General features: G+C 45.0%; 1 long non-coding RNA gene across 1 annotated transcript; it reads right to left on the bottom strand.

The window, feature by feature from the left end:
- Nucleotides 1-20,718: 20,718 nt before the first annotated feature.
- Nucleotides 20,719-67,186, bottom strand: LOC129336905 (uncharacterized). Its single transcript, XR_008597756.1, has 4 exons — nucleotides 67,104-67,186; nucleotides 54,140-54,232; nucleotides 52,457-52,567; nucleotides 20,719-21,286 (listed from the first exon to the last, which is right to left on the bottom strand). It is a non-coding gene; the product is annotated as an uncharacterized LOC129336905 (long non-coding RNA).
- Between the last annotated feature and the right edge of the window lie 4,903 nt (nucleotides 67,187-72,089).

The following is a 72,089-nucleotide window of genomic DNA, read 5'->3' as shown; positions in this document are numbered from 1 at the left end:
GGACCGATCTTCTATGAATATGTCTCACCCCCTTTTAAAGCCACCCATGCTCACACGACCATCTCTGCACCCACTGGCAGTGAATCCCACAGCTTAATTACACATTGAGTAAAAATCTATTTCTTTCATCTGTCCTGTTTCAGTACAAGAGCAAGATTAGACTCCAGCACAGTAGCCCCTTAAAGACCAAAAAGATTTTCATGGTATAACCTTTCAAAAGTCAAAGCTCCCTTCATCAGACAGATATTTCCCCTCTGCCCTGACTCTGTTGCTTATATACTTTATTGGATGCCTTCATGGAAAACTGAACCTCCCCAGATCTCTGCAGTCCTAACCCAACACTCCAGGTATTATGCAGCACTGTTTCATACTGTTCATTCTCATATTCAGGTATCTACTTTTTAAACTGAAATCTTTCCTTCTGCAGGAATCGCATGCTCTGTGAAAAAGGGGAACTTATGCCTGCCTTTCACAAGCAGAAATGGCAGCAGAATCCAAGACTGGGTGGGTGGATAGGGAATCATAATTAAGATATTGTATAGTTTGCCCTGTCTATTTTTATTTGGATGCCATACTTTTTTCAGTTCAGGACTGATCCAAGTCCACCAGTGGCTTCTTCGTATTAATATCCCAGTTATAGCTCATCTCCTCCATCCAAAGATCCCATTCTTTTCTACAGATCTATTAAACCAATTGTCTGCTCCCCTCCGAAATCCTCAATCTTCTTTTCTGTAGTCAAAACACAATGCCCATTTATCTCAATAGCTTGGGGCACATCCCACAAATTCAGCTCATCAGCACTTTCCTATTCAATGAACAATGAATGGTGGGGCAGAAGGAAGGAATGATGGCTCTCCTTTTGACACTACAGTGCATTGAAAACTGCAAAGCAGAAAACCAGCTACAAATATTTTTGTTCAGCTTAATGGATGTTTACCAGGTGGACTTTAGACATGAATACTCTCTATTGACTGCATGTTTGGGGAGGGGGTGTTGCTAGCAAGGCTATAGTGCAAATGCAGAGAGCTGTAATCTGAAATAAAAGCAAATTAAACTATTTGCTGTGCTGTAGCCCTTAATAATGGCAATAAGGGAGGAGAGACACTTATAGCAGAGGAAGTATTGTAATTATAGTGCAAAAAGCAAGTCCTTATGGAAAATGAAATTATGAATTGAGCCTTACACCCCTTGCGCTCCTAGAATTTGTATCATTTTTTCTGCTGATAGTTTGAGGCCATCAGTCTCTATGGATAAGGCTAGAACCACTGGATGTACAATGGCATGCACATTAGCAAAGCAGATTTGATGTGGTCTGATGCTTCCTTCTGCTAACCTGTGGTGACCAGAAGCCATTATTTCTACAGGACACAATGGGTACCAGAAGCATTAACTTCTACATTATTGGAAGAAAGCAAAATGCATTATCGTGTGACCTCTAAGGAGATAATGTATGTTATTGCTGTGCAGAGAGGGAGAGAGGGAAAATGGTTTTTTCTATAAAACTGTTTATGTATATAACTGTGATCTTGGTAGTTGTTTGATTTGACCTCCAAGGAGAATGAATGGTTCAGAGATAAAGTACTTAGAGAGGTGACCACAACATCAGTAGAGGCATCTGGCATGAAGAAGTTGAGAAGGCAGGCTGGCCTGTGAGAAATTGTTTATGGCCGGGATGGACAGCAGAGGCAAAGGAAGGCCCAGTCTTATGGGATGGGGAAGTACGCAATGTTAATACATGATGCAGCATAACTGTCCATAAGGCTGACAGTCAGGCAGAGACAGAAAAAAGAGGTCACTTAAAGCAGCTCCACATCAAGATTTAGGGCTGGCTCTCCTGTTGAGCAACTGGGACATGTGCTCCAAGACACATACACTATAGTAGAATCTGGCAAAAGTTTGACAAATTTGTGGTGCTGTCTCCAGTCATTCCCTTACTTCCCTTCAGTCATGCCTGACTAAGTCCAAGAGAGAGAAAGGGGACAGGAAGTTATATTTCTCCTGAAACTGAAGTTTCAGTTAAGCACAGTAGCAAAATACAATCTGCCTGTATCAAACACCTCTGTGTGGGAATCTTGCCTGCTTCAAATAGAACTGGGAAATGGAAATAACTCACTGAAAGGTTATAAAATGGTAGCCCTAGAAAAATAGACTAGAAATTTGTTCTTCCTATTTTACTACTCTACCCCACCCCCCTGCCCCACCAAAAAAAAGTCTTTGGCTATTTGCATGTGCTAATTCATTTAAAAGCATTGGAATTCAAAATTGCTCATTGTCTGCTACTGAGCCATAGCTTTTAAAATAAATGGCTGGGTGGGAAATGAAACAAGACTAAAAGAAAAGAACAGAGCATATTTAAAATGACCAGGTGTGGTATGGTGTTCTTATGTGGAAGAGGCTAGGAAAAGGCTAGGAAGGGTAGCATCCAGGGCTTTTTTTCTGGGAAAAGAGGTGGTGGAACTCAATGGTGGAACTCAGGACTACGCAATTATGTCAATGTATTGTATTGTCGAAGGCTTTCATGGCCGGAGAACGATGGTTGTTGTGGGTTTTCCGGGCTGTATTGCCATGGTCTTGGCATTGTAGTTCCTGACGTTTCGCCAGCAGCTGTGGCTAGTATCTTCAGAGGTGTAGCACCAAAAGACAGAGATCTCTCAGTGTCACAGTGTGGAAAAGATGTTGGCAGGTCATTTATATCTACTCAGGAGGGGTGGGGTTGAGCTGAGTCACCCTGTAAGAGTTTCCCAGGGTGTGGAATGCTAATGGCGGGAGGCTTCACTGTATCCTGAGGAGGTTCTTTTGCATATGGATTGGGGCTTGATGTGCTGATCTTCTCTGCAGGGTTATTGTCGGGGATAGAGTGTTTTGTTAGCCTGGTGTTTTTCAGAACTGGAAACCATGCTCTGTTCATTCTTAAGGTTTCTTCTTTCCTGTTGAAGTTTTGCTTATGCTTGTGAATTTCAATGGCTTCCCTGTGCAGTCTGACAAAATAGTTGGAAGTGTTGTCCAGTATTTTGGTGTCCTGGAATAAGATACTGTGCCCTGTTTGAGTTAGGCTATGTTCAGCCACTGCTGATTTTTCAGGTTGTCCAAGTCTGCAGTGTCTTTCATGTTCTTTTATTCTTGTCTGGATGCTGCACTTTGTGGTCCCGATGTAAACTTGTCCACAGCTGCAGGGTATACGGTATACTCCTGCAGAGGTGAGGGGGTCTCTGCTGTCTTTTGCTGATCGTAGCATCTGTTGTATTTTTTGGGTGGGTCTGAATACTGCTTGAAGATTATGCTTTTTCATAAGCTTTCCCATCTGATCAGTAATTCCTTTGATATATGGCAAAAACACTTTTCCTGTAGGAGACTGTTTTTCCTTGGTTGTTTGATTCATCCTGGGTTTGATTGCTCTTCGGATTTCATTTCTGGAGTAGCCATTTGCCTGAAGTGCATGGTTTAGATGATTAATTTACTCACAGTGATCGGTACTTACACAAAAACTCCAATCACCACCCCCGACAGAAAAGAGGCATAATGAAAACATTAGTGGATCGTGCAAGATGGATATGTGAGCCGCACTTTCTCAGTGAGGAAATAGATTAGGCTATAGGGTTGGAAAGCTGTTGGAAGTCTTGGAAAAGGGGGGGGAGGGAAAGGGTGGGGGAAAGGATAATGAGATGCTATTTGAAAGTTGTATATTAATATTCTCACCTAATAAAAACTTTCTAAAAAAAAAAAAACGGTTCTCCAGATTAGAGTCCCGCTGCTCTGAACAGCTACACCAAAATGCCCTTACCTATGCAGGTACTTCATGGCACCTCTAAATATAATAAGAGCGTTTGCGAGTAGCATTACTGGGGAACTGGCTTTTACTGTTTTTTTTCTGTATTTTATATGAATTCATATTACATTCAACTGGATTTAATTGATTTAATTGTATTTTATTGTAACCCCCTAGGAGATTTAAGTTGAATAAATAAACTAACTAAATAACTAAACTAAGCTTTGTCACAAGAATGCCTTTTAAAGGTATGACAAATCATAGGATGAAGCCCAGAGATGGGATTGAATTTTGGTTTGAATATTCACATTTTGACTTTGCTGCTGTCTTGTGAAAAGCAGTCAACAGCTTCTCTTTATCACATCAAATGTTCTTCCACTGAAATAAACAATTTTTCAATATTGTTTTAGCAATTATAAAAATAGTATGCAATGGTGTAAAAATGGAGTGTATATGGCAAATACAAGGCATAAAAATGGCATTAAAAGCAAAGGAATGATCATCAGGAGGTTGATCATGCAGGGGGTTGGACTAGATGGTCTGTATGGACCCTTCCAACTATATGATTCTATGATCAACAGCAGCAAAACTGAGGCAAATTGAAACTGACAACAATGTCAAGGAATGAAATAAAAAGAAATTAAAATGGCCTCATTGGCTTATCTAGTGGCTCATGCATGTACAAGGTCTACATACCAGAACAATTGCTGCCCAGGTGAAAGAACAATGTTCTGCATACTTAAGATGTGATTCATAGGAAAAGCACATTTTAGAAAAGGACATTTCAGCCCTGTGAATTGCCTACACAAGATAGTCACTACTGGATCAGGCCAAATGTCCATCTAGTCCAGCACCCTGCTGTCAACAATGGCCAGTTAGAATCTGCCCCTAGGATGAGTCAGGCATCTAGATTAGCACAAGGGGGTGGAGTACAGGAAGAGTTTACAAAAGCACAATGCTGTAGTTTCCAACTCCAGGGCTGTACACAAGCATGAAGTAGGTTTAGAAATGCCAGGTTGCATCCCAGAGACTCACTCCATACCTTTACAATTATTGAAGATGCAGGAAATTCCTGCCTACTCCTTCCCTAGTGTTTGTCCCTTAACTCGTGTATGCATGTATGTGCTTGGGCACATACATGCACGTACACACACACACACACTGGAAACCTACTTATTCCAAACCAGGAAAAGAGAAGATGAAAGGAGTGGTGAAAGAATTGGTGAGAGGCCCGTTTAAGACCAGTGCTGCTGCAAAACTGTGTATTATTGATTTTTAGTGTAGTAAAAAGTGTCACTGTATTTTATTGGCTTTTAATTGATTTTTTTTGTATTTTATTGTGTTGTAAACTACCTTGGGGACCTTTTAGTTGAATAAATACAAATAAAATTAAGATTTGTCTCACAGATCACTCCAGCTGGACCTCTCCCATCCACTTCCATCGTTTGCTCCCCAAGTGCCACCATGACAGCATTTTGAGCTCATAAATGACTTTGTGGTCTGTATGCATGTATTGGAGAGATTGTGGAAGAATATGGTTTGGAGAACTTTGTACAACTGGGTGGAGGGCAGAGCTATTTCGACACACGTGAGCATTCTTGTTACATCAGCAGGACCAGGTTGTATGGCAGCAATTCACCAACTATTGTTAAATAACTCCAGCGGCTTCAACAGAATTACTTACAGGTCTTTTAGAGATATTTTGTAGTTGGGATGATTGGAGACTTCTATACTTTTGGAAGTCACCATGTGACAAAAGGTGAGGGAGAAGTATTTCAATGAATAAATACATATATAGCACAAAGATGCTGAAATATCCTTTCGAAACATATTAGTGAACACAAAATGGCACAAAACAGATTTAGAAGGAAACGGAGAGCCTCTGAAGGTCATAACTGCCAGCAAAAATGGATATAAAGCACAAACAAACAAAATAATTGAACAGAAGAAAATGCTGGTTACTGTTTGATCCACGTGCATAACAAAATACATAGAAACCCATATGGAGATTCCTTAGCACAAAACAAACTCAAGGAAAGCATTGGGTCCAAAGTGTATTGTATTTCTAACTGCTCATGCAGACGAACTCATCCTGATGGGTTTCACCAGCTTTCTCCTTGTCCTCCAATATCTTATTCTCCTTGCTAAATGGTATTTAAAAGCATAAAATACTTTTTATGAAAATGCTTTTCAAGGCTAAATGACGTTGAAAGGCTTCCCTCCCCTGCCATAGCTGGCTTTGCTGTTTAGGAGAGCCTGTTATTTCTTTTTAATTTGCTCACTCATTCCTGAATAACTTTTCACAGGACTCCAGACACTGCAGTGTGACAGCTAAACCAAGGAGCATCGGATGCAATGGAATTGCTCTACAAGCAACCTTGCCAAAGGCCCTTTTGCGCTGCACAAAGCTGGCTCTGGCTTTGTATATTGAGGGAGCTAAATCAATGTTAAATGCTTGGCTCTTTTTACAGGACAATGACCAGGACCTAAGCTGCGTCCTTCCCTTTTTGATTGACACTTGAAACGTTGAGTCGGGAATCAGCCAGAGGCACTGCTACAAGCCTGACGCCTCTGCTGGGGATAACAACTGGTGACATCTGCAGAAAGGCCGACAAAAGGCAGTTGAAAGCCGTGTTTGTTGCCTTCCCCTCTCAGATCTCCTCTCTTTCATGGAGCTCCTTCCTTGCTTTAATATTATGATTCAGCACCTGGCTCTTTTGAACCTTGCTTTAAACTTCAAAAGACGAGGTGGTATTAACAAACATGAAACGGGAAAGTGGCGGTAGTTTGATTTACTGTTGTCGTCTTATCAAGGGGTTTTTTTGTCACCAGCTGCCACTTTCTGTCATCTTTGGAACCATTATCATTTCTCTAAAATCTAAAAGACTCCACTTAATAACAGCTTTGAATACAGGCAGGATCAGTAACATGTATGGTTCTAGGGACGGCGGGCCCATCAAGTGAATGGAAAGATGTTGCCAACAAAACAAAAACAAAAACCTCAAGCGCAATCGTACTTTTTAAGTGACCTTGATTTCAGCATTAAGCAAATCAAACCTCATTCTATTGTTTGTTGTGTGTGTGTGCGCGCGCGCGTGCAAATTCTCTTTTGCATTTTCCTTAAGATCTTTATTTTTGTTCCAGAAACTGAGGAATTGCAAGGTAAAACATAATTCAGAAAGCTGGCAAAGGTATAAATTAGCAGGAAGTAAAGACTTGTGTCTTCAGCATAAGCTGAATTCTAAAAAGTCAGTGTGGTGTAATGGTTAGGATTTTGGGGAGACCCAGGTTCAAATCCCTGCTGGCCATGAAACTGACTTTGGATCAGCCTCCGCCCGCCCTCCCCCCTTCCAGACCAACCTACCTCACAGGGTTGTTGTCAAGATAAATTGGAGGAGGGAAAATGGAGGAGTAGGACAGGATAAAATGGTACTAGACATCTAGGTAATATGTGGGAAAATGCCTAAGAATTCTTAGATTGTATTAAACTCTATTTAGATAGCATTGTTTCCAACTATGTAGCTATAGCAATTCACACTCCCAATAACATCCTGATTAAGTCACTGTAATCAGGGGCAGGCCCCAACCTGGATAGCTCAGCTAGCCCAGTCTCATCAGTCAGCACTGCAGGAGCCACTCAACTCAGAGTGAGCCAGTTGCACCAACCATGGATAAGGTTCACAACATTGGCCGTTTTCACATGCACCCCGTAAGATTGCTCAAACTCATGGCATGAACCGTCTTCGGAGCACGATCTCCTGGCACAATCCCCTTTAATGGCCCGATGATGTCAGAAAAAGCACCATTAAACAGGATCGTGCTGGGAAATCGTGCTAGGAAGACACTTATGCTGTGAGTTTCATGCGATCTTCTGTCAGGTTCTGATTGTGTTTAAGCCAAAGAGACTCCATTTTAATCCTGTCAGTATATTAAGTGTTTCTTTTGCAGGTGGCAAGCCTTCTGATGAAAGCTTAGAGAGAGAAGAGGAATGTTGTGTCTACATATATCTGCCTTTCCGACACCCTTGAGAAACTTTCACTTTCTCACCCTCGGGCCGATTGTTTTGAGAACTGAGGGGGAGGATGGGGCCTGCAGGGAACTGCTATTCTGTACCTCAGCTTTTGCTTGGCATTCGTAACAATTTTCAAGTTCAGCTAAGATCCGTGTATCTTGGAATGTGTACTCTATTGGTTGTTTATCTCCAGTAAAGCCTTTTGAAATCAATAGACTTTTGTCTTATTGCAAGAGGCAGGCTGAGTTGCAACTTTTAGCAAGCCACAGTCTGACATCTTCTGGGCGTGTGGCTGTGTGAAAACGGCCATTGTTTCCTCCTGCACTGTAGCAGTTGCTGATGGTAAAAAATAAGGCAATTGCTGCTTGACACAGATCGCTCTGGGCATGGAGCAGGGGTCACTCAGAGTGTGAATTTCCTGCATTGTGCAGGGGGTTGGACTAGATGACTCTGGAGGTTCCTTCCAACTCTATGATTTTATGATTGTTGCTGCTGAAAAGTTCAAGCCAAGTCAGTGCCAGCAGAGTTTCTGGGCTTGGCTCTGGTCTTCAGTGTCCTATCAGGAATTTTCCCACTAAGTTAAATGGCTAGTCCACTCCTGTCAGCAAAGGCCACAAACCTCTGTTTAGGCTGGGAGTTACCAGACATGGATTAGATCCTTCCACCTTGCCATTGATGTTATTGCCCCCTGCCGTCCTCTCTGAGCCCGCAGATGGGTAGCTCCTTGGTTCACCAAGGAGCTTGGCCAGATGAAGCGGTCTTCGAGACAACTAGAGCGCGTGTGGAGGCGGGGGTATGATGAAGAGGCAAGAACATCTTATAGGACATTTATGAAAGCCTATGAGGTGGCAGTGAAAGCAGCAAAGAGGGATTTCTTTGCTGCTTCCATTGCATCCGCTAGCTCACGCCTGGCTCAATTATTTCAAACAGTTGAGTCCTTGGTCTCCCTCCCTCAGGGAGACCACCAAATTCTTAATTCAACTATTGGCTGTGAGGCTTTTGCAAGCTATTTTGCGGGTAAAATCTTGTCCCTTCGCCGTGGCCTGCCGCCCAGTTGATAGAGTAAAGAAACTGGAGAGCCTTGGCCATCTTCTGGGTCTGTATTAGATCATTTCAGGCTGCTCTCCCGGGATGAAGTTGACAGGATCCTGCAGGGGATGAGGCCAACCACCTGTCCTCTGGACCCCTGCCCTGCCCATCCTGGCTGGTGAAGGCCAGCTCGGAGGGGCTATGGGACCATTTTGAGGCCATTGTTAACATCTCCCTGAGCTCTGGGGTTTTTCCCAGAGTGTTAAAGGAGGTGGTGGTGTGGCCCCTCCTGTAAAAACCATCTTTGGACCCCACCGACCCGTCCAGTTACTGCCCAGTGACGAGCCTCCTGTTCCTGGGCAAGGCAATTGAGTGGGTGGTGGCGGTACAACTGCAGGAATTCCTGAATGATGCTGTAGTCCTGGACCCATTCCAGTCCGGCTTCCATCCTGGCCATGGGATGAAGATGGCCTTGGTTGCCCTCACCGATGACCTTCGCAGGCATCTGGATCGAGGTGGGTCGGCACTGCTTGTGTTACTCGATTTCACAGCACGGTCGACTATGACTTGTTGGCCAGCCGCCTCACTGACATGGAGATTAGGGGGACAGCCTTACAGTGGCTGGTCTCCTTTCTCCAGGGTCTGGAACAGAGGGTGGTGCTCGGGGGAGATCTATCGACCCGCCACCCTTTGGTGTGCAGGGTTCCGCAAGGGGCGATACTCTCCCTGATGTTATTTAACATCTACATGCGCCCCCTCGCCCAGTTGGTGCAGAGGTTTGGGCTGGGCTGTCATCAATACATGGATGACACCCAGCTTTTTCTGTTGATGGCCAGCCGGCAAGACACGGCCCCAGACAATCGGGCCAGAGCTGTGGAGGCTGTGATGGCATGGTTGAAACAGAGCAGGCTGAAATTGAACCCAGTGAAGATGGAGATCCTGCAGCTGGGCTGGGGGCTGCCAGATGTTGGGATCCAGTTCCCTGCCCTGGATGGGACACCACTGGCAACTTTGCCAGTGGTGAAGAGTCTGGGCATGCTCCTGGATGCCTCCCTGTCGATGGAGGCCCAGGTCACGGCAGTTGCCAAGATTTTTCCATCTCCGTCAGATCAGGCAACTTGCCCCTTACCTGATGCCCCAGGACCTGGCTACAGTGACCCATGCAACGGTCACCTCCAGGCTAGATTACTGTAACTTTCTCTACGCTGGGCTACCCCTGGGCCTGATCCGGAAACTACAACTGGTCCAGAATGTGGCGGTGCGGGTCCTGACTGGTATATCCTACCAGTCACTTATCACACCTGTCCTGCGCCAGCTGCACTGGCTTCCGGTTGAATTCCAAATCTGGTTCAAGGTGTTGATTCTTACCTTTAAAGCCCTGAGCGGGTTGGGACCGGCATATCTTTGGGACCGCCTCTCCCTGTATGTTCCTCAGAGACCGCTTCGATCAGCAGATAAATGTTTACTGGTTGTCCCCGTCCCTAAGGAAGCCCGCCTCGTTTCAACCAGGGCCAGGGCCTTTTCAGTCCTGGCCCCAGCCTGGTGGAACGCTCTGTCAATGGAGACCCGGGCTCAGTGGGACATATTATCGTTCCGCCGGGCCTGTAAGACAGAGCTGTTCCACCAAGCGTTCGGTGGTTGAAGGGGGCGGTGCCATGTTGGCCTCCCACCTTTGGAGTGGGGAGGTTCTCCCCACCATTGCACCTTAATGTATTTGGTTAATTTATTTTATTATTGTTTATTGTATGTTGATTTTAGAATTATTGTTTTCTTGTTTTTATTGATTTTAACTGTTGTTCACCGTCCAGAGTCCCTACTACTACTACTACTAATAATAATAATAATAGCTGAGAGCTGCTGTAGCATAGTGGTTAAATGGCTGGACTGCAAATCTGCACTCTGCTAGTCTGACTCTCATTTTGCCATGAACTCTGCAGGTGGCCTTGGGTAAGCCACTCCTCTCAGCCCCGATTGGGGCCAACTATAGGGAGCATGTGATGCTTATATTACAGTAGTTACACTTGCTACCAATCCACTCCTGAGAACAATTCAAGGGTCCCTTTCACACTTACGGTTTAAACTGCCATTTATGAGCATTTGCCTTGATTGCAGTGGGTTCGGCGTGGCACTCCCACGTTCCACACTGTCCAAGGCAGTTTTGATTTGGCCTCAGTGCAGTTTCAGGCTTTTGAAGTTTTGCAATTCATGTCACACTATTTTTAAATTTTTTTTTGACCAGGTGTAGTAACATTGCAATGTTGGATAGTAACATTGCAATGTTGGAACCCATCCCCTCCCTGGCCGAATCCACATTACCTCCGCGCGGCGCTAAATGTCCGTGAAACACCCGGAAGTATAGCGTCTTTCAAGCGCGATTTCTGAAATCGCGCTTGAAAGACTCTATACTTCCGGGTGTTTCGCGGACATTTAGCGCAACACCGGGACGCGCGAAGGTAATGTGGATTCGGCCCCTGTATTTGCTGATTGGGCTGTCCCATGCCCACTGGGAAAAAACATGTACTTTTTGAGCTTGTTTCACTCTCATTAATTTTTTTGTAAAGCTGAACCAGGAAAGTATTCTCCCTCTCATTCCAATGCCCTTCAATCCCCATCATTTTTTCTTTATATGTATATATTTTTCTCCTTAAGGAAATACATGTGAGGGAAAAGCATCCACCTGCAAAATGTTTTACAAAACAGAAGGCTGGGGGTTAAAGGGGGAGCTCCCTCCCTGCAAGGATAGGGTTTCAATAACCTTTGCCATGATGATTGTTCAGAAGAATGGATGATAAGTAATACCAGTTGGGATTTACAACTGATTTGCGCTGGGAGACGCGCAAAGATGACTTTCCATTGCCTATCCCTGCCTTTTTATTACTTACTGCCAATGAAGATTCTCAGGTAATGTGACATGATAAATGCAGCTGTCCCATGGTTTTGTTCTTGTAAAGCTGTTATCGTAGATCTCAGCTCAAGTAAGACGTAACAGAAAATGATCTATGATGAGGGATTTGAGGAAATCACTTCATGCCAACATAGCTGCAAACATTTGCGTCTTGAAGTGGTCCTTTAGTTAATACATGAGAATTAGCAAAGATAGTAATAGTTTCAGGTGGGTAGCTGTGTTGGTCTGTGTGAATCTTGCAATGCTAGTAATGTAACACAGACACTCAGGACTCTTTGTGTCCCTTGCCATGTATGTCCTTATGTTACACAACTGTGTTAATTAATGCATTTAAAAATGTGTGAAAGGCCTAAGCAATCCTAAGCAAAGTAATACCCTTTTAAGCCTACTGGAGTCAATGGGCTTAGAATTGTGTGACTCTGCTTAAGATGGCACTGAAAGCCCAGATTTGACTTTACTGTATTTTGAAAATGCTATAATTTCTATACATCATCTTGGGATGTGGCAATAAGTTATTGAGGTGTTGTCAGCGAGTTAACAAGATGTTGTTAGTGAATGTTCCTGAAAGTGAGGAAATGACAGGCAGGGAAGGGTGGAGGCAGAATAGTGCCGAGTCATAAAAAGAAATGGCAGCTCATTCCCGGCCCCACTGAACTTCTCCTCGGGTCCCTCCAGGGCCAGACTTGGGGGGGGTGCATTTTGCCTGAGCTTAAAGCTCTCAAGGGTCCTTAAATTCAAACACTTGTTATTTTTAGCATTTGGTAAATTTTACCACGTGTTAGTGCACATCCCTAATGGGCCAAATTGGGGCATGCATACTCACGTTTAATTTTTATTAAGGCTAGGACTTTCTGGGATTTTGTGAGTCCCTATGTCTTTGGCTCCTTACCTCCAAATGGAGACCTGGACTTCTCCTGGAATTACAACTGATCTCCGTACTACACAGCTCAGTTCTCCTGGAGGACATGGCAACTTCTATAGCATCACATCCCCACTGAGTTTCCTCTTCTCCCCAAACTCTTCTCTCCCCAGGCATGGTCCTCAAATCTCCAGGAATCTATCAAGCTGAAGTTAGCAACCCTATGTCCCTCTGTGAAAAAAAGAGGACTCATCACTTCACTTCACTAAGGAATATACAATGAGAGAAAGAAGAAGTTTGTAAAGTAGCTCGGCGGCATTGATCGCCATATTACCCATGTAGCAAGGCCAAAAGGAACCTGGAAAGCTGGTTCAAGCTGACGAGCTGGGTTACATTTATCAAAAAGAGGTTAATCAAGGATACAGCCAGGATCCAACTGCTTTGAGGCAGGCTTACCAGCAGGAGGCTGATTCAGGCCAGATCCAACCTCTTTGAGGCTGGCTGCAGGGAGAAAATAAAAGGCAGAGTACGATCAGGCAAGGACCAGCTGCAGAACTGGCTGCAGGTTTCTGAAATGGCTCATCTTGTTGCCTGTTCCATCTCTCCTTTGTGGAAGCAGTGAGCTAAAGGGCTTAGGCAACAATTTCTACCCATACGTATAGGAAAATAAGACAATGACTGAGTACGGAGCACTGGTTATTGGCTATTCCAGCTCTACCCAGTCCTTGCTTTTCTTGCATGCAGAAGCTGTCGGCTTGGTTTGCTGCAAGCCACAAGAACACAGAGACAACTCTTCTGTTTTAATACGTATGCTTCCCTTTAAAAATTGCTCCCTTTATTATTGGTGGGGAGACCCACACAAGCTTTTCTCCCCACCACTGAAGGAGCTCCAAAATACTGAAGTCCAATGTTATTTACTGTGTGGCTAGGGTAGGATACAGACTTAAATAGGGCCATAAGTTGTGAGCTGGGGCACACTAAATTGTGTCTTGACAAAGGGAGCCAATATGTTAGGAACTTCCAATGTTCAATGCCCACTGGAGCTGGGAGGCCCGTTCAGCTCTGATTGCCTATTCCATCAATATATAGACATTTGCATCAAGCTGATGGAAGGATGAAAGAGGCATGAAGATTTCCTGATACATCCTGTTCAGCAGCAGACAGCCAGGGGAGAATCCTAGGTTCACCACTGCCTCTGATTCTTTCCCCTGACTGGGGAAAACAGACAGCAATATTAACTAATCTACTGAGGATGTCTGACTGGAACAAACTGAAAATATCTTCTTTGACTGAAAGATTTTTAAAAGTCTAATTTTTAATGCAGAAAACAAGCATACCATTGAGGTCAAAAATCTGGGAGACAAAAGAAGAGTGCCATTTCACTATCCAAAGAATCTATGCAGAGGATCATGGAACCGACACACAAGAGCCAATTGGGACAGGGTTGCAGTAAGGAATGGAACTGGGAAAGGCTGGAGGGAAAAGCTGGCTGGATTCAACCCCCCCCCCCCCCCACTATATGTACACAGATTAGCTTCTTTTTTCCAAATTTGCTTTTGTTGAAAAAGTAATGACTCCTTTTTTACATTTTTGGAATTATTATGTCAGAGAGCTTGAATTGGACAAGGGGTGTTTGAGAGAGAATGAGTATGAAGGAGCAGAAATATGTAATTTTCTACAGTTTAGTGTAGTGGTTAAGAGTGTGGGACTGTAATCGGGAGAACCGGGTTTGATTCCCCACTCCTCCACTTGAAGCCAGCTGGGTCAATCACAGCTCTCTGGAGCTCTCTCAGCCCCACCCACCTCACAGGGTGTTTGTTGTGGGGATAATAATAACATACCTTATAAACTGCTCTGATTGGGTGTTAAGTCATCCTGAAGGGCGGTATATAAACTGAATGTTATTATTATTAATATAGGAGGATGAAAGAGACAGAGGAAAAGATGACAAAAAGTCTTACAGAAGGATATAACACTGTACCAAGCATAAAGGTTTAGATCAACCCTTTTGAATTCCAAGCCTTTAAATTACACCCCTTGAATATTTTCTGCTACTGTCATAAGGGCCTGTTCAAAGCAGAACAAAAAGGAATGTTAATAGTATTTTCATCATCTTTCTACTCATATAGGTTTGCCAGGAACCCCTGGCAACTGGAGGGAGGTGGGATGGCAGGAGGTGCTGGATTCCTTACCTAGTGCATGTGTGAAATATGTGCATGTTCTGCAGCTCCTGCCAATGACGTCACCTCTGATGTGATCTGGAAGTGACTATATTGCATTAGAATTGATTTTTGAGGAATAAGCTAAAACAGCATTTTCACTATGTTTGGAGCCAATTCCTAAATTGGCTTCAGGGCAACATCATCACTTCCAGGTCACATCAGAAGTGACATCATCTCTCACAATCTCCTTGACATTACTTGTTTACACACTTTAACCACTAATATCAAAGAAAAAGTGTCAAGTCCAGAAAGAGAAAAGTAGAGGACTGAATTCTACATTGCTGAGTTCATTTCTTATGGAACATGAGAGGTTTCCTTTGTTTCAGTGTTGGCATTATTTATTCTGCTTTATATAGATTTTCCCTCGTCTTTGTTAAATACTGCAATTCTGCTGACACAATCAATGTCTCAGCGGTTGGACCATTTCAAATGTTACGATCTCCAGCCTTTTGTATTTTGTTTCTGTTAGTGGGTTTCACAAAAATAATTAACAAGTTAAGCAACATACTAATGAATATGCTATTTTATTTTATTTTTTAAAAAAACTATAGCTATCTCAAGTGTGGTGTAGTGGTTAAAGTGTTGGACTAGGATCTGGAAGACAGGTTTAAATTCTCATTCTGCCATGGAAACTTGCTGGGTAACTTGTGCCACTCACACACTCTCCCCCAACCTATTTCACAGGGTTTTTTTTGTAATAATATAATGGAGGAAAAGAGAATGAAGTGAGCTACTTTGTGTCCCCATTGCAGAGAGAAACGGTTAATAAAAGAAGTAAATAAATAAATATTTCTTCATGTGCCAAAGACATAACCAACACCTCTTTTTCATTTTATTGTCTCCAGTCATGCTAGGATTGTTCAGTGATTTTTAAAGAGCACAAATTTATAAATCTTGGGGAGAATTCTGAACAGTTGGAGGCAAATGGGGGCATTCAGGATTTTAAGCACCTTGTCATATGCAATGGATTGTGACAGATGGTGAAAAAAGTTACTTTACACTGCACCCTCTGTCTTGAGGATAAAGTCTCAAATTTCTCCCCGATGTCCCTAAAAAGTGGTATGCAATAAAACCTAACATTGGCTGATGGCCATCATCACAAGGAGCTCATTAAATATATTTTGTATTTAATTTGCATGTTATAAATAAGTGTGTGTGTGTTATGTGCTGTCAAGTCGCCTCCGACCTATGGCAACCCTATGAATGAAAGACCTCCAACACGTCCCATCATTAATATACTTGCTCAGATCCTGCAAACTGGAGGATGTGGCTTCTTTTATGGAGTCAAGCCATCTCATTTTAGGTCTTCCTCTTTACTTGCTGCCTTCTACTTTTCCTAGCATTATTGACTTTTCCAGAGAATCTTGTCTTCTCATGATGTGACCAAAGTACGATAGCCTTGGTCTTGTCATTTTAGCTTCTAGGGAGAATTCAGGCTTGATTTGATCTACAGCCCACTTATTTGTCTTTTTGGCTGTCCATGGTGTCTGCAAAACTCTCCTCCAGCACCACATTTCAAATGAATCAATTATCTTCCTGTCAGCTTTTTTCACTGTCCCGCTTTCACATCTATACATAGCAATGGGGAATACCATAGTTTGGATTAACTTGATCTTGTGTTCCAGAGAGACATCTTTATCTTTAGGGATCTTCTCTAGCTTCCTCACAGCTGCTCTTCCAAGTCTCAGTTTTCTTCTGATTTCTTCATTGCAGTCTCCCTTTTGTTTGATGATTGAGCCAAGGAATAGAAAATCTTGAACAATTTCAATTTCATCATTGTCAACTTTAAAATTGTGTAATTCCTCAGTAGTCATTACTTTTGTCTTCTTGATGTTCAGCAGTAATCCTTCTTTGGTGCTTTCTCCTTTAACCTTAGTCATTTCAAGTCCTTGCTATTTTCTGCTAGTAATGTGGTGTCAGGGCCGGATCGATGGGGGGCAGGGGGGTAGTCTTCCCCTGGCACCGCCAAAGAGGGGGTGCCAGGTGCAGCTGCCAGCCACCGGGATTGTGCCAGAGCTGGCGGCGGCAGTGCGGGCGGCTGAGCGGAGGGCTGGAAGGCCGCTCACACCATTTGCCTGCCCCAATGATGGGGTGGCTGGCTTGCCACATGCGCAGGACAGGGAGCATGCGGCAAGCCGGCCACCCCATCAGTGGGGCAGGGGAATGGTGCAGGCAGCCTCCCAGCCCTCCACTCAGCTGCCCGCGCTGCCGCCACTGCCATCTCCATGGTGCACTGTGCACCGGGGCAGCCAGCTTGCTGTGTGGGAGGCACGCCTCCAGGTCCCTGCATGATGATGTCATGGAAGTGCTGTGCTGGGAACACGCGTGTGCATAGCACGCGCATGGGGGGGATGCCGGTCTTGGGTTGCCGTGGGTGCTGGCAACCCTAGATCTGGCCCTGTGTGGTATCATCTGCATATCTCAAACTGTTAATGTTTCTTCCACCAATTTTCACTCCACTTTCTTCTAGATCTAGTTCAGCTTTCCTTATGATATACTCTGCATAGAGATTGAACAGGTAGGGAAATAATATGCATTCTTGTCTGGCACCTTTGCCAATTGGAGACTATTCTGTTTCCCCATATTCTGTCCGGACAGTAGCCTCTTGTCCAGAGTACAGGTTGCACATCAAAACAATCAGATGTTGTGGCACCCCCATTTCTTTTAACACCCATAGCTCCATAGCTTTTCATGGTCCACACAGTCAAAAGCTTTGCTGTAATCTATACAATACAGGCTGATTTTCTTCTGAAATTCCTTGGTATGTTCCATTAGCCATTGTAAATTTGCAATGTGATCTTTGGTGCCTCTTCCTTTTCTGAATCCAGCTTGAACATCTGGCATTTCTTGTTCCATATATGGTAAGAGTCTTTGCTGTAGAATTTTGAGCATCACTTTGCCTGCATAAGAAATTAATGCGATAGTCCAATAGTTGCTGCACTCTTTGGCATCCCCTTTTTGGGGAATTGGAATGTAAACTGAGCATTTCCAATCTGTGGGCCATTTTTTTGTTTTCCATATTTGTTGACAGATTCTTGTTAATATTCTGATGGACTCCATTTCTGTAGCTTGAAATAGCTCTGTTGGTATCCCATCTACTCCAGGTGCTTTGTTTTTTTCCCAATTGCTGTGAGTGCAGCTTTTACTTCACTTTCTAGGATTTCTGGTTCTTCATCAAAAGATTCTTTGTCAAAAGTATCTGTCATCCTTATAAAAATACTTACATAAATTGTCTTCTTTGGATTGCTTCTGTACTAACTTTTTGCTTGTAGCAGGGTAGTGGTGGAAACTGCTGTCAAGTCATAGCTGATTCAATGATAATGTTGCATACTTGTTGGGTGGTAGTGAATTATGGTTGCCAACTCTGGGCTGGGAAATTCCTGAAGATTTAGGGATGGAGACCTTCTGGAAATTTGGGAGTAGAGCCAAGGGAGGGAGGGTTTAGGGAAGGGCAGGGACCTTAGCAGGGTATAATGCTATAGAGTTCCCCTTCCAATGCAGTCATTTTTTTCTAGGAGAACTGATTGCTGTCTATCTCAAGATCAGTTGAAATTCCATGAAATCTCCATGCCCCACCTGGAAGTTTGGAAGTCAAGAGTACGTTAAAGATTTAAAAACCTTGGTCTATTTCCTAATGCCCATTCAACTCAATGGCAAAGCTCTTAATCATTTAGTAGGTGTCACACCTGTATTTAGTCTGATGCAAAATGAGCTGCTCAATCAAACATAAATGCACCTTCATATAGAATAAGTCATTAACTAGGTAAGGGCTTTTGTCCTCAAAAATGCTGTCTAGCTAACATTCCACAGAGCTGAAAATACTTGTACGAACCCCACTTCTGAAATCCCATTGTTCCCTTCACCTCGGCCCCTGCCCATCATCAAACACAATTAGACTTCAACTACAAGTCTACTGACAGAGATGAAAACCACAGGAAACTTTCACAGCAAAAAAAAAAAAAAAATGATGGTGACGAACACACACAGCTCTGGAGGACCCCCAGTTCCTGTCACTAGACTGACATGTGGCAAATGTCAAGAACCTTCTATTCCAAAACAAACTCTGCCTAAATACCTTTCTCTGTTGCAGACAGACTCATGGCACATTATTACTAATGCCCTCTTGAAATCAAAGCTTGAACCACACCTCCTAGGATGTCAGCGTCATTTTAAAAAATTCCATATTTTTTTTTTAAAAAGGAAGTCCTTTTTAGACAGGCTTTTTGGCACAAAGGAGATTAGTATAGCCATAACAACAGCCTTGTTGGCTCAGACCCAGGCTGATTGAGTCCAGCAGCCTGTTTCCAACAGCAGCCACCCAGATGTCTGTGGAAAGTCACAAGCAGCGCTGGCCATTCCCTGCTGCTTTGTCCCCAGAACCTGGTGCACAGTGGTATTCTGCCCCTGAACACAGAAATGCCATTTACCATATAGTTATCATTACTGATAGCCATTGATGGGGATTTGTATAGCATCATCCACATGCACGACACTTTATGGAGTATGAGACCCCTGCTCCAAGGACCTGACAGCTTAATATTTGCCACAAGAGGACAACAATGGGAAGCAGGGGAGGAAGTAGACAGGGGGAGAATATTATGTATCTACTAAAACTTATTTTTGGTAGGAGATGGCAAATAAGCAGTTGTGCCAGTGGACTCACGGGAAATGTGAGTTTAGGGAAGAGATTAAATAAGAGAGGTAGGTTAACGACCGTTTTGTACTGTGGCAGGCATAACTGGCAATAAAGAAGGGCAGAGTTGTTTGAGAAAGCAGAGACTGTAGGCTGGCAGAGGGTGGTAGAACTGGAAGAGTAAAGCCTTGGGCATGTATCAGGAGGATACAACAGCAGAGGGGGAAAGGAGGAACAAGCCTATGGAGAGCTTTAAGTGTAAGGATTAGGAGTTTGTGTTGAATTCAGGAGAGACATCTTCAGCAAGAACTTATCTAATCATTTTAGAAGCCAACTAAACTAGTAGCCATTATCAGTTTGTCTTCCAGTGTATTGATGCTTTTTGATGAAGGTTTCTGATCCTCTACATACCAAGAGCTCAAAGTGAGTAACAGCCCATAAAACAAGAATGGTAGGCTCCTATGACATTTCAAAATATGTTCTTGTAAGTCTCTCAGCTTCCCAAAGTAGTTTGCAAAGTAGCAAACAGTGGAATATTGTTTGAAAAACAAATAGTTCTTTGGTTGGAGGAACTAGTCACATGGCTCTTTGAATCTGAGCCCTGTCTAACCGCTTAAAGCAGCAGCATATGGAAATGCCTACTTTGCAAAGTTTTGCTTTAATGAAATCACCTCTTTTCATTCATTCTCCTTGGAACTGTCAATCAATGTCAAAAAGGATGTAAGACTCAAAACTCTTGTTGCATTCTCATAGAATTATCTAAACTTGTAGAATTGAAACAAATAGGTAAAGTTGTGTCAAATACAGGTTTAATTCCCTTTCCTTTTACCCCCTTCTTTTTTAATTGAGACATCTATCTAATCTTACTACTTATGGATAATTGAATATAGGCACCATTGAAGCTTATCTGAGACTGATGTTAAGGGGGAGGAACCATTTCAACGGGCATATTTGCACCCATCAGCATTTACTCTGGAGCTTGCTTTCCTTTGTTAAACTTTGAAATGTTTCAAACTCATCTTCAGCACCTCTTCTCCCGTTCAGGCATCCTATCCTTGAACCCAGATACAAGAGATACCAAACACAGATAAGATTTGGTAGAAGTATTATGGCAACAAGTGAAAGATGGATAACCATATAGGAAATGCAGTATTTTTATTTATTGACTTTAATAATATTAATAATAACTGTGTTTTTATACCCCTTTTCTAGACAGATTGGTGCCTCACTCAGAGTGGTGAGCAAAGTCATTGTTATTATTATCCTCACAATACAGCTGGGGAGCTGGGGCTGAAAAGAGAGGCTTACCCAAGGTCACCTGCTGAGCTCATGGCAGTAGCGGGAGTTAAAAGCAGCAGAATGTTGATTCTCAACCCAATCACTTAACCACTATGCTACAGCAGCTCAAATTAACTCAAATATATTCATTCATCTATTTATTTATTCATCTATATATTTATTTATGCTGCCTCTCCAGGAACCTGCCTGAGGCAGCTTCTGTGTGTTATGTACCATCGAGTCGCCTCTGACATATGGCAATCCTATGAAGGAAAGACATCCAGAATGTCCTATCATTAACAGATTTGCTCAGACCCTGCAAATTGGAGGACATGGCTTCTTTTATTGAGTCAAGCCATCTCACTTTAGGTCTTCCTTTTTTCCTACTGCCTTCCACTTCTCCTAGCATTATTGACTTTTCCAGAGAATCTTGTCTTCTCATGATGTGACCAAAGAACGATAGCTTTAGTCTTGTCATTCTAGTTTCTAGGGAGAATTCAGGCTTGATTTGATCTACAGCCCACTTATTTGTCTTTTTTGCTGTCCATGGTATCTGCAGAACTCTCTTCCAGCAAGAGGCATCTTAGAAAATAAAAATAAAAAAATCAAAACGTTAAAAAATATTCATTAATGTCCCACATTAAAAACCCAGCTAAGCATAAAAATATAGACCACAAAAAAGACAATTGAGGGCTTAAAGTAACAGTTTCCAGACAAAAAAAGTCAAATATCAACCACCTTAATTTAAAGCCGGGGTGAACAGAACTGCTTTTGGCTTAAACTGCTTTTGGTGCCTAAAAGAAAGCAATGTAGGTACCAGGCAAGCTTCAGAGTGGAGGGCACTTCATAAGCAAGGTGCCATTACTGAAAAAGCACTGTCTCTCTGGTTACCACAAGCCTCCCTTCTGACAGTGGGGTCACTGAGAGGAGGGCTTGTGAGGCAGATCTTAACTAGAGATGGGCACAAACCACAAACAAATCGAACCATGAGGTTCTTCGTTTGTGGGTTTTCACGAACCAGGAACCATGAACTGGCATGAACTGGGGCAAGTTTATGAACCAGTTCGTGGTTCATGGGGTTTAAATGCCCTTTCCAGCCACTTAGCAGCGGCAGGGAAAGAGGCATTTGACAGTTTAAAGGGTCCTTTCCTACCTTGCAAGTGGCAGGTCCCTTTAAACTATCAGCTGGCAGGTGGCAGGGGGGATCCCCCCTGCCGCCTGCCAGCTGATAGTTTAAAGGAACTTGCTTCTTGCAAGCAGCAGGGACCTTTAAACTGCCCAAACCCCAGCCCCCAGCCCCACACTTACATTGGCCCTGCGGGCCCGCAGCATCCTCCCCCTCCTCCTGTGAGGGGGGGGCAGGCTGTTTTTGGCCTCTTCTGCTGCTGAGTGGGCCCGCAGGTGGCAAAAGGCTATCAGGCAAATATGGAACTGGTGTGGGAGATCAGGAAAGGCTGCTGGACATCTGTGCAGTTAAGCCTGGCTCATATAAGGGGCCAAACAGCAGACCAGAGAGGAGTCTCAGGACTTCTCCAGGCTTGGGATGTAGGGTCTGTTTCTAGCAAACAGGTGGAAGGATTGGTGGCCGGGACATGGTTGGGGGGAGCAGTAAATCCATAGAGTTTCCAGTGATTCCTAGAGCTACCTCCAGTCACTTCCTGGTTTTTCCTAGCAGTGATTTTTTTTCTGGACTCCTTAAACAGGACTCCTTAAACATTCAGTAACCCCAAAAGAACTGAAAATATACAGGTTCTTGCATCCCTGGAAACAAATTAATAAAACATTGGTCTGTTTGTTGTGCTGGTAGCTAAATGAAGCTTCCATATTGAGAGGCAGAATGCCTCTGAATACCGCCTGCTAGGAACAAACTAGAGGGGACAACTATTGCATTCACGCTTTTCCTCTGAGCTCTCAGAAGGATCTGGCTGGCTAACACTGAAAACAGAATGCTGGTCTAGTCTTCTCACTCCTCAAATGGCTGCCGCTGTGGCCGTTTGAGGGGCAGGGAGGCCATTTTGGCCTCTTCCACTGCCGCTGCCATTTGAGAGGCAGGAAGTCCATTTTTGGCCTCCTCCGCCACCCTGTGGGCCCACACAGCTGCAGAGGAGGCCGAAAATGGCCTCCCTGCCCCTCAAATGGCTGCCGTGGTGGCCATTTGAGGGGTGGGAAGGCCTTTTTCAGCCTCCTCCGCCGCCGCTGCCATTTGAGAGGCAGGAAGGCCATTTTTTGGCCTCCTCCGCCACCCTGTGGGCCCATGCAGTGGTGGAAGAGGCCAAAACCAGCCTTTCCACCCCTCGCGGGAGGAGGGGGAGGATGCCATGGGCCCTCAGGGCAAGTTAAAGTATGGGGCTGAGGCTGGGGCTGGGGCAGTTTAAAGGGTCCTGTGGCTTGCAAGCGGCAGGTCCCTTTAAACTATGAGCTGGCAGGCAGCAAGGGGGGGGTCCCCCTGCCACCTGCCAGCTGATAGGCTGGACAAATGTGGGAGGAGGCAGTCCTGGCTCCAAGCCATAAAGGATATTAAAGGTAAGGACCAGCACTCTGAATTGTGTTCAGAAACCAATGGACAGTCAGTGCAGACCTTTCAGTATCTCATCCCTGACAATAGCCTGGCTGCTACATTTTGGATGAACTGAAGTTTCCAAACAGTTTGCAAAAGCAGCCCTACATAGAGCACACTACAGTAATCTAACCTGATTGTCATCAGAACCTGGTTCACCGTAACTGCATCATGTTTTTTGAGGAATGGCCATTGCTGTTTTATCAGTGAAAGCTGACAGAAACCAAAATATACCACACAGGAGATCTATGCTTCCACTGTAGGCCAGGATTCAGCAGTACCACCAAGCTATGAATTTGTTCCTTCAGAGGAGTACAGCCCCCTCCAGGACAGGCTGACTTCTCATTCTTTCTTTCTTTCTTTCTTTCTTTCTTTCTTTCTTTCTTTCTTTCTTTCTTTCTTTCTTTCTTTCTTTCTCAGTGAGACTCAAGGCAGATTACACAGTGTAAGGGAATGTGATCAACAGCTGAGACATTCAACAAACAATACAATACAATGGATTGCAGAAATTTGAAAACAAGAAAAAAATCTGATACAATGCTAAAACAATGCTGAAACAAAGACTAAGCAAGTAGAAATCTAACACAGAAATAAACAATACCGAAATAAAGTGTGAACGATTTAAACATGACATGTTAAATGATGCAGAAAATACTTAGTAGGAGCATACTTACTGCCATAGACAGTTGTGGCAGAACACAATTTAAATAAAGTTTCTTAAGTGCAGCACTCACAGAGCTGGAAGGGAAGGAGTTGACAATTGCCTGGAATGAAAGCTTGATTGACAGGCTGCTCCCTGTCTTCTCTTATTGGCCAGTCAGAACCAGCCTTCAGGATGACAGTTGGTTGCTGACACCTCCAAGACCGCCTGAAACTGAATGGCTACCACTTCCTCCCACCTTTCCCAGTGGCTCAAAAATCTTCAATACTGGACCAGATCAAATGTCCATCTAGACCTAAGCAAGCCTGTCTGTGATAGAATGTTTTGGAGGTTGTTAATTCACAGGGTCGCCATAAGTTGGAAGTAAATTGACAGCAAATAACACACACCCACAAACACACACCCACTTTCCCCCTTCATTTTTTCTTGCAGAGGACTAATTGGGGCCAGGCCCAATAGCAGCCACCAGCCAACTTGCTACCCCACAACTTGCATGACTCACCCAGGACTGGCCGCTTGTTACTGTTCAACAGCAGTCACCCCACAAAAACAAGCGTAATGGTTAATTTCAGACAAGGATCTGGGAGACCCAGAGTCCCATTCTACTGTGGAAGCTTACTGAGCGCTGTTGGGCCACTCACAAATTTTCAGCCTAATCTAACCCACTGAGTTGTTGTGAGGATAAAATGGAGGATAAGAGAATGCTGCTTTGGTTCCCCATTGTGGAGAAAGATAGGGTACAAATGAAGTTGATAAATAATATATGCTGCTATTATTGTTTTTGTTGCTGTTGTTATTCCTTGCAAATTCCACACTGTGCAATTGAACGCAGCGGTTAGCAATGTGCAACTGAGCCCAAAGAATGTGCAACTCAGCCATAGTTTTCCTGGTTAGAGGCTGCCAGAGGGAAAGGAGGGAAAGCTGCAGATGGGGACAAATAAAGATAGGGTGGCTGGAAGGTAGAAAGGAGAGAAGGAAAAGGGGAGAGGCTATGGGAACTTTCAAGGAAGGGAAAGAGGACATTCGTGTCTGCATATGTAGTGAGGGGAATGATCTCTCTCCTGGGCCAGTCTTTGCGGGTCCTTCCACTTGTTCTTTCCTAATAGTAGGTAAGGCAAAGGTAGTCCCCTGTGCAAGCACTGAGTCATTATTACTCACCCATGGGGGGACATCGCATCACGACATCTTGGCAGACTTTTTATGGGGTGGCTTGCCATTGCCTTCCCCAGTCATCTACACTTTACCCCCAGAAACCTGGGTACTTATTTTACCGACCTTGGAAGGATGGAAGCCTAAGTCAAGCTTGAGTTGGCTACCTGAACCCGGCTTCTGCCAGGATCAAACTCAGGTCGTGAGCAGAGCTTGGGCTGCAGTACTGCAGTTTACCACTCTATGTCACGGGACTCCTGTCTTCCTAATAGTACATATTGCACGTTGTTACATAGCCTGATGGAGCTCTGTGTTCCCTTCTGTGCCCAAACAATATAAATCAGTCATAAATAGACATGGGCACGATAAAAAAAAAATCCCGATCAAGCCGATCGTGGATCAGCGCTGCCGCCGAACCCACGTACCTGAACCTCACCGAACAAGGCCCATTTCTGATCCGGAATTGGGAATCGGGAATTGGGGAGGCCAATGCGTGTGGGCGCCCCGTGGTTGGAATGGTGGTTAGTGGCGGTGGCTGCCGTACCCCTCAGGGGGCGGGGGTTCTGGCTGCTCGCCAGTGGCACCTCCCATGTGTCCGGTCGCTGGGTCAAAGGGGAGCGGGCTGGTATTCCCCGCCAGGAAAGAAGGTGGGTGAAGATGGCGGCCGCCAGGCCCGGCAGGCCTGGGGAGGTGGCGAAGATCTGCCTCTCATCAGGGGGTGGGGGGTCTGGCTGCTTGCCGGCGGCACCCTCCATGTGCCTGGCCGCCGGGCCAAAAGGAGCAGGTCGATATTCCCCACCAGGGAAGGAAGGTGAGTGAGGATGGCGGCTGCTGTGCCCGGCAGGCCCAGGGAGGTAGCAACAAGATGCCTCCCCTCAGGGGGCGGGGGGTCTGGTCACTCGGCTGCAGCACCCCCATGTGCCCGGCCACTGGGCCAAAGGGAGCAGGCTGGTATTCCCCGCCAGGGAAGAAGGTGGGTGAGGACGGTGGCCGCCGGGCCTGGCAGGCCCAGGGAGGCGGCGACAAGCCACCTCCCCTCAGGAGGTGTGGGGTCTGGCTGCTTGCCGGCAGCACCCCCCATGTGCCCAGCCGCCAGGCCAAAGGGAGTGGGCCGGTATTCCCCGCCAGAGAAGAAGGTGGGTAAGGATGGTGGCCACCGGGCCCGGCAGGCCTGGGGAGGCAGCGATGAGACACCTCCCCTCAGGGGGCAGGGGGTCTGGCCACTCGCTGGTGGCACCACCCATGTGCCCGGCCACCGGGCCAAAGGGAGCGGTCCGGTATTCCCTGCCAGGGAAGAAGATGGGTGAGGATGACGGCCGCCGGGCCCGGGGAGGTGGTGACGAGAGGCCTCCCCTCAGAGGGTGGGGGGTCTGGCCACTCACTGGCGGCACTCCCATGTGCCTGGCTGTTGGGCCGAAGGAGAGCGGGCCGGTATTCCCCGCCAGTAAGGGAAGAAGGTGTGTGTCGTCATCGGCCACCGGGCCTGGCAGGCCCAGGGAGGTGGCAACGAGCTGTGTCCCCTCAGGAGGTGGGGGGTCTTGCCCTGTGGGAGCAGGCCAGTACTGTTGCTGGGGGGGGGAGTTGACATTTGCCCGGTGGGAGGCCTGATTCCCCCACTATTGGGTGACAGCACCATTTCCTCCAGCTTACTTTGCATGAACTCAGTGGCAGCTGACCTCACTCACCTTCCTGCCTCGCCAGAAAGGGGCAGGTCATGTCACCATTGGGAGGATATGAGGGACTGGATGTGTTGTCGGGAGGAGGGTACTGGGGACAGGCCTTGTTGTCATGAGGAGTGGGGGGGGGGAGGTTTCCCCCGTTCCCGACAGGCCAAATTAGAACGTGCTGGTATTCTTGCGGGGGGCACATTACCCCGTGGGAGGCCTGATCCCCCAGCCACCGGGTGACCGCACCTGAAGTTCCAGCTTAGTGTGCTTACAGCGGCAGCTGACCTCACCCATCTTTCTGCCTCGCCAGAATGGGACAGGGCGTGTCATCATTGGGAGGATACGAGGGACTGGACGTGTCATCAGGAGGAGGGGGAGGATGGTGGAAGTCCCACAGCTGCTTAGTGTCCTCAACCGAGGGTCCCACCATCAAGGAACATTTCAGCGGTGGCTGCCGACCTCACCCACCTTCCTGCCTCGCCAGAAAGGATGGGATGGTCAACAATAGTGCCTTAGACTGTTTTGACTTTATAGTTGACTTTATAAAGAATAAGAGGAGGTACTTTGAAGACTCGAGGGATGGGGCTTGTTGTCAGGAGGAGCATGCCAGGGAGGGGACATGTCAGCATTAGGAGGATATGAGGGACACTACGTGTCATCATGAGGAGGGGGAGGAGGGGGAAGTCCCACAGCTACTGAGTGTCCCTGGCTAAGGAAGCCTCTTTAGGCGACACACGGCGGCAGCTGACCTCACCCACCTTCCTGCCTCGCCAGAAAAGGATGGAAAGGACGGGACATATCATGATGAGGTTATGAGGGACACTACGTGTCATCATGAGGAGGGGGAGGAGGGGGAAGTCCCACAGGTACTGAGTGTCCTCCTTTCCTTAGGCGGGGGTCCCACCGTGGAACAGTGTGGCGGCAGCAACCAGCAGCTCACACCTTCCTGCCTCACCCAAAAGGATTGTAGGGACAGGACATGTCATCATGAGGGGGGCAGGAGGAGGGGGAAGGTCCCCCAGCAACTGCGTGTCCTGGTCTGAGGCTCCCACCGAGAACCAGTCTGTGACGTTCGCTGGCAGCACCCACCTTCCTGCCTCGCCAGAAAAGGATTGTTGGGATACGATGTGTCATCGGGGGGGGGGCAGGGGCAGGAAGGTCCCCCATAACCGGCGGGCCAAAGTCCAGCATGAAGTTAAGCCCTGTGTGTGTGTGGGGGGGGGGGAGTCGACATTCTCCCCACGGCAGCCTGATACCCCAGCTACCAGGTGTCCTCAGGCTCCAGCTTCGGAGCTGGGCAACGGCTGCCGACAGCACACACCTTCCTGCCTCGGCAGAAAGGACCATAGTTGCAGGACACATCCCCACCCAACTGAAAGAGGTCCCGTTGGGGAGCCTCCAAATGGTCAACCAGATGTATCCTCACACAATGCAGTCGGCCACTGTAAAACCAAAGAGAGAGCAGCACAATATCCAAAAGCAGCCGACTGCACCCACACACCTTCCTGCCTCACCAGAAAGGTCCGCTCACAGTTGCAGCACGACACATTCCCACCCAGCTGAAAGAGGTCCCGTCAGCCCCATTGACAGGGGATCCTCCACATCAACAACCAACTCCACCCCTATATGGTACAATCGGCTGCTCGATCACACAACCAAGCTGTGTATGTGACCAAGGAGGGACCAGTCACAGCAGAGTCCCTTGTGAAGCGAGGGGCAGACTGAATCTGCCGTGCTGCCTGTGCGGAATGTGGATGATGGGCAGGACAGGAGACATTGGCTGGATGGATCAGTGTGGTTCCTGAGAGGGGGGGCAGAAACATGACAGCAGCATCAGCAACAGAACTCAACTCCCTTCCTGCCTTCGCGGGGCAGGCATGAGTCAGGGGACCCATTCCCCCCTGTCCAGAGGGGACAGCAGGTGCTCATGCAAAGGGAGAGACAACGCGCGGTCCCACTCTCACATCAGCAACCTCTCCGGAGACATCTCTCTTGCCCCAAAGCAGCAGTGGCAGACCTCAATGACCTTCCTTCCCTTGCAGACACCAGGTGCCCATGGAAAGGGGGGTTTCCTTGCTGCACAACCATACACACAACTGCTCCTGAGCTGCCCCCCTCATGGCCAAAACCACCACTATCAAATGTCAACAACCTTCCTGCCTCGCCAGAATGGGACAGGACGTGTCACCATTGGGAGCATGTGAGGGACGGGACGTATCATCCTGAGGAGGGGGAAGAGGGACACAGTTATGCCAGGCGTGGGGAGGCCATGAGGCCTGCTCCATGGATCCCTCCCACTGAGGAACTCTGCGGCAGCAGCCACCATCAAACACCTTCCTGCCTTCGTGGAAAGGACATCACGTGACTGGTTGCTGCGTCCCATGCCCCCCTGCCCAGAAGGGGCAGCAAGGGCCCATGGAAAGGGGGGGCTGCATTGCTGCACACACACCAGCAACAGCAGCACAGCTGCTCCTCGTGGCCAGCAGCAGCATCAGCAGGCAGCAGAGCACCTACCATCCTTTGCAGAAAGGACGAGTAGGGAAGGACAAGAGAGGTTGGGGGACTACATTGGAGCCATCTGTGCAGATCCAGAGAGAGAAAGGTGTGAGGAGGGAATGGGAACTCATCTGGGAGAGGAGGACAAAGGGTCAACAACATCCATGGAGGCCGCCCCGAGAACCGAGGTAGGCTTGATCCCGCTGTGGACGAGCTGGGCCGGCCACTACTGGAACTCATTGACCAGAAATCACCCAGTGATGAATGCAGAATGAATACTGAGCAGAAGGCTTATGCAAATGTATGTCTAGGAAATAATACCAGAAAACATTTTACTTTGAAAATTGGCAAAGGAAATACTGCATGAGATATTCTTATATCAGATTTTAAATTGCTGTTTTTTTCCAGTTACATTGCTGCTTCGCTGATGACCCCAAAACAGGAACAAGAAAGAGAAACCTGAACACTACCGAGGTATCATTGTTGCTGACCTAAAACAGCAACCGTGTCTCATACCAAAAGCCCAGTGTGGCTCAGAGCCCGGGGAGGTCCAGGTCAACGGGAGGGTAGCCCAGTAGGTTGAGGTTCACCTTGATGAACGTCAACATGTCCACCAGGTCCAGGCTGAGACGTGCGCGGTGGGGACGGAGGAGGTCTCCCATGTGGGAGAACACCCGCTCGCTCTGCACACTGGTGGGAGGGAAGGAAAGGATGTTGGTGGCGATGATGGACAGGTCCGGCCAGCGGTCCGATTTCCTCACCCAATACTGCAACGGGTTGGCATGGGGGGGGGGCCTTGGTGAGCTCCAAAAGGTACTCGTGCACCATGGCCACCGCCGAGTCCTCCACTGGGAGGGACCCGCCCGCCGTTCTGCAGCCAACCACACTGCCCACCGCCGAGGCCCACAGATCGAAAGTGTCCATCGGGATGGCTCTTCCCTGGCCTGGCTCTCTTCCCACCTCCTGCCCTTCACCCTCACCGTCCTCCTCCACCGCCTGCCTCTCGCCGCTGCCCAGTTCCTTGTCTCCTGCCCTCTGTTTCTGGAAACGGAGCACCACTCTGTGGAGCTCCTTCTTCCATTGCTGCATCTGCCCCGCCTGCGTGGCGATGTTGCCCTTGATGCGGGGGTCACAGAGGGAGGCAAGTTGGTAGGGGGCCTCGTGGCGGAGAGGATGCAGGTGTTCGGCGACGCAGGCCTGGATCCTCCGGACAAATTCACGGACTCTGGGGAGCAGCTCTTGCCCTTGCTGGAGCTCCTTGTCCAGAAACTGGTCAAGGCTGTGGATCAGGGGGAGGACCTGACCCAGGCTGGCCTCATAGGAGCACAGGAGCTCCGTGGCATCATTGAAGGGCTTGAGGATCTGGGACATCTGGTGAAGGACTCTCCAGTCCACGGCGCTGAGGCCCAACTCCTCTCCCCTACTCAGCACATCCAAGGACGACAGGATGTCTTGCACCACGCGACTCTGCTCCACCAGACGACAGATCATGTCGTAGGTGGAGTTCCAGCGCGTGGGCAGGTCCTGGAAGAGCTGGTGCTTGGGGTCCCCTTCCTCCCCCTGCCTCTTGAACAGCTCTTGGGATGAGTTGATGCTGCAGGAGAAGTGGGAAGCGATGCGACGGCAGCTGTCCAGCAGACTGCGCGTCCGCAAGGTTCCCTAGTCCCAGCTGTCCCTCAGCTTGCTCCCCAGCCTGAGCACATCCCGCATGACGAGGCGCAGCTTGTGAGCCATGCACACCAGGCCCGGGAGGGATGCCTCTCTCAGGGCTGCCAACATGTTGGCTCCCGCGTCCATGACCATGTAGCCACGGACAAACCCTTCCACCCCAGACGTTCACTCCCTCAGAGCCGCCTTGATGGTGGTGGCGATGTTCTTGCCGGTGTGGACCTCGTCCATCCCATGGGCCAGAAGGAAAACTGCTCTGTATCCCGGGCTCAATTTGGACTTTTTATGGCAGCCAGATCTTGGCCTGGGGAGGCGGAGTTCCTGCGGTTGCCACCAGTGGGCGGTGATGGCCAGGTACTCATGATGGCAGCTGCTCCACAGGTCGGCTGTGAAGTGGACTGTTCTGCCCTCGGCAGCTGACAGGTCTCTGTGCACCGTGTCTTGCACCGCCTCGTACAGGGTGGGCACGACTCGATGCAACGGTGCGCCGTGACGGCATCTCGAACCATGGGGCAAAGTGATCGAGCAGGAATCGGAAGCCCACGCCCTCCACAACCGACAGGGGGAAGCCTTGCAGGGCGATCGTCTGTGCCACCACACGAATGCCCGCCTCCTGAGCCCTTGACCTCACCCTTTTCAGCGGCAGCACCCCCGACCCCAAGGGAACAACTTCCCCCAGGGAGGCCTGCCTGAGCCTTCCGCTCCCACCAGCTGCACCCTCGGGGCATGGCTTCTTGCTTTGGCTGCATTCTGGAGACCCTCCCACCAATCCCGGATCAGACTCGCTGGCAGCCCTCCGTTTTCCCCCCAAAGAAGTTTCTCTGCCCGAGGACGGAGAACACAGGCTCAGGTGGTACCTCTTCAGGTGCCGAGTGAGGTTCGACGATGACAGGTGCTGCAGGTTGTTGCCCCTGCGCACCATGGTCCCACATGCACAGCACCACACCATGCGGGGTTCATTACCAACAGCCCGGAAGTGCCTCCAAACATTGCTCTTGAACCGTGGCCTGCTTAAGGTTCCAGGGGAGGGAGGATGAAGGGTTGCTGCTGGCTGTGCCATGGTGCTGGCAACGGAAGACGGAGTGGTGGGTGGAGTGCAGGCAGGGACAGCAGCACTGGTAGTTTGGGATGGGGATGGGCCGGAGGTTTCCTTGAACCCCAACCATTCATCCAACGATCCCTCAGCCTCCTCCTCCTCCCCAAACATTTTTAGCAGTTCCTCTTCCGCTGCCAGCAAGAGTTCTTGGGCCTCCTCCACAACCTCAACTGGTGATTTGGGGGGAGCGGGAGTCACTGGCACTGCTGCTCCAGAGCCCTGCACAGCACTGCAGAGAGAGAGACTAGAGCCCTACCCCAGCAGCACCACTCCCGCAGACCTGAGTGACCAGGCACTAACATGTGTAATGTGAGCCCTCAGCCGAGGTGCCCACCGAGCTTGGCCCCAGAGATAGGCAGCAGCCCTGGAACCAGAGAGAGAGAGACTAGAGCCCTACTCCAGCAGCAACACTCCCCCAGACCTGAGTGACCAGGCCCTACAGTGTGTATGTGAGCCCTCAGCCAAGGTGCCCATCAAGCTTGGCCCCAGAGATAGGCAGCAGCCCTGGAAACAGAGAGAGAGAGAGGGAATAGAGCCTTTGCCCACCACCACCACCACTCCCCCAGACCTGAGTGACCAGGCACTAAAGTGTGTAATTTGAGCCCTCAGCCGAGGTGCCCACCAAGCTTGGCCCCAGAGCTAGGCAGCAGCCCTGGAACCAGAGGAGATAGATCCCTATTCCCTAATTCCCTATCTGTGCACTGAAGCCCAAAGCTAAAGCTCTCTCTCCAAAAGCAACAACAAGCTAGAGCTCTGTCCCACTCCACCACAAGCAGAAAGTGAAACTTAGTTGCCTAGCACATGGCTATTTATAAGCCTGGGTCTGCAACGCAGGAGGACTGTATTTGGCCGTAAGAGCTGCCTCTCAGGCTTTGCAGGGATGAGATTCGAGTGCCCATGGCTACAGAAGAATACCCCCTTCCCTCACCCTCCCCTCTCTTCTCCCAAATGGACGAGACAGGCGCGTGCTTTGCTGGCTGCTCCGTGGTTGGAAGAAAGCCCTGCTGATCAAGGAAAGCTGGACTTCCATTTGCGTTTCCAGGGCGACAGAAGGAGGGGAAACAGCTCAGGCATTCCCCTGGCTCCGTTTCCCCAGGGCTCCAATTCCCCGGGAATAGATGGCTGGGGCTCCATTTCCCCGGGAATAGATGGCTGGTGCCAGAGTGTCTGCAATCCCGAACAGAAACCGATTGATCCTATCAAAACCCAAGCAAGCACCACACCTGAACGCTGCATCGGTTGCCGTGGACGGAACCCATCAGCCCGGTCCTGATTGCGCAAACGCCATAATCGGGGTTTTTTTTCCAATCGTAATTCAGCTCGTGCCCATCTCTAGTCATAAACCAACATTATATTTAAAAAATCCTACTGTTCTGTGTTTATCTGAGTAGTCCTTAATGAGATTAATAACTACTAATATATTTGAACTAGCATCATTTTTGCACGTGCACAATTTTGTAAAAATCCAATTCATACCTGTTAAGCAAGTATTCAGCCTTATTGTCAAGCTGAATATACCTAGTGATAGGCACACATCTGATCAACACAGTCAAATATGTTATGCCCAACTGCCTAAATATTCACGGTAAAACTTGTGGTCTCTCTACCAAATACCATATTTGTGATCTATACATAGTTTTTGTAAGAGTGTAATTGAATATGTTTTTACATGTATACACCCATACTCCATGATACCTATGGTGCCAAAACTCTATCTTTGCACTTAGATATTTATCACTAGCTACCAACTGAAGATGAGTGTAACTAGATTTACCCACTTTCTTCTCTGTGTACCCATGACTTCTTGTATAGCTGGACCATGTGTTCAATCTAAAAGACTCAAAGACATTTCAACCTTGACATTCTATTTTTCTTTTGCAAACCCCCCATTCCTCTAAAACACTCCTTTTTTTCCTCTAGCATGCTCCCGCATGAGGTGCAATTATCAGAATAATAATTAACAGGCTCTCATTAATTTGGGATCAAACAATAGCTCCTAATGAAGCTGAGAACAGCCAATGTGATCCTTTCAAGGGAGGTGTATGCTTTTCTTACACCTGGTGGCACCTAGTCCACTGCAACCAGGAGGCGTTGAGCTGACCATAAAGCTCTGTATAACATTGAGTCAAGGACAGTTAATGGATGCCGGAGCACAAACAAGAGTGCTCCAAGCATGTCAGTCAAGACTAACCTGAGGCAAAAACATCAAAATGCAGGTTGGAGTTTTGACATTCCTGCAGGCTCTGTACGCCTCGCCAGAGAATTTTTAAAGTCAATATCCCCCTTCTGCTTGTGAACACTTTCTATCTGATGAGTAGCAGTAATGTGGACCTGATTGAACTGTGTCTATAGTATTACTTAAAAGACAGCTTTGAATGCATGTGTGCATGCGGTTCCTCCCCCCACCCCAAAGGTCTATGATAACAGTAAAGAGAGTTTACACAGATTATCACAGACTGTGTCTTTAAACTTCAAGGTTATATGATTAGAAAATTAGAAAAGAGATGAGATTAGAAAAACCACAGAACAGGTTGTCTTTTTTCTTTTCTGTTTTTGTTTTAACAGAAGAGAAGCTTTTTACAAATTATCTGTGTACTGAATTTACACAGAATCAGATAGATAAATCTTCTAATATTTGGAAATGGATAAAATGTTGTAATGTAAATAGGAGGAACCAGCTTTAGAGCTCACAGCTGGCAAAAGTTCAAGAAACATATTAAGTATTCTAATTCGCTTAAAGCTTACTTATAAAACCATGCGTACTGTGATCTAATAAAATGTAATGATTCATACACAGAACAGTAATGAACAATAGTAATTGCTCTAGACAAATGTGGCCCCGACTGTTATAACGTAGACTCACTTTCCTTCCAATTCCAGATTAAATTATTGCTTTACTCTCTCACTTGGCCTGGTAGATTGCAGTGATTAGACCAAAATGGTAAAAGAATTCATGTAACAACCCCATAGAGAGGAACCATTTTTAAGAGCTCTTCAGTAAATTCAAAATAATTTAACTGGATTATTTCTAAAATCACAATGGAATATATATGTTTAACAGTAACGGCGTGAGTACGTGGGAGCAAAATGGAGAGTTAGTTTATTCCTTCCAGTCTCACATATAAGCATGCTTTCTTAAGATGCATTTGAAGGTTAGAAAATGTGTAATAGTAGACTCAAGAGTTCAGTTGCAAGCCCACTGCAAACTGAGCTTACAATGCCATTGAAATTTAGGCCCAGGCAGTAATAAGCTCACCAGGAACCATCTCTCCCTGCCAGTTCCTCCCTTATCCCAAGCCAATAATAATCTTACATGCCCTTAAATTCTCTTAAGAAGGAGCAATAATTTCTCCTGACTACCTCCTTACAGCTCAATGAAATGTTGTTCATGGGGGTCAGAAGACCTACAAGAACAGCATAGTGCGGTCTGCAATGGGAGGAGAATCAGCAGAAATTGCTCACTCTTTTCTGAAACTTCTTTGTAAAGTGGTTGGACACAGGGCATGAAGAGTTGATCAGAGATCACGGACATCTTGTAGGCAACCTCTGTAATGTTTGGATGCATGCATTGAAGCTGGGATACATGGGAATTGCTGTTTCTGGTGCCTCCTGATACAACGAGGTAGGAAGAGACATAAAAAACTTTGGTTTAGATCCACTGGAATATTTCCATGGATGGAAGGATTTCTACCTACAGAGCACAACCTTCTCAAATGCCCTTGAAATGTTGCTCTTGGATAGGGGGCTCCCTTGTCTCCAGGGAGCAACATTTGGGCTGCAGGTGGGGGATGAGAAGGAGTAAAGTCACACTTTGTGGGCAGAAATTCTTCCATCAACAGAAATGTTCCAGTGGATTCAAGCCTTTGATTCCCATATAATTCACTTGACATGGAACAAAGATGAAAACTGATCTCCAAGGTTTTTGCTTTCATCATTGCAAAGGTAAGTAGGTAAATCACAGCAGAAAGTACTATTGAAGGGGTCCTAGGAAAAGAATATGAGTTTTTTTCTCTGAGAAATTTGGGGAAATAAAACTAATTATGATGTGTTAAGGGGGAGTTCACCTATCCCTAATATACATACACATCTTTCCCATGTTTTATGGGACTGAAGTCTTTAAACATGTTCATATGTTACTTTAGATGTGGTAAAATCACTATTGTTATCATTTTACCTTGGTAGTTTCGCGTGGTGGGATTTTCTTTTCTTTTTTAAAAAAAAGACAGAATACTAAATTCTTCATAAATGTGAAAGAATCAGTACCTATGAATCAATATTATAATTCCATCTGTCTTTACAAAAATACATAAATAGTGGCTATTTCCCCCAATTTATGTCTCACAGCTCTTTAACATAGGCAAGAAATCAGCTGATGCTTAGCGGGCAGGGCTGCCATTCTCTTTTTCTGTGGGACCAACCGAGTTACAAATATAGGAAATAAAATGATAATATTGAGAAGCATTTTGCTCGCTGATTATTCACAGAGGCTTAGTTGAAGAGAAGTCACTGCAAGAGGCGAAACAGTGACAAAATTGCTAAATTGCAACAGCCATCTATTATAGCCCTACCTTTTCTTTCCCTCTTAACATAAAGTAATGATCTTATGTCAACGTCATGAAAACTCTGAAGAGATGGGGCCATATTAAGATGTCATTATGATGGCAAAATGATGGCAATTCGAGCCTGTAGGGACCATGTGACAATGATGGCAAAACAAACTCAATGCAAATCTATCAGAGCACATTATCATGTCAAGAGAATGGGACCTAATAGGCCGTTTCTTACTTCATGAGGAACAATATTAATAGCTGCCTAGGGGAGGAAAAAGCAATGTATCAAAGCAACAACAAAATAATGTCAATAAATATTAGCTTATAACCAGTCTAGGGGGGTTGGTCTTAAACAAAATATGTTATACTCTCTGAATTTATTTAAACCTCCTGGATGATCCTAAGGGTTTATAGGTGGAGTGTAAACATCTAAAATATATAAATATTCTACATCTGCTTATGAGTGTTCTGTTGTCAATGGGTAGAGCCTAACCTTCAACAAGAGTCCAACATCAGCTTCTTGCTCACAAAGGATCCAACTCACACAACATCCCTCCACTCTCAGTTGTCTGAGAGCCCAAAATGCATATCACTGACTTGGATGTAAAAGTGACACTAGCATCCTCCATTCATTCACCTTTCACTCATTGTTCAAGGCCTCGGCCTCCATGCTCTATAAATAGGAAGCAGTACTCTATCCAGCAAGAGCATCAGGGAGATTTTTTAGTACATTTTGTCTCAGGGACCAGAAAGACAATGTACAAAAAGCCACAAATTTGGGGGGTAGTAGAGAAGACTGGACCCAGTGCAAAGCTCTGTCAGACCTTTTGAGAAACTAAACTTATATCATTATAAGTGATCAATGCAGTTCTATTTTGGCCTAGCTAATAAAACTATAGAATTCTGTAAGACTTCTGGTAAGATCCATTGAATTACAGATTGATTCGCTGTCTTAAGGATAGGAACTAGATTTGCCTGAATACATGAGTATTATGAACCATACAGTTTACCACAAAGAATAAAACATATTTTATTATGTGGTCTTGTTACCACAGATGAAAGATCTTTAAGTGAGTCTATTGAGTTTTAGCACCATGTTGTAAGGTAAAACTGAAAAGGGGAAAACTCAACTTGCAACAAGCAAGTATCTTCCCCTTGCTCTCTTTTGCCATACCACAAATGGATCTGAGAACATAGCAGGATTTCTGTGAGCAGACAGGCACCTGTGGTATCTACCCTTATTCCAGTAAAGGGAGTCCTGGATTGCCTAAGTAAAGGTTTCCTGAGATCATTATGAGCATGTTGAATGCAACTGTGTGAAAGTCTATGCCTCCTATCCACCAATTTTCTTACCGATACAGTGAGAGAACAGTCTGAGTGAGAGCTACAGAATGGCAATGTTTGTGTGACATGGAGACTAGAGATGGGCACGAACAGCAATACGAACAAAAAAAAGCCACGAACAGGCCAATCTGCTGTTCGTGAAGAAGCTGTTCGTGAGGCCCCATTCTAAATGAACAAGTGGTCGTTGCAAGCCTTGTTTGTTGCTGTTCTTTGCTGTTCGTCAAGCCAGACAGTCTGGCACTTGCAATCAATTCCCTTGATAACTGAGGCAGGGATTGTCTGAACTCTGTCTGAACTCCTACTGTTGCCCTGGAAACCCCAATCTAAGCCCAATTTATCTTGATAGTCAGGTCTTCCTTTCAAGGGTGGAGCTCCAAATTTGTTATGAGGGATCAAAGAGCAGTGGGGAGGGGGGCTCCCAGCTCTGGCTTAGTTTGCAGACAGTGGAGAGGGAGAGAGTTGCTGTTGGCATTTTGATAGAGTGCATTGGAGCTTGAATTTTCTTTGTGTGTGGTGAGAAAGGGATCTACCCCTTCAAGTTCCAGGGCTGCTGCCAGGCTCTGAGGCCAAGCTATTATTTATTATTGGTACCTTTCCTGGTGCCTGCTCAGGTCAGGTTTGTGGGAGTGGTGCAGTAGGGATCTTGACTTGGATGATGGCTGGAGGAGAGCCTGCTGGCCCCCACAAACAGCCAACCACGAACATGTTCATGAACAGGGCCATGTTCGTGGTTGTTCGTGAGTCCCTGTTCATGGAGGGCAACAAACAACAAACATCATGTTCACTTTTTTTCCTGTTTGTGCCCATCTCTAATAGAGACTTTTCAAATCATTTGCCTGCCTGTTTGATTTTTTTAATTCAAATATTATCAAAAGCATGTGGAAACAACAACTGTACTTCACTAGTAGGCTATAACTTGGGAATATTTGCACACAGGCAGGTTCAAACATTCTTGCATCTTAGAATCACAGAATCATAGGGTTGGAAGGGGCTATAGGGTCATCTAGTCCAAACCCCTGCACAATGCAGGAAATTCACAACTATACCTCTCTGACTGTCCCAGTGACCCCTGCTCCATGCCCAGAAGATGTCAAAACACCTCCAGGATATCTAGCCAAACTGGCCTGTGGAAAATTGCTACATGACCCAAGGTGGCGATTGGCATTACCCTGGGCATGTAAGAAGGGCCACGAGAACTAAGCACTGATGTAACCCTTCCTGCCCTCCCCCTCATGATCTTCCCAGGTTCACAGAATCGACATTGCTGTCAGATAGCCATCTAGCCTCTACTTAAAAACATCCAAAGAAGGAGAGCCCACCACCTCCTGAGGAAGCCTGTTCCACTGACAGACCACTCTGTCAGGAAATTCTTCCTAATGTTTAGCAGAAAACTTTTTTGATTTAATTTCAAGCCGTTGGTTCTGGTCTGACCTTCTGGGACAGCGGAAAACAACTCTGCGCCATACTCTATATGACTGCCCTTCAAGTACTTGAAGATGATTATCATATCACCTCTCAGTTGTCTCCTCTCCAGGCTAAACATTCTGAACTCCTTCAACCTTTCATCATAGGACTTGGTTTCCAGACCCTTCACCATCTTCGTTGCCCTCCTCTGGACATGTTCCAGCTTATCTATATCCTTGTTAAAATGGGGTTCCCAAAACTGAAAACAATACTCTAGATTAGGTCTAACCAGAGCAAAGTAGAGTGATACCATCACTTCTCGTGATCTGGACACTGTGTTTCTGTTGATACAGCCCAAAACTGCATTTGCCTTTTTAGCTACCATATCACACTACTGACTCATGTTCAGTGTATGGTCTACTAAGACTCCTAGATCCTTTTCGCACATACTACTGCCAAAACAAATCTCCCTCATCCTATAATTGATTTTTCCTTCCTAAATGCAGAACTTTGCATTTATCTCTGTTGAAATTCATTTTGTTTTAGCCCAATTTTCCAGCCTGTCAAGATCATCCTGTATTCTTACTCTCTTTGACCATATTTGCTATCCCTCCCAATTTAGTATCATCTGCAAATTTAATAAGCATTCCCTCTATTCCTTCATTCAAATCATTTATAAAAATGTTGAACAGAACAGGTCCTAGGACAGATCCCTGAGGAACTCCACTTGTCACTCTTCTCCAAGAGGATGAGGAACCATTAACTAGCACTCTTTGGGTGTGATCTGTCAACCAGTTACAGATCCACCTAGTAATAATAGGATCCAAACCACATTTTACCAACTTGTTGACAAGGATATGATGTGGAACTTTATCAAAAGCCTTACTGAAATCGAGATAAACTATGTCTACAGCATTCCCTTGATCCAAGAAGGGAGTAACTTTCTCAAAAAAAGAGATAAGGTTAGTCTGACATGACTAGTTCTTGAGAAACCCATGCTGGCTCTTAGTAATCACAGCCATCCTTTTAAAATGCTCAGGGAGTAACTGTTTGATGATTTGTTCTAAGACTTTTCCAGGTATAGATGTCAAGCTGATGGGTTGGTAGTTATTTGGATCCTCCTTTTTCCCCTTCTTGAAGATGGGTACAACATTTGCCTGCCTCCGATCTTCTGTCACCTCACATGATCTCCAAGAATTCTAAAAAATAATGGACAGAGTTTCCAAAATTACATCTGCGAGTTCTTTTAGTACTCTTGGGTGCAATTCATCTGGCCCTGAGGACTTAGTTCCATTTAAAGAAACTAGGTGTTTATATACTATCTCTATGCTGATCCTAGGCTGTAACTCCCTTCCCCCATCATGTGTTCTGTTATTGCCATGTTGAGCACCATGTCCCTCATAGGAGAAGACTGAGGAAAAGTAGGAATTGAGGAGTTCTCTTCATCTCCTGTTACAATTTCACTTCCCTGTCCCTGCAATGAATCTACCATGTCCTTGCACTTTTTCTTACTTTGAACATAAGCAAAGAACCGTTTTTGTTGTTTTTAGCATCTCTTGCTACCCTAAGCTCATACTGAGCTTTAGCTTTTCTAAGACTCTCCCTACAAGCATTGGTTATTTGTTTATATTCATTCTTGGTTATAAGGCCCTCCTTTTATTTCCTAAACGAATCTTTTTTATTTCTCAATTCATTAGAAAGCTGTTTATGAAGCCACAGTGGCTTATTTAAGTTCTTTAAGTTCCTCCCATTTTTCTTCTCATAGAAATAATTTGTGATTGTGCTTTCAATATTTCACTTTTAATAAAATCCCACTCCTTTTGAACTCTCTTCTCCTTAAGTATTTCTGACCATGTGATTCTACCCAGCATAGCTTTCAGTTTGTTAAAGTTTGCTTTCCTGAAGTCCAACCTATATGTCTGACTATATACAACTTTTCACTTCCCCAAGACTGTAAATTCCAAAATTACGCGGTCACTGCTACCCAGGGTGCGCACTACTTTCACCTCATCAACCAGTTCTTCCCTGTTGGTGAGAATCAAGTCCAAGAGAGCAGAACCCCTTGTTCCCCTCTCTACTTTCTGAAAAATGAAGTTGTCACCAAGACAAGTCAAGAATTTAATTGACCTTTCATCTTTAGCAGAGCTAAACTTCCAACAGATATCTGGTTGGAAAGTAACCCAAGTTTCAGTAATGCCTATTATGTCATATTCCCCTTCCTGTATTAGGACTTCAAGTTCCTCCTGCTTGTTTCCCATACTCTGCACATTAGTGTAGAGACATCAGAAGCCATGAGTTATATGCCCTAAGGTTTTTGTTTGTGTGCTTGCCTGTGAGTTAATGTTTCCTATCATATGTTCCACTCCTTGCAGGTCTTCAGTGTTCCATTCTCCAGTTATAGGCTTTGAACTTTTTTTTCTCTCCCCCATAGGATTTAGTTGAAAGCACCAGGTTTGCAAGTCTCTTACCAAACACATTTTTCCTACCCTCCTGAGGTGAAACCATCTCTTGATAGAAGAGCTTCATCTCGAAAGCATAAGCCATGGTCCAAAAAACTAAACCACTCCTGATGACACCATCTACATAGCCAGTCATTTATTTGCAACATTCTTCTTTCCCTTCCTAAACCATGGCCTATGACAGGAAGAACTGACGAAAACACAACCTGTGCTCCCTGGTCCTTAACCTTTTTACTCAGAGCCACATAATCTCTTTTAATAAGTTCTGGACTGTGCCAGGCAATATCATTTGTGCTCATATGTACCAGGAGGAAAGGATAATAATCTGTGGGTTTGATAAGTCTTCCTTCCCTTTCTGTCACATATTGGATGCATGCACCGGGTAGACAGCATACCTCTCAAGATGACAAGTCCGGTTGGCACACTTTAACCTCTACCCCTCTCAGTAGGGAGTCCCCAATTACCAGCACATGCCTTCTCCTATATTGAGGAATGGAAACTTGAGTCCTCTCATCTGCAGGGGCTTGAGAAGTTTCTTTCAAGGTTCGAGGAGTCTGGGGGAGTAGCTCTTGATCCAGTGGTCCAGAATCAATATCTATGGGGAGATCCTGGAACTGATTGCTTAGCATCAGAGGCTCAGAATGTCTCCTGATTATCCTGCTCCTGTGGGTTACTTTCTTCCATGTGCCCGCCTCTTGTACTGGGTGCTCTTCTAAAACCTGAGATACCTTTCCCTCCTCCTCATTTTGTCCTCTGAAAAGTGCTTCATGTGTTCTGTCCATGTACTTTTCACCTTCACCTTGCTTAAGAAAAGTTAACTATGGAGGAGGGGGAACTAGGATGACAAAATTCCAGGGCTCCCAGTTACATTGGAAACTGAAGGAACTGGGCAAGCCATACAATTGGTTTTCATATGATATTTTGGTTAGGTCTAGCTGGTGAGATGGAGGTTCCTGAGGGATTATTTATGTGTGGTTCTTTGGATGCTCTTGGAAGGCCTGCATGCATGGAGGATGCTTTGTCATATGTTCATCGTAAAAAGAGAGGGCATATCTGTTCTGAGTATGCCATGCCAAGCGATGTCTCATAGAAAAGCCACAGTTTTGCACGCAGGAATTCCGAAAATCAATCCTCGGCTTCTCCAAATAAAAAGATTACAGATGCCAAGAGGTAACACCAACTCAAGCTAACACTAAAGTTTCATCTAGTTACATCCAAAGAAAAACAAGTCACAGAAGAATTGTATAGAGCAGCACACCCATGTGACAAATGCTTCTACCTGCTAAGTTGAAATGTCTTTTAACCAAAATTTGTTTTCCTTTTCTGTCTTTATTGAAACATGGGTGGAGTTATCTCTTGATTTAACTCAACTTTTATAGTCTGGTTACAAAGATAACACTGTGCAGCCTACTAGTCCATTACCACTCTATTAGCTGTTGCCTTGAACTTTGGGAGCGCTCTGAGCAGCCATGGGGCCTGAATTCCCAGATGGTCATTAGCTGCCTAATGAAAGACCACCACATCTCCTGTAATTACTTAATATCTTGTCTATGAAAATACATTAAACAAAGTGGGTTTTTAAATATTTAGATCTAAATTACATTAAGTAAATGTTATTCTTGATAAATAAATTCAATGGTGGAAAGTACTATGTAGAATTAAAAAATAATTTTGCGGTCTCCTTAGCAGGATGAGACAAATGAATCCACACTGTACTGGCCATTTGCAAAAGTGACCTTTCAAATATCAGTGATTCATTTTTACTTCATGTTGCTATTAAACAAAGGCATTTGGGCCATGAAAGTGGCTTGCTTTTATCATTTTTAATGCTGACCTCCTCAATTAAAAGGTCTGCAATAAGTAATTATCTGAGCATTCCCTTACCACTGGTGGTGATGGTTGCGCACATAGAAGTGTGGAATGCAGGGCAGGAGGGAAGAGGGAGAATCCTCATTTCCCCTGCTCTTTACCCTAGGTCATTATCTGAATATTGCTGAATGTTGACTTTCATATGCAAATATTGACAATCCCAAATAAATTGTGTGATTGTCCAAAGTGATTGTTGTGTCTAACACAACATACATTAATGAATGCTGGCTTCCACAAAAATTTAACTGGAGTTGTTAACATTCATATATATCTTACACTGAGCACTTAAAAGTTGTTGAACATTACTATTGTGTAGGTGTGCATGTGTATGTATGTAGACACATCTGTATGTGTAGGCAGCTATGTACATTGTGCTTAATGGAATATCATATATAAAGAGAAAAGGGTTTAGAAGAGCATAGAGGAGGTAACAATTTATATGGTGGCAGTGAGAGAGATACTGAGAGGAAAGCCAGAGGAAGAAGGCAAAAATAACTAGAGATGAGCTAAGACAGACTTAGATCCACTAGAGCTTTTCTGCAGATGGAAGAATTTTCACACAGGGAATGCAACTTTCTTCTTTTCTCCTCTCAGCACAGCCCAAACCGAACGTGTATAGCACTTCAGGGTTGCAGTGGAATGGGTGAAGAAAGTTGTACTCCACATATAGAAATTGCTCTATCCTTAGAAACACTCCAGTGGATCCAAGCCTTAGTTTGCATGTTCCTGGGACTCATTTTTTTTGGAGATGAGGAATAAGAGGTTAAGCTAGAGAGACTTCTCCAGATAAGACTATGTATTCTTATCAGATTCAAATGGTAACCTTAAGCTTGGTTTTTAAAGTTTGCTTCAAAATGTGCTTCTGCTCTGGTTTATCTAACTCATCATAGCTTCTGCTGCTTCCTTCTGAAATCCAGTACTGTTTGCTCTACATCATCAAAGCAAGGAGATTTTGCTATACAAGTGTTGATAGAGTTGGCAGTTTCATGGTAGGGGCAGGGGATCCCCCGCTCCCAGCTTCTGCCTCCCACCACCACTCACCTGGCCAGCAGCGGGGAAAGGTGTGGGGACAGGCCTCCTGGGACATGCTCCCAGCACAGTGCAATGATGTCATGCAGTCCCCGGGAGTGCAATTTTGGACCCAAATTGACCCTACATAAAGCCTGGGAGTACTTCTGGGGTGTGTGCGATGACATCACTTCCAGAAGTGATGTCATTGCACGATGCCAGGAGTGCACCCTTGTGCAATAAGTACTAGATCCCCTCTTTCTTCCAGAAGGGTAAGGGGGCCTGGAAACCCTAAGTATACAACTGGAGCAAGTTCTTCACAAAACAGCTTGCACAGATTAAATATATGAAATTTATTCCCATGGCCCATTTTGTGCTAGGGACATTTCAACTAGGGATCCCATTCTCCCAGTGGGGGCGGGGTATTCCCCAGCTTCCATCTTGTTGCCCCCTGCCACTGCTTACCTGGCCAGTAGGGGGGGAAGGCAGGGAATAGGCCTTCCAGGCATGCTTCCAGGGGCAACGCGACGACATCACTGATGTCATCACACCACCTTTAGAGTACTCCCACACTTCGTAGTGGACCAATTTGGGTCTCCAAAGGGCTGAATTGGACCTGTTTGGGGCCCAAATCAGCCCACTGTGAAGCATGCACACCTACCCTGCCTTGTGCAATGATGTCATTTCCTGGAGGTGATGTCATTACGGCAGCATGAGGCTTCTCATACACTGCATGCACGCACGTGGATGATGCCGGTAAGAAGAAAAAGGTAAGTGTCAAGACTCCTTCCTCTCACTGGGAGGGTAAGGGGACCTGGCAACCCTATACTAAACAAGAGTCCAGCTTTATAGGAAGTAAATTCAGTCTTAATGTCAATTGATCACAAACAACATTTCACTTAAAACTAAGACAGGGCCAGCATCATAATTTGTGGAGCCCAGATAAGAGACCATAAGTACCACAGAGTCTTCTGCACAGATAGCTTGTGCAAACAAGCCAAACTATGTGCAAAATTCCTTTTTTCTAAATATGTCACTTTCCATTTTTCTGTGGTAATTAAAAAGCAGTTTCAACATCTGCTATAACTATTATGTTCTCCTGAACTTTTGGGGCTATCTACACAGGACCATTCTTCTTAACCCTGATTCCATAGTCAAAGTAAAGAAGACCATGTTTGAAACTTACTGGCCAACTTTTTCTTATTCCCATCGGCCTTAGAGCTTTGGACTCAGACTTGGCTATGAATTAATATGAGCTATCATCCTATTGCATAGGGCAGTGGTAGTTTTCAGACAATGAAAAAATGTTAATCTCTACCCACTTGGCACACATCCAGTCAGTGAGTTTGAGGTGAAGAGGTTTATATCCTATTCCCAATCTGCTCAAGCCAGTAAGTTTCCCTCTGATTACCTGCTTATTAAATTTCTATCAACATTAACAACAGGATATAGCTCCACCTAGCATATTTTAATATGCTTCCAATTACTTGATTAATTTTTGATGGGGGCAAGGGGGAAATGTGTTTAGATTTACTACGGCAAACACCTTACTGCTTCATTAATAAAGTAGGTCTCCTGGGTATCCCAGGAATCCACCTTGGAAAAAAAGACCCATTTACGAGTGTAAGACTTCTTTATTTCTGTCCCTAAAAGAGACTTTGTGGTGAGTGTAATCAGTATAATTAAGAGCACTGGGAGGAAAAGTGAATCAGGTGTTTTGACAAGTTATTGAAAACATCCCATCCACATTTCAATAGTTTTGCCAGATAACAAAGAATGACAGAGGGAATGCTGTGGATATAAAGTCTGCTTCTGAGCCGTCAGTCTAGCCATAAAACTCTATGGGCCAGAGATTCTAAGATTTGGACTGTAAAGAATTTGGGGTGTCTAATAGTATGTATAAGATGGTCCATTCAGAAGGGTTGGGCTGAGCCTTCAGTGGGCTCACTATGATTTAGTGGTTGAATTCCTTCAAGGTGACTTTCAGCCTCAATTTGTAAAAAGGGAATAATAACATACCTGGAGCCAGTGTAGAGGACAGAGTGCTGGGCTCATACTGGACACTCCTGTTTAGACATGGGCACGAACCAACTCCCCCCCCCCAACTACAAGTTCCATGGTTCGTTCACTTTTGATGAACCATGAAATTGACAAACTTCCGTCGCTTCATGAACCGGTTCATGGTTCATGTTCTGTGGATCCCCACGGTTCCCCCTTTATGCTCAGACAGCCCATACTCACAGAGACTTTTCAGCAGTCTCTACTTCAGCCACCCTCTAAGTTTTCACAGGATTCCAATACAGATCTCCAAGTTATACACCCCCAAAGATGGTGCCCCCAGGAAAGTCCCATTCAATACAATTGGAGTCATCCATGCCAATTGACTATGGGAGAGACCCCCAAATGTAAGCAATGTCAGTGAGGCAGTCAGTCAGACGGCTTCCTCCCTTCTAGGAGGTGGGGATGTTGGCTGCCACCTGGTGGCACCCCCCATGTGCCCACCCACACACCTTTATGTGTGGCCACCCTTGAAGGACAACGGGTTTTCTCGGTGGCCACCCTCTCCATGAGGGCTGGCCACTAACTGGCAGCCCTCCCTGCCTGCCAGACTGCCCTCCCTCCCGCACCTATGGGTGGCCACCATGGTGGGACAATGGGTTTGGTTGGAGGCCACTGTCTCCATGAGGGCTGGCCACCAACTGGCAGCCTCTTCCAGCCCGCCGGCCCACCCACACCTATGGGTGGCCACCACGGAAGGACCATGGGTTTGGTCGGTGGCCACCCTCTCTGGGGGAGGTGGCTGCCAAATGTGTTTCCTTGATGACGACCTCTCTGTGTGTGCTGGCCGACAACTGGTGGCCCCCTGCCTGCCCACCCACATATATGGGTGGTCACCATGAAAGGACCATGGGTTAGGGTGGCTGCCCTCTCTGTGCGGCTGCCAAATGGTGCCCCCCCTGCCCGCCTGCCCACACATATGGGTGGCCACCAATGAAGATGAGTTTGATCAGTGGCTGCCCTCTCCGTGTGGGCTGGGTGCCAACTGGCAACCTCTCCCTGCATGCCCGCATGCCCCTATGGGCAGCCAACATGGAAGGACCATGGGTTAGAGAGAGCTGAAAGGTGGCCCCAGAGCATGGTAGTGACCCTGAGACCAGGGAGGAGGAGATCCCTAGCTCCCCTATGCAGAGAAGCACCTGACCCAACGGCACAGATGCTCAAAATAGAAATAAAGCTGAATAATAAACTCAAAATGAAAGGTGGCCCCAGAGCCTGGCAGTGAGTGACCCTGAGACCAGTGGGAAATACAGCCCTACTGCCCCAAGCACAGACACCTGAGGTGCCCAACATTTAGAATTAATAATTGAATAACAACAACAACAACATTTGATTTATATACCACCTTTCAGGACAACTTAATGCCCACTCAGAGCGGTTTATAAAGTATGTCATTATTATCCCCACAACAAAACACCCTGTGAGATGGGTGGGGCTGAGAGAGCTCCAGAGAACTGTGACTAGCCCAAGGTCACCCAGCTGGCTTCAAGTGGAGGAGTGGGGAAACAAACCCGGCTCTCCAGATTAGAGTACCACACTCTTAACTAGACATGGGCGTGAACCAAAAAAAATTAACGAACCAGCAGTTTGCGGTTCAGTATCAATGACGATCCTGAGATTGCAAACTGCAACACACATTTTCTGTTGCCGAACCGGTTCGCGGTTTGTGGGATGTGGAACGGCCCCCGTGGCACTTACAGAGCCCATATTCCCAGGGAGTCTTTTGCAGGCTCTCCTACAGCCATCACCCAAGTTTGGACAAGATTGCAAAAGAGATCTTGAAGTTATACCCTCTCCAATCCAAGGCCCCCAGGAAACTCCCACTCGACACAATTGGAGCCACCGGTTGACGTTGGCCCAGTGTACAAATCCCCAAATCCAAGCTGAATTATACTCTCAGTCTCTCTCCTCAAAGGCTGGTAAGTTGCAAGCAAGAGCTCTACCCCACTCCACTGCTTGCTGAAAGTGAAACCCAGCCTGGGAGCCCATGGCTATTTATAAGCACAGGTCCCATTGAGCAACGCAGGAGGTCTGTGGATGGCCGTCAGAGCTGCCTATCAGGGTTTGCAGGGATGAGATTGGAGTGCCCATGGCTACAGGACACTCCCTTCCCCCTCCCTCACCTGGGTGTCTTCTCCCAACTTGTAGCCACTTTGCAGCTCTGTGGTTGGAAGGAAGACCTGCCGATCAAGGTAAGCTGGGCTTCCATTTGGGTTTCCAGGGTGACAGAAGGAGTGCAGACAGAGTTCAGGCATTCCCCTGGCTCCGTTGCCAGGGGAATTGATTGCTGGTGCCTGAGTGTCTGCCTTCCCGAACCGCAGCCGAATGCACTGAACCAGGCTTCTTCTGAACACTGGTTCGTTGGCTGTGGCTGATCACAAACCGCCAGATTGCAATCGCGCGATCGCCATTTTCGTGGGTTTTTGAAGTTTGTAATGCGGTTCGAGCCCATCTCTGCTCTTAACCACTACACCAAATGGGTGTAAAGAAGGAATAAAGAGAAAGAAAGAAAATCCCCCTCAAAAAAGGGGGTTATAGGCCTCAATCAAGCTATGCCCCAGGCCAGAGCCGAGTGGCCCAAACCCATCCCCATTACTGCAGACTCCAGCCACCTGACCCATTACCTGCTGCCACTCAAAACTACACAGAACTATTAAAGCTTGGCATCAGGTTCTAGAAGTTTCTGTGAGCTGAGGAAATCACTGAGTTTTTTCCACTGAATTTTATAGGCAACACGATTGCTCCACTGCCTCTGTGAGATGTTTGCCAGTCAAAAGAGAGAGCCAATTTTCTGACACTGTCCATGACTTGTTTATTGACTTGTCGATGTCTTCAGCAACTTCTAACTATTCCTTCATAATAGTCCCATACAGTTTTGTTCATGAACATTCTCACATAGTCTGATGGAGTTCTACTCCCCACACCCTGTCAGGCTATCACCTGTCATACTCTGCAAGATCCTGTGTACTGCTTGTATTCTTCAGGGCTCTGTGTACTGTTTGACTCTGATGATAGGGGCTGAAGCTGTTCTCTGACTGGAATATGAAAGTTTGCAAGGGAGGAGGCTATTCTGCAGTTATCTGTATGTTTTCTCTTTAGCCTGGGAAGCAGTGCCTCATGACCTTGAAGTTTCCAACACATCATCTCTGTTTTGTCCTGCTGCTCATCTCTTGGACTTAGCTAACTATTTCCTGAAGGGGGTGGGTACTCTGGGGATTAGGCTGTGCTTAGAATCCTGTATATGTTATGTACTTGTAGAGAAATGCCATTCCTGGCAAGGAACATAGTAGGAATATGATTCTAGCAGCTTATCAATAAAGTGCTTTAACTCATGCCATTCCTGGCAGATCCTAACATCCCCATTGCTGCTCTTCTCAGCAGGCAAAACTTTTAATAGACAGTTAAATCATATAAATTTGTTATAAGTAAATGTAATGGTTTTTTAAAATCCTACTGGTTAATGTTTGTCTAAGTAGTCCTTTACCAATTTTAATTGGACTGTATTCATGGGTAACATTAATGGCTGCTGAACTGTTTGGATCAGCAGCATTTCATAAATTCACAAAAATGACCTTGACAGGCCTTTGTTCGGTACTGAACCAAACAGACGTCATGATCCGCTTATGTTTATTTTTATTTATTTACTCTGTTTATAGTCCTCCTTTCTCACTGAGACTCATGTCTGATTGGTATAGTAAGTTCCAACACGGTAAATTCAACCATCAAACTGTCAAACATATTCACTGTAAAATTTGCAGCATTGCTAATTGGAACTACTCCATAATGATGTGATGGCTCTGTCACATGTTACAGTTACAGCCAGGCAGGGGTCATTTCGTAGAAAAAGAGCTGGTGATAATGTTGAGCTGTCTTGTGAATTGGGTATGTTCAAGTGTACAGTCTATATTTTGTTGGTGTTTGTATGGCTTATGGCTTCGGCCGAATAGCAATAAAGAATTGAGAATTGAGAAAAAGAGCTGGACGAACTCATTAGCATAACACATTAGCATAACACATTAGCTTATGCCACACCACTTGCCATCACCAGAAATGTGTCATTAGCATAACTGATTTGCATATGCCACCCCCCTGACATCACCTATCCTGGCTGCTTTGGACCCAATCCTGGCCATTCAGGGCCGAAATTGGGCCCAAAATGGCAAAAAGGGGCTGAAAAAAGGGGCCCAAAATGATCAGGATTGGGCTGCTGCTGAACAGGAGCGTGATCCACCACCCATCAGAGGCCTGATCCGGGCCCCAATCCAGGATGAAACGGGCCCCAAATGGCCAAGAGTCAGGTGGGTGGGGCCACCTGACATGTGACCTCTTTGGGGAACTGCTGGAACTGCATTCCTGCGTGTTCCCCCTCGAAATGAGCCCTGCAGCCAAGGTACATTTAAGTTGCTTGCACATGGTGTTGGTCATGTGTGTACGCCAGTTCACAAAACTTTTTTTTTAAATATGGCAGCTATGGGTTTATGTCACCTTGGACTTTTTACCAGGTTAAGCTGTTCATGTGGTTGCCAGCAACAGCTTTTAACGTCAATCACAGCAGCAATTTTTATTAAAAACAAAATCTTTAGTAGCTGAGTTTTGTCCTGCTAAAGTAGTCATACATGGGAGGACTAGCACAATTTTTTAATAAAAAATTAAAAGGCTAAACCCTTTGCTGGTAATAATGACCACAATTGCATTATCCTCCCTCCTTTTTTAAAGATTTCTTTATTTTGTGTGCACTGTTCCTTTCCAGAGCTGCCACTCTTGTCATTCATTTATCCTCACATTTATATCCCATTCTCCATTCAAAGTCCTCAAGTATGTGACTAGTACATGACTAGTAGGATGGTCTCATTTTTCCCCTCAAAATAACCCTGTGAGGCGAGATAGGCTAAGAAAAAGAGGTTGGCCAAAGGTCACCCTGGGACTGTTTCTTATCTCCTTGATTCAATGTACACTGCAGTCCCTCCAGAATTATACACCCCCACTTGAAAAATAATCTTAAATTGTCTTGTTGAACAGAAATGCTCAAATTTCAGTGCTCCAGGGAGGAAATTTGCTAAGTCACAATGGGTATTGATTGTGTGCTCAGTTATTTACCATTAAATCACACTGAACTCATTGGGATTAAGCCCCTTATAACTGTTTACAGGGTTGCAGTCAAAGGATACAATCCAGAAAATACTAGATTATAAATTAAATCCGAAATATTTCATCAGATTTTTATGTTTCATAGATGCTTCCCCTCTTATTTCCTTTTATGGAAAAAATGAATCTCTTTCTAGTATTATAAGAAATAGCACAAGACTTTTGCAGAACAGTGCTCAGTTAAAGGGTCTCTGGCATCTTTTTCTCTCTCTTTCATTTTCAGAAACCGTCTTAGCAGTTCCTGTAAACTTTAACCTTCAAAAATGTGGAGAACTTACCATTTAATTCAAGAAAAATGACAAGGGAATTAAACTGTATTTATGTTGGCTCTTGAAAAGGAAGGAAGGAAGGAAGGAAGGAAGAGAGAGAGAGAGAGAGAGAGAGAGAGCAAGTAGGTAACTCCAACATCATACATTTGTTAAAACTATTTGAAGTTGGACACAAATGTAGTGATAGAAAAGTGAGGAGATAATTGTATCTTCTGAATAGCTTTCATATCAAAAGTGGAGAAGAGAAACAGCAAAATTATTTCATCTCTGATTTTTTTCACATCTCTAAGATTTGCCACTGACTGTTGATAATCTTTTTCAGGCTTGGAGGGTCAAAAGGTGAAAAAGGTACCTTTTGCTATGAATATTTTACAAGCCGACTCTCCCCTTTTCACCGAGATCTCGGTGCTGACTGAGGGCTTCTTCAGGATGAGTCCTTGGTTGACTGATGCATACAAAACACCTTGCAAACAAAAGGCATTCAAGATTAGTGGAAGACAAGACAGCCTACTTCAGTTTCGATGCATGGTACCTGGAGTATCAATGGGAATTAAAAACACTGAGTGACAAGCAACTTAAATGCAGAATTACACAATATATTGTTCCCCTGTTGACTGCACAAATAATGGGAAAGTTAGCAAGTCACAGTAATGTCACAAGCAAATGCTGAACTTTGAAGAACTCAAGGACCAAAAAAGTAACATGAAACAAGAAGTAAATTGAAGATAATATTTGGTTACAGCACTGTTCTCAAATTGTCCTGAAATACATCCTCTGGCCTTTGAGGCTGCATGGTTTTTAAAATGAAGACAATGGGAAGAAACAATATATCCATTTTATTTTACAACAGCCAGTAACGTGAACTTCTTGGAAGACATCTTCTTTCAGCACTTTATTGCAAGGGAGCATATTCAGAGACTCTGAATCAAAATGCTCTTTGGGCCTGGCTGACTTAGGATCTGATCCTGTGTGATGGAGGCCAGAGTTGAAAGTACCCCACAGTTTCCTTTTACATATAATTCAGTACAAACTAAAGAAGTCTGATTTACAGAACTATGTGAAACAGGGAAAAAGTTATTCAAAACAATGAGAAAAATTAAAACAATCCATTTGTTGTTTAATCTTAGCTAATGAGTCTTGTTGCACACATTGTACAAAATATTCTCACAAAAATTTTGTTAACCTTTCATCTTCAGGTTACAGAAATATGGAGGAATGCATACTATGGCTATTTCCACACGTCCTTATAGGGACATTCCACTCATGGAATGCTGGCAACTTTTCCCTAGGATTCCAGACGACTCTGCAAAATGGTTGCAAACTGTTTGGTTTCATTTTTTTCAGTGCCTTTTCTGGGATCATGGGAAAGTGCTGTCCCAGAAAAGGTGCTGAAAAAACAGCGCCTGCAACCATTTTGCAAACGGTCTGGAATCCTGGGGAAAAGCCGCCAGCATTCTGTGAGTGGGGCACCCCTATAAGAATGTGTGGATACAGCCTATGCCTCACAGTTTGTGTGACATATAGTCAAAATATGTATCAAAGAATGATTGGTCATTCAGTGTGTCTCAGAGTTGAGCAGAGATTCAAACTGAGGTCTCCCCAGGGCTTTTTTTCACCTGGAACGCGGTGGAATGGAGTTCTGGCACCTCTTGAAAATAGTCACGTGGCTGGTGGCCCCGCCCCGATCTCCAGACAGAGGGGAGTTTAGATTGCCCTCCACACCACAGAGGGCAATCTAAACTCCCCTCTGTCTGGAGATCAGGAGGCGGGGCCACCAGCCATGTGACCATTTTCTCCAAGGGCAACCCACTGAGTTCCACCACCTCTTTTCCCAGAAAAAAAGCCCTGGTCTCCTTGATCCAAGACCAACATTTTATCTATTCAATCATACAAAAGCAGTGAACCCTCAAGACTTTGGGAGGAAACTTCATTTTCCTTTCCCCCACTATTTCCTCTTTCCGTTCCCTGAAAGGCCTCAAAGCCTCTCCCCTTTACCTGCCTTCTTTTCTTTTTCCCCATCCATCACCCGACTTACCTCCCATCACTCCATCTTCAGCTTTTCTTCCTTCCCTTTTCCAGGCAACTGCTCCCTGGAAAATTTCGGTGTGGTACTGGCTCAATGGGGAACCTGCAGGGATTTGTGGAAGACACTTCACTTTCTCCTGTATCACCCTTCCCACACTATATCCTGTTTTCCTCCTCCTGGCAGCCCTCATATCTTTACATTTCCCTGCTTCTTTTTTTCCCTTTACATGCACCCACCCACTTTCTATCTGCCCCTATCTTTAGCTATATATATTATTCTTTTACTTCATTTATACCCCACCTTTCTCCACCATGGAAACTCAAGGCACCTTACCCTGTGAGTAAGGTTGCCAACTGGTCAGGAAAAAAGGTCCTGTCCCTTTAATAAAGGCTTAATATATATAAATAAGCAACTGAAGTTTTTCATTACATGGAGCTAAATAACATTATCTGACAAGTGCTACAGTTTAAACGGACAACTAGAGGGGCCAATTTAAAAGTTGGCAACCCTGCCTCTGAGTTAGTTCTGGCTGAGAGAATTCAACACCTTGAATTGTTCTCAGGAACAGATTGGTAGCCGGTCTAATTGCTGTAGTATCGGGGTTACATGCTCCCTGTAGCTGGCCCCAACCAGCTAAGTCTGCCTTAGCTGCATCTTCCAAATTATCTTCAACAGTAGCCCCAAATAGAGCAGACTGCAATAATCCAATCTAGATATAACTAAGGCATGGATCACAGGTGCTGCTAACACACCAACCAAAGCTGGGCAAAAGCAGCCTGAACCACTGCAGCCACCTTGTTTTCTAAAGTAACTGCTGTGTTGAGCAGCACTCTCAACCTACAAACCTGTCTTTTCAAGGGAAGTATAACCCCATCCAAGATAAGTTCCTAGTCTGCCTTTCTACTAACCCAGAGAACCTCCATCTGGTCAGGATTCAGTTTCAAATTGGATTTTTTTGTTTTATTTATAGAGAAAAGCCATGGTGGGTGGGTGCAGGCATAACCAGGGTATAAATCCCTGTACCAGTAGGATGGGGGTGGGCTGGGGGTTGGGGCATGAGTTAGTCAGCTCCCTAAGCCATTTCAGGTATGGGAACACCCCTAGCAGCAACAGAAATTTACACCAAGAAAAATGACAGCATAGCCCATAGGCATCCCATAGGCAGGAAAAGTCTATCACCTCCTGCACCCAGCCCCACCCAAGCGGCCCGGTGGAGCACAGGATGCTGACCAATTCACTCGTATCCCCGTGGCAGCTGAGCCCTCTTCTCCACAGCCAATCAGCTCCTCAGGCACCCTACATAACCTCTGACCAGGGTAACCATGACCCCAGATAAGTCATGGGGGAGGCGGCCAGAAGCTCTGCCCAAGAGCCCTCTGGGGAACCTTAGCGGAATTCATGGTACACCTCAAGGAGGAGAGTCTCGTCCAGAATGTCTGACTAAGAACTACCATCCAAGTTCCCTTGCTCCTGGGGCAGCCCCACTGCAAATCCCCAGGGAAGGTCCCTGGCCCTAGGCTACCAGGGAAGCAGTGGCTCTGAGGATGGGGTGGGACACAGGGTGGGACATGGGATCCTGCCCAAATGCTGGGGGAAGAGCCATCAGCCACATGAAATCCTGGTCTGAGGAGGAGGAAGCGTGCATGTGGTGGTCTCAATTGGACCGGCCCAGGTAGCCTAAAGGCTGCCCGAGCTGGATGAGCCATCTGCTCATGACCTGCTAGCTCACCATCTCTGGGGGGAGGGGCTTTTGGATTGTGGCCTGGGAGATCTGCTGGCTATTACACATGAAGGCCAGGCACATACTGAGAGGCTACTTGGGCAGCTCAGAGCTTTGGCTTATGGCCCCTGCCAGCCTCCTTCCCATCCCACCACCTGCAGAAGTGACTCAGAGCATACCATGCAGTCACCCTCTGTGATGTGGCCAGGAGGGGGGGGTCATACCTACTGGCTGCTCCCACAATGGGCTCCAGGACCACCATGGCCGTCCACGCAGCAGGTCCCTCCCCTGAGATAAGGCAGTTGCTGTAAACCCCACTTGCCTTGGGCTGCACCTCCAATGGGGACCACATATCCTTAATCAGGCACTTCCCCCCACCTGTGTGCCTCCATGCACGTACCGTGACCTTGGGAGCATGTGGTTCTGAACTGCCTGCTCTTTGGCTGGGGTGGGGTGGTGTCAACAGGCAGTAGGGATTGTGGCCTCTGCTTGCCACTCACATGCCTGTCAAGGGGGTGGCATGCCGTTTGAGGGATAATGGTGGGGTTGTCAGGGGAATGGCATATGCTCTCAACTGCATCCTCACCATGCCTTGCTGGACTTGGCTGCTAGCGTAGCTCTCCTGCGAATGTCTTCAGGGAGCGGCTGAGCAGTGCCGTAGGTATGCGGGCATGCAAGCGCTGGCGGCACAGTAGGCCTTCGGATTGTGCTGTCCATCCTTTACTAAAACATGCTGTGGTGTCCAGTACACCAAAACATAATTTTTTTGCTGAAGAAGTCACAGCTTACGTTCCATAGAAATAACATGTATAGTACTTAAGGCCTTATTTCATTGCTTTGGAAAAATTGGGCGCTCTAACTATTTATCCCATATATTCCTGAGACTCTGCATATCAATTTATTAACTGATATCAAACATTTATGAGCAAATATTATAGGTTCTGGTTGTTGTGGGTTTTCCGGGCTGTATTGCCGTGGTCTTGGCATTGTAGTTCCTGACGTTTCGCCAGCAGCTGTGGCTGGCATCTTCAGAGGTGTAGCACCAAAAGACAGAGATCTCTCAGTGTCACAGTGTGACATTTGTAGTTGTGACACTGAGAGATCTCTGTCTTTTGGTGCTACACCTCTGAAGATGCCAGCCACAGCTGCTGGCGAAATGTCAGGAACTACAATGCCAAGACCACGGCAATACAGCCCGGAAAACCCACAACAACCATCGTTCTCCGGCCATGAAAGCCTTCGACAATACATTATAGGTTTTGTTTTTTCATAGATTCAATAAGAGGTTTCAGAAGTAGGGGAGATTCTGAAACACTTGATGCTACAGGGCCATACTTGGATACCAAGAAATGTTGTGATTGTAAATGTTGCTGTTCAGCAAAAGCTAACAGCTAAGAAAATGAGTAAACTCATCATCATAACCTATCAATTGATCCACAGTAAACATCCTCCTGTCTGTCCAATACTTCCATAGAAAAAGATTTCCTTCCAATTTGTTAATTTAGAGTGTGAAAATGGGTCAAATTGATATTGTCATGACATTATGCCTCATAGTTCTCTAACTGCAGAAATTTGGGGAAAAACAGACTCCATTTTAACATAAATATACCTTATTACACTCCATTTAAAAAAGAAGACCATATAAGAAGCCTCCAAAAGAGCCCAAGATTCACCCGGAATGAGCAGTCCCAATAATTAGTATGTGTATGCCTGATGATGTAAACTAAAGTCAAGAAAACCAAATCTTCCTTCATTAAATGGAAGTTGCATCCTCTTTAAAGAAATCTGAGGGGGTAAGGGACCCTCATAAATTTCAGCGTATTGGTCCTCATCCAGCCCATTACTGACTCCAAGCCCTGTTTCAAAACATCACCAGCATCCTTGGAATTAGGTAGAAAAGACCGAATATCATTTGTATATTGGTGACACCACAGCCCAAACCTCCTGATGACTTCTCGCAGTGGCTTCATATAGATATTAAATGGCATGGGGATCAAGATTGAACCTTGCAGAATCCCACATGACAATGGCCCCAGCACCACCTTCTGAGACCACCCTCCCAGACAGGACTCAAACTACCATAACACAATGCCCCTTAATCCCAGTGCCAAGAGGCAGCTCAGCAGGATACTATAGTATTGAAGGCCACCAAGAAATCCAGCAAGACTAGCAAGTCACATTCCTTCATCTATTTCTTGGTAAAGGTCATCAATCAAGGCAACCCAAGCTATTTCTGTTCCAAACCATGGCCTGAAACCAGACTGAAATGTATTCAGAAAATCAGCCTCTTCCAAGAGTCCTTGGAGCGGGGAAGCACCCACCCACTCAAGCACCTTGTCCAAGAATGGAAAATTGTAGACAGGCCGGAAGTTCTACTACCTAATAGGGCTCTGGGAGGGCTTTGTCATAAAAGGTCTAATCACTGCCTCCTTGAGCATGGGCAGCACAACTCCCAGTTTCAAGGAAGTATTTGCCACTCCCCATACCCACTCAGCCAGTTAGGATGTCATCAATATGCAGATGATACCCAGCTCTATATCTTGCTATCAAAAAGCTCTGCATGATGCAATAGAGTTCTTGAGTTCTGCCTAACTGCAATGGTCAAGTGGCTGAAAATGAACAAACTGAAAATGAACCCAGACAATACAGAAGTGATTCTGGTTGGGAATGTGGAGATCTTGAAGGACATTGTTCTCCCTCCTTTTGGTGGGGTTCAGTTGACCCTTGCAGACTCAGTTAAGTGCCTAGGAGTTATACTGGATCCAGCACTCCTGTTGGAGAAGCAAGTTAATGCAGCTGTAAAAAAGGCTTTCTTCCTACTCAGTCTAGCCCAGATGATGGCCTCCTACCTTGACATGGACAATCTGGCCACCTGTAACCATGTGTGACAGATTGCATGTTTTCCAAAGCCTGGAAGGGCTGTACACACACAGCTGCAAGATTGTTAAGGGTTAATCCCTCAAAGAACAGGCTACTCCAAGGAATCTGATCAGATAGCATGAGCTGGAAAGAGGAGGGTCTGTTTTCAGTCCTAGCTGAAAGAGATCGAGTGTGAAGAGTTGGGAGACAGAGTCCTAAGGGAGAACAGTTTTAACACCAACAGGAGAACTGGGGAAAAGTTGGCAAGGAAGTTTAGGAAGTAGGTGCAGACTCCCAAATGAGCCAAAGAAAATGGGATAGCTCTTCTAAGGAGATTTTCCCTGCCTAGTCAAACAGGGAGGTAGCTCTGGAGAGTGAAGAGATCCCTGGCCGGTGTGATTAGAGTTGCCTGCGAAGACCTTCTGATCCAGTTAACGACTGAAGGAAAGCACTGGTATGTGAACTGAGAAAGGAATTGGGAGTACTAGAAATTGGGTACCAGCATTCCTAACTCTGAAAGAGAAGGAGAATACTGAAAGAAAGTATCCTAGAGCAACTGGGGGAAAACAAGGGAACTGAAGCCTCAACACATAATCCTTTAATTATCTGTGAAGAGCATAAGAACTAAAGTCTGCGCTTCTTTGGGAACCACTATGCAAATGGACAAAATCAACAGCTGCCTGTTAATGTACTTTCTGTGTTGTGGCCCCCACCTTATGGAATGGCCAGGATGGCTTCTGCTCTTCTGGCTTTCTGTAAACTATGTAAAACTGAATTATTCCGGAGGGCTTTTTTTACACAGGTTGGAAGACTGTACTGAATGGTTCAGAGAAATGCTTTGGGAAAGGGATAGGGGCTGCAGACTATTCTATTGTGAAATGACTGTTGCTGTAACCTATTGCATTTTTATTGGATGTTCCAGTTGTAGTTCATGTTGATTTATGCTAAGTAATCCACCTTGAGTCTCAGTGAGAAAGGTGGACTATAAATAACGTAAATAAAATATATATTAAAAATATACACATTCTGTTAGTTTATGCACACTTTTAAAGTTGTGAAACACATAGACTACAGAGGAATTTACTTTTGAGTAAACCTGTATCATTTCAGACTGTAAAATCTATCATTTCACGCACAGTTGATGCGGCTTTTCCACTGAATTTTTTAAGCCTTACCTCTGAGTAAACATGCACAGGATCAGGCTTCCTGTTTGAAAAACTGTAATACCTGCTCGTGTGAACATGACCCAAGTATATTACATGTGCTTTTGTTTGTACACTTGGCTTAGCTGAACAGATGCTTCTTCTTGAGCTAAAGGAAGCTTCCAGGATGGCCTGCTGGGTCAGGTAAAGGTAAAATGTGTTGCATTCAAGCAGTCATGCTGAGACAAAAGACTGGCTCACTGTCGCTAGTCCTGCGCCTGAAGGAAGGTCTCCTGGCCAGATGGAGGTGGAGGTTGTCTCCGTGACTCCCTCTGCATTCCCCTTCCTCTCAGTAGTAAGGATGCTTTCAACTTGCATTTACACTTGAAAGGTTACTCAGCAGGTGATTTACCTGACAAATTACCCTTCTGAAGTGACAAGATAAGTTGAAAGAAGCTCTCTTCCCCTCTTCCAAGTTTTAATATTAAAACCTGACAAAATTAAACACAAAAGTCTGAGGAGTAAAAGTGACTCTATATTATTCCTCAGCGCTTTTTTCCTCCTTCTTTTATACTTTTCAGAGCATTTAGTGAGGCTGATCCTATTAAAGCTGAACATTTTGTAATTACTTTGAAACAATTACTCTAAACTGTGGAATGGCTGGATGGTTAGGCTAGATAGCATTTTATCCACTGTCCCAGGGTGGGACTCTCCCTTGAAAATGCATATAGAAAACCTAAATGATACATTAAATCATATTACAGCCAATGCAGGGCTCCTTATAACCAATACCACTCTGAGAGAAGTTAGATATGAGTGGAGACTCTTGGTTGTGTTCCACTGAGTTTTCTTGAAGCTAGGGAATCTATTCCAGCAGTTAGAAATCAATTCTGTAATCCACGGCAAAACTGGCCACTCCAATAGGTACAAGCCTGATCAATCCCACCAAATGGCTCCCACCATACTTTCCTTTGCCCCCCTCCCCAACTCTTCCCCCTGCTCCACATGAAAACTCTTGCTCTTTCCCCTCATCTGTCCATGGAAGCCCTTCCTTTTGGCCCTGATAGCTAAACAGAGCCTCTGTGGCAAGAGGTAGTATATTTCTGAATATATTTCAGATTCTATCCAGGAAGCACAGTTGTCTTCACGCTGATCACCTGTAAGTTTTATCAGAGGCACAGGATGGTCACTTCTGGAAGTGTATAGGTACTTTATATTCACAAAATGAGTACACAGAAGAGTGGGCCAAACTACCACTTAATCCCTGCATTTTACAGAAAACAAACTAGCAAGCCTGAGAGATTTATAGTATTATAGGTGAAGCATTTATAAATGAAGCCACTCAGTGTGAGCTCAGTTTTATATATTCCACAGCAATGGAAAGAATGGCTCCTCTATTAATGCGAAGGCTATAAAGGGCGCCAATTTGTTAATAAAAAGGTGATATGGTTAAAAGAAACCGACGACAAATAATCTGCTATAAAACCATTTCACCCTATCCAGGTTTCTGAGTTTATTGAGCTGTAAGTAGATAAACATATCGGCTACAAACCACTTGCTAGCCATTCTCTGCCCCATTATTAATGGATAAGAGAAAAGAAGGGGGAATTTGCAACTTAATATAGGATATGCATCTCATGCCATCAGATTACATCAGGTTCATCAAGTCATGCTTATATAACTTGATTTTAATTTATGGGTTTTATCGCTGGCAGGTTTCTGAGATTATGATTTGATTGAACGTCTGTTGAATGTCTGTAAAATATCTTCGTTTGTAAATGGACTCTAATGGATTCCACTGCTTGAATCTTCCCTTCATGTAGCAGTTCACCTTTGCATGGTGTAGGAGACAAGCCACATCATGCTTTGAGTGCACACTGCACCAGCTATAATAACTATATGTCAAAGGCTGGAGCTTGAAAGGGCTTTCTGATACGTTGCACTGATAATCAGCAGTATCTCAGCATCCAGAGGTATACAGGTCTCTAATTCTTCTGGCTTTATTTTCTTAGATAATGTATCAACCCCCCCGCCCCCATATAAGACTTTTGGAGAGCCTGTATGGTACAGTAATGGATACAGTGTTGAACAGAGTGCTGGGTTCAAATCACTACTCAACCACTGATAAATATACAGTATTTAAAGACCTGTCAAAATGGTTTTGTAATCTACATATAAAAGCAAGTCAAATATTGGTTCCAACATCAGTCTTGACCCTTCTTTCATGTTTCAGACAGGATGTCTGCATTTTTCATTTTAAAAAATTCACATGAATGTTGATAAATTCACCATTCAAGTCAGTTTAAAAGACTAGTTTCTGGGGATTTGAGGGTAGCATCACAGGCAATAGCAAGTCAGGGCCCTTCAATGCCAGGTTTTTCATGTTTCCAACTAAACTAAACTCCAAATTTGATTGACCCAGGAGAGGGAAAGGCATGTTTGTACTGAATATATCACTTCCTGTGAGTCCTGCTACTGTAAAAAAAATGAAACTCCATAGGTGACCTTGTCTCTATCTTTATCTCTCAGCTTTATATATCTCACCAGGGGTATTGTGAGGATAGGATGGGATAATCCCAAGTATGCCACTCTGAGCTATAAGGAAATGTAATTGTACTGTAACCACAGCTTAGAAAGCCTCAGTATCTGTGTAGTCAGAACTATGTGCTGTCCCTTTAACAATTGGTACTCATGGGAACTGTAGTCCCCCCCCCTCCAATATAGAAGTTTATTGTAGGCTTCCTGTGAAGGTGTTAAAAGTTGATGGTCCTCTTCCTCCCTTTGTTCGGATCTTACCCCCTCAAGCAAGGATGCAACAGCTATCATGAATTTACCGCTAGTCTACAAATAAATCTGGACCAATAAAGATGTATCTTGCTTCTGATTGAACCATGTGTCGTTCACTGGCTCTAACTCTAAGTAAGGATTCCTTTAAACCTGGGTTGAAAGAGGCAGCGCGTTAGAGCTACCTGGAAGCCAGTATCTTTCCCAGCTGCTTCCAGAACAGTTATGACGATCATCCAGAAGGAGGTCACCTGTGGTTCTAGAGCTCTCAGTTATTTTATCTAGACCATCTGATGGATGCTATAGCTCTTTTGAGTCTCTGTCTGGGCACTGTGGTCAAATGGCTAAAGGTGAAGAAGTTGGAATTGAATCCTGACAGGTGATGCTGGCTGGAGGGTATTGTGCTTCTCACAATTGACAGGGTTCAGCTGACTCTGACTGACTTGGTTGAGTCTGGGTTATACTTACTAGAGAATCTGGCTATACTTGCTAGAGAAGCAACACGGTTCAGCTGTCAAATGCATTTTTCCCCATCTACATTTATCATGCACAATGGCTACCTATCGATCTGCCTGCATTAGAGTTGCCAGCTCCAAGTTGAGAAATTCCTGGAGATTTGGAGGTGGGAAATGGAAGGGTTCGAGAACGGTAGGGACCTCAGAATGGTACAATTAAACAGAGTACTCCCTCCAAAGTAGCCTGTAGATCAATTGTAATTCCAGGTTATCTCCAGACCCGACCTGGAATTTGGCAACCCTAGGCTGCATAGTTCCAAAATGCAGTGACCTTGGGGCTAGACTATTGTACTACACTTTGTATGTACAGAGAACTGAGAATCTTCACTTGGTAGAATATCATAGCTCATTCCTACCAGAAGCTGGAAGGAGTACGCATATTATATCTATCCTGCAGCCACTTAATTGGATACTGATTAGTTTCCTGGTTCAGTTCAGGGTGATAGATTAGGGTTGCCAACTTTGCGATAAGAGATTCCTAAAAAATTTGGGGGTGGAGACTGGTGAGCCAGGTTTGGAGAGCAGCAGGACCTCACTGGGGTATAATGAAGAGTTGCCAGGCCTGACTCCACAGTGGGGGAGACTGGGGAGGCAGTCAGCATGACATTACTTCCAGGAAAACTTCCAAATAAAAACCATAGAGTTTTTGATGATTCCCAGAGATGTCACTTTCTGCTTTCCCCTGGAAATGACATCAGTTCTCTCTAGGAACTGCTGGAAACTCCATGGTTTTACCATAGAGTTTCTGGTGATTCCTAGAGAGGCATGACATCTGGGAAAACCCAGAAGTGATGTCATACTTTCACTGATGGCCATCTAAAATTCCTTCTCCTACCAGCCACTGAACTGCCAGCAGAGAAGGCTCACTGAGGGTGGGAGATTTCTTTAACAGGTCCATGGCAACCCTAGTATAACATTACAGAATCCACCCTTCAGAGCAGCCATCTTCTCCAGGAAAATTGATCCCTGTAATCTGGGAGGTCTCCAGGCCCCACCTGGAGGTTGATAACACTTCTGAAGTCCTTTCCTTGCATGTGTGGTTCTGGTCTGAATTTTGTTTCCTGCTGCTACCCTTTGGCTGCAAGGAAAGTTAAATGGCTTAGGGAACCCAGACTTGTTAAAAACCCAGACTTGTTTATTTTGGCCCTCAGATTACTTTTTTATTAAGCACACAAAGAGTTAACTGGTAAAACCTACTCATGCAGCAGAATGAGATGGGAATGAGGTATTTGATTGCAGAGGTAGTAGTGTGGAATGTGCCACTTTTGAAAGCTCTCATGGATAAAAAGCTGCCTACTAATAGAATCTTGTGCATGGAGAAAGGTTCTATCCTAGCCCTTTGCTTATTCTGCTGATTTACTCCTTGCAAGTAGAGATGGGCACGAACCGGAAAAAAAATAAACCATGAAGTTCGTGGTTCGTCAACTTTCATGAACCACGAACTTTCACAAACCGGTTCATTTGGTTCGCAAACTGGCTAGTTTGGTTTGTGAAAACGACACATCTGGGTCAGAAAATCATCACTTCCGGGTCAGCAGAAGGTCACTTCTGGTCCAGAAGAAGGCCACTTCCGGGTCAGCAGAAGGTCTGCAGGAAGTTCATCCCCTGTTGCCTAGGAAACTGATTGATTGGCGCCAGGCTGTCTGCAGTCACAAACCAAAAACCAAACCAAACAAACCAGCCTAAAGTTCGTGGCAGTTTGTCAGAAATGGGATCTGATGAACCGCGGTTCATGAACCACAAACCGGCCTGGTTTGTGCTTAATTTTGGTATGTATTTTGGTTTGTTCCCATCCCTGCTTGCAAGTAGTTATTAATATAGGGGAACAATCAAAATGGAGATTCCTCCACCAGTTTACTGATGTGGTACAATTTATTTTTCCTCTTCGTTTTGCTGCATGGGAAGGCCCAGTTGAAGCACAACCTGAAGAGATGTAGCTTCTGGACTGGCTGTAGATTAGACTGCTGTGGTATTGCCATGTGGCTGCCAAAAGTATGGAATTCTAATTTCTGGGTGGATTCCCAGCTTTGATAGTATAAAGCTGCTACTATACATTACAACAAACAAACAACCTCATGGAGAGCCACATGGGGTGGATGTCTACAACTGGTCTAAACAGGGAGTAAAGATATTTTAACTGTACATGTCCTCCTGGCTCTTTATGAATTCATATTGATGGAAATTAGAAACAGTTCATAGAAATTATGGAACTTCCACAATGTGATGAAATTAGCACAGAAGAAATAAGCACTGGAAGTTTGCCTCTTATATTTAGAAGCAGATATTGCGACCCGCATGAAAGTATGCATTTATAATCTGAAACTAGTTTTGAAAATAATATTTAAAATCCTTTTTCACATAGGCAAACACTCAGGAACTTGATTTGATGCACAGCAAGGCAGTAGTCCCCCAACTATGGACTCCACAGTAGGTATATTGTCTTTGGACTTATGCCGGTGAAGGATTGCCCCTGAAATTGTAAAAGGGAATAACCTTCCAGGTCTCCTATTGAAAAAGAACTTCTGAAGTACTTAAAGTGCAGCTTTTATTTTAAAAAAAATTATAATCAAGGTATTACAGCATAAACAGAGAAATGCACTTTGAGAACTCGCTGTGAGTAATTGCAACTGTTAGAAGCATTTGTCTCACACCCACCAATTATGTTTCCAGGCCTATAACAATTTCTTCCAGAATATTCTAGATGTTTCAAATGCATTCCAACACCTAGCAGCTTCTGCTCAACTTCAGTCTTGTCTTTGTGTCATGGGTTTTAAACTGGACAGTATGTTGTGAGAAATAAGTGTTTAAGTTCCTGTGCACAGCTTTGGATTCAAAGAAATGACTTGCAATGACTTGCAAGTACCTTGACATTGGGTTTGATTAGATGATACATTAAATGCACAGCCCTTCTTTGCTAATGAAAACATGCTGGGTGGGAGGGAATGATGATGCTCCTCCTGCCTCTGCATGTGCTTGGGGGCTGATTTGTGTCCTACCCCTGTTTTAAAGGTGTGTGTAGGGTCACATGTTAAACGTGAGTTGGGTTGGGGCTTTCTCAAGCCCAACTCACATTTAATGTATTGTCTAATCAGACCCCTTGTTTCTCCATCTTCTTGGAATGCATAAATAACTCCACTGGTCTTGAAACTGAATGCCATACTTTACTTGAAGTACTTCTTTAGCTGTAGGGAAAGCCCTGGCAAAATACCACTCTCAATTAATATAGGCAACATAGTTGTTCTTTATAAACTTCTAGACACACACACACACACACATAACATTCATAGTTCCTACTCCAAAGCATCCTGATAATTATGAAAATCAAGGAGACTCGTCGTGGGGTATATTACAAAAGCCAAGGCGAACCAGGATCTTCAAAATCATCTTCTGCCATGAAGCTCACTGGGTGACTTTGGGCCATTTGCTGTCTCTCAGCCTAACCGCCTCACAGAGTTGTTGTGAAGAAAAACTGGGAGAAGCACCATATACACTTAAAGGACCTTAGAGAAACTTCCAATAAATAATCTACACTTTTCCACCCATTGTGGCTCGTTAGAGAGTACATGTGTAACAAAGGGCATTCTTGCTAGTTTTCTCTTCTTGAGAAAATATAAGCTGCAATCTACACATGTAACCTGCTCTGAGAGAGTAGGCATGGATAGTTTTATATATCTAACTTGGTGAGTGCAACAGTTGATGTCAGAACCATCTTTAAGTGTGTCTTGCCATGTCCAGAGCAACAGAATGATGTTATTGTCTACACAGACTGAGAGGGACACAGCTAATATTCTCTGCATCTCACCCCATTCCCTTCCAGACCTGTGCATTTCTTTTGTTATTAATTACAATAATTATGAAAATGGGGTGTTTTGTAATTATAGTAATTAATATGAAAACAAAATAAATTTCTTACCTGAACAGCCTATAACAAAAGAAACACATAATTTTCTTACATTTAGTTTAGCAGCTTTCATTATTGCAGGAGGGAGTGTCTGTTTCTCTCTGTCTCTGTTGTGTTTTCTTCATAGGGACATAAAGCAGTATTCCTTAGGGGAAGATGGAGGGGAGAGCCTCTGGGTTTTCTTGATTGATTCCAGACTGCAGCCACTAAGATTACATATATGTGTGAGCTAGTCCAATCCTGAAGCATGTGAGGTGGGACTTTAACTCAGATAATATTTGGTTGCACTGTCACCTACTACAGCTTGCCTGTTTGTAGGAAAGAGGGAAGCAACGCAAAGGGAGATGGGAAATGTTTGCAAGTTTTCTTGTGTCAAAGTACAGTGTACTGTTTTAAGCTATATTATTCCTTTTTTACTTAGCTTTCTTCTTGAATATAGTTTCTGTTTGTGTGTGTGTGCTTTCTAATTCCTTCTGGAACATTTTTTTTTTCTTGATTCTCCCCTCTTCTTCCACACATTATTGTTTGATTTGTGGCTTGCCTTCTGGTTTCCTTCTATCACTTCTAGCTCCTTGGACCTCATTTTTTTAATTTAATTCCCCTCTCCTAGCCATCTTATCTATTTCATTAGTTCTTTGTTTTAGTGTGTGACTTATTGTGATTGTGTGTTGCCTCAGTGTTTTTCTCATACCAAACCCTTTTGATTTTTACCTGTGGCCCCCCTCCTCCAAAGCTGCTGTGGTTCTTTGGGAATTACAGTTAATTTGAGATTTGTCTGTCTTGTGTAACTCAGTCTATGTTGTATGTCTGTGTGTCCCAAGTATAACTAAAGCACAACACTTTAATTGTATGTATTTATTTTATCACACACAGTCCTGTAATAAAATTACATACATTTCATACACATTACAGCAGGGGTGTCAAGGGCTAGATTTGACATAAATGTCACCTTGATGGACCAAACCATAAAGGACACAGGCAAATAGGTATTTTTTACTCAAGATACAGACATGCCTAAAACATTAACACTCTTACAGTATTTCCTTTATTTAACAGTCTTTGATAACTGGCACCTCTTGCTCTGAACAATTGTATCAAAACCCGGAGTTAAAGTCTGTGCTGTAACAATTTTGAGTATGCTGTTCAGGTATCTTTCTGTAAGCTGAGAATGTACTTTTGATTTATTGGCATTCATTACAGAAAAGATCTGTTCACAGATGTTCATTGTCCCAAACATAGACAAAATTCTAGAAAAAAAAGCTTTAAGTTGTGGGTAATTCCACGACTTAACCATCACACTTCAGTATGAAATGGTTCTCCATGCCTGATCATGCGTTCCTTCAAAAGACTGTTAAATTGACTATGGTTGAGACCTCTGAATCAAATAAAATGAAGTTTCAGTACCTTACTTTTTGCATTATCCATCTTCAATGTTTTACTGCAGAGAGTTTCTGATGCAAACTGCAATGAAAATTAAAAAAAACTGATGACATGGGATTGCAGCTACCAATTTTTCCCTGGGTTTTGCAGCAACTCCAACTTTTTCCCTTCCAGTTCAGGCAACCCTGTGCATATCAGAGATTGGAAATCTCATTGAGATCCAGGGGACTTGGTGGTGGTGGTGGAAAGTGCCCTAAAGTCGTAGCTGACATGGCAATCTCTGCTGGGTTTTAGGGGCAAGAGACTAGGGGTGTGCATCCAAAAGAAGATTTGAGTTTCCCATTTCAGGTTTACCTGAATTGGGAAAATAATTTGGGTGTTTAAACGCTTCAGTATGCTCCATAAAGATTCAAGGATCTTTAGCACACCAAAGCTCAAAGCATCATTTTTCTTGCTGTTTGCAAAGGGCAAGAAAAGCGTTGCTTTCAAGCTTCCTGCCCAATGGGAGGGGGAGGAGAGCGTGCCCTCCTTCCCTCCTTTCCCCTCCTTTTCTTGCTGTGCAAGAAAAGTGTTGTTGCTTTCAAACATCTTGCTGCTTTTTTCAGTCGAGGGGAGGGGGAAGAGGGACCCCTCTCCCCCCTCCCATTGGGTGGAAAAAGTGGCAGGGTGGGAAATTTGAAACTTTTCTTGTTGTTAGCAAATCCTTCCCGAAGCAATTCAGATCACTTAGGGAAGCTTTGCTGTGGGATTTTGGAATCGGCTCAGCAATGCTGGAGAATCCCTAATCTTTCCAAATCGGACCCAATTCAGGTTAAAAACCCAAACTGGAAACCTGAAGCACACGCCCCTCCAAGAAACTAACAGAAGTGGTTTGCCATTACCTGCTTCTGCATAGCAACCCAGGTCTTCCTTGGAGGTCTCCCATCTATTTACTAACCAAGGTCAACCCTGTTTATCTACTGAGAGCTGACCAAATTAGGCTAGCCTGGGCTATGCAGGTCAGGGCCATGGGATTTTACTTAGAACCATGCAGCAAAGGAAAAAAGAAGAGATGCCAGGACACCTAATGTGAATGATAGCTGAATGTATGTAGGTGATGGATAACCAGTAGCCAGTAAAAACTTTTCCTTCTTTTTTTTAAAAAAAAGGTCTGAACCTGCTGTTCTTGCTGCTGTTTAACTGTATGTGTGTGTTTTTTTAATTACTTGCACATTCCCCTGAATGATTTGTCCAGAAAGGTCAAATACTGTGTGGGACTATGTTTGAAGAGTGTTTGGAAACTTTCACTGGCCGAAATGCAACTGCAAGAGTCCAAATTGAGAATTATCTTGCTCATTGACCTCCAATTTAAATTGCTAGCACTGATCTTGAAAGCCCTAAATGGGTATCTTATGGACTACCTCCTCCAATATGAACCTACCCATGTACTCAGGTCCACAGCAGATGCCCTGCTGTGTCTCTCCTTACCATTTGAAAACCAATGTAGTATAGGCATCAAGAGTATCCTACTAGAATCTAAGAGACATGGGTTCAGTCCTCCACTTTGCTATGAAGGTCACTTGTTACCATTTTTGCTTATCAGTCTTAGGTTTCCACATGAAGTGAGGAATATTCTAAATAAATAAATGGCCTCTGGATTGTTTCCCAAGGGATAAATTACTCACTCTCAGCTCCAGCCTTTCACTGTGCACCTTCAGGCCATTCTCTAGTTGACAACATTTTGGGGGTCTCACAAAGGGTGGGGAAGAAAGTAGTCACTTGCAATTTTTTGGAAATGGTTGAAGAATTTGTTTAGGTTTTAACATCCAATGAGCTTTTTCATCTGTCCCCCAAAAGTCTGTCAAGGAAGATGGTCATGACTAGAGATGGGCACAATCCCCAAAAAATTAACAATCCATCTGATCGTGGATTGGCGCCGGCGACGATCCCAAATTAACGATCCACACCGATCATCTCCCGTTCCCGAGCCGTGGATCGTGGATCGTGGAGGCCAGAGTGGGCCACGCTGCTATTCCCAGCTATGTGGGAAGGTGGGTGGTGGTGGCGACCACTGGGCCTGGCGGGCATGGGAGGCTGCGACGAGCCGCCTCCCCTTAGGTCCCATTCAGCAACACAGGAGGTCTGTGTTTGGCCATCAGAGCTGCCTATCAGGGTTTGCAGGGATGAGATTGGAGTGCCCATGGCTACAGAACACCCCCTTCCCCCTCCCTCCCCTGGGTGTCTTCTCCCAATTTGTGACTGCTTTGCTGCTCCATGGTTGGAAGGAAGCCCTGCTGATCAAGGAAAGCTGGGCTTCCATTCGGGTTTCCAGGGCGACAGAAGGAAGGCAAACAGAGCTCAGGCTTTCCCCTGGCTCCGTTGACAGGGGAATAGATTGCTGGCACCTGAGTGTCTGGATCCCTGATCCAAGCCCGAACGCAATGATCCAGGCCTTTCCCGATCGCTGGATCATTGGCCGTGGACGACCATGATCTGCCGGGTCACGATCGCACGATCGCCATCATCGTGAGTGTTTTTCGATCATAATGCGGATCGTGCCCATCTCTAGTCATGACCAGCTAGTGAGACTATGGAAGCTCATCACAGAATATCCCCTTCAGGCTGACACCCTTGGAATTGTTCTCTCGATCAAATTACAGAACTGGCCTTTTTTTACAGAGAATATTCCATAAATTTGCTGATATGGTCTCCACTAAAGACAGTGCTAAAGGTGTGTTTTAACTGCAAGCAATGCCTTGCGGCTCAGAAACTGTGTAATTATTTTGTTTAGTGTGCTGTGCCATGCCTTCATATTTCAATGCCAAATCGTGAACATTTCCTCTTAAATAAGAAAAGATTACATTACATCCACTTACTTCCTTTATGGTTTAATAAAAAAAATTACTGGTATTTGTTTTTCATTAGTTAGAATGAATCACTTCAGCTCCTGTTTTAGACAAGTTAAAACCATTCAGATTTCATCTTTCAATATGACTTCAAAATCTAAAATATGCTGAGATGCCCAGGAAAAGAAACCCAAGGCCTAAATTAAATAATGATTTTTCTCCCTTGTATAGCACAAAACAAGATTTACTCATGGAAATTCTGATTTTGTACCTAATGCAAATTATATGAGAGATGAATTCACTAGTAAATCCATCTGTCCCAAAAAGATTCACAAGTACATGCAAAGTAATATTTCATGAAGGTCTTCATCTAAGCTGTGCTGGATGAAAATGAACACAACAACAATGTGTGCTTATATTCTACTCTTCTAGTGCCCACTCAGAGCAGTGAACAAGTTAGTGTTGTTTTTATCCCCACAATACAGCTGAGGAACTGGGGCTGAGAGATTTGGCTTACTCAAGGCCACCTGATGAGTTCATGGAAGTAGTGGGATTTGAACCAACAGAGTGCTGCTGACTCACAACTTAACCACTTGACCAGTATGCTACAGTAACTCTTCACACACATGCACAAACACACACACACACACACACAAAGCGGCCTTATACTGAATCAGACCATTGGTCTATCAAATTCAGCATTGTCTGCTCAGCCTGGCAGCAGCTCTTTCACATCACATCAGCCGCTACCTGATCCTTTTAACTGGAGATGCTGGAGACTAAACCTGGAACCTTCTGGATGCCCAGCAGATGCTCTATCATTGATCCACATC

The sequence above is a fragment of the Eublepharis macularius genome, chromosome 1 (genome assembly GCF_028583425.1).
Source record: "Eublepharis macularius isolate TG4126 chromosome 1, MPM_Emac_v1.0, whole genome shotgun sequence".
Lineage (NCBI taxonomy): Eukaryota > Metazoa > Chordata > Lepidosauria > Squamata > Eublepharidae > Eublepharis > Eublepharis macularius.
Note: the sequence above shows the minus strand (reverse complement) of the source record. Positions and strands in the feature narration are given on the sequence as shown.